At 41.1% G+C, this 72,089-nt stretch overlaps 1 protein-coding gene across 1 annotated transcript; it reads right to left on the bottom strand.

Annotated features, from left to right (window-relative positions):
• Positions 1-13,603: 13,603 nt before the first annotated feature.
• Positions 13,604-58,183, bottom strand: LOC124712200 (odorant receptor 43a-like). The gene is made up of 5 exons (XM_047242497.1): positions 57,393-58,183; positions 39,753-39,852; positions 25,005-25,106; positions 14,651-14,806; positions 13,604-13,725 (listed from the first exon to the last, which is right to left on the bottom strand). Exons 1-5 carry the CDS (start codon positions 58,181-58,183, stop codon positions 13,660-13,662), a joined length of 1,215 nt encoding a protein of 404 aa, XP_047098453.1. The 3' UTR covers positions 13,604-13,659.
• Positions 58,184-72,089: the final 13,906 nt, after the last annotated feature.

Here is a 72,089-nt window from a genome sequence, read left to right as displayed (position 1 = left end):
AACTCTTCTGAATCTGATAATCGTAACTGATTGTTAGACAGTATTGTTTATCCGGAAAGTTGTGCTTCTGTAAGCTACAGTTTTGTATGCTTCAACCATTGATATTACAACAGATATATGACGTAGACAGATAGAAGGACACTTATTCCTCTGTACCTTAAAATACTATTTAGATATTTGATCTATGTGCTTTCCTAGTAAGTAAAAAAAGGGACAGGATGGTAGGAAAGGTATTAAGATATCACAAAATAATTTTCCATACTGTTAGAGGAAGCAGTAGAAAGTAAAAGTTGTAGATGAGAACAGAGCTTGGAACATACAAACAAATAATGGTTTGCATATCCCAGCAGTTTCAGTAAAATTTCAGAATAACAGGATGATCATTTTTGACTGAATTTCCTACAACTTCTCTTTAAAATTTATCATAGTGGAGAAACTTTATCCACACTTATAACAGTGTATTGTATTTCTACATAAAACGTTACCTTCAGGTAAATGTATTTAGCTGAGATGGATTTTGGAGAAACGGCGAACAGAGTGCGAAAATAAAGGGTTGGCACACTTATTAACTACACAACTGAAATTTTTCATCATGTTCGTTAACTATGTGACTATTTCGATTACTGATTCCTTTTGCCATCCATATTCTTCTCCTCCTTTCGTTTCACGCAATTATGGGGTACCTTAGGTGAGCCACTCTTTGGTACTCTGTGTCTTCCCTTTGCGCCAGTATTGTTTCTTTCTTTGTAATCCTTCTTTCCTTCTGTCTTCAAGGATTTGCATCGTCTGTGTGGTTTTGATTTTGACTTTCAACTTCTTTCTTATCTTTGGTTATTTTAAAACATTTTCTGCTGTGAGCGTAATTTCTATGATATTGATTCACCCCTTAAGACATTCTAGGTTTACTTAAACTATTTTGTTGTGAAAGTGGTCAAAATTTTTTTTGGTTAGCCTATTTGGGCTCATTCGGAAGATGTGCTTAAACAAATCAATTCTTTTTCTCATCATTCTGTCTCGGAGATTTTCGGTTATTTGTTAAAAGGTTTCATTTGTCATGTGAATCACTTTGTTGTTATGGAATTTGGGGCAGAGATCTTTTCTTTATATCTTCCAGTTTTGATAGCCAGACTCTTAACTGAGCCATGAATGATGACAGTCAGTGATTTGGCCATGTGCAATGCTTCTTGTTTGAGTACCATGTTACAGTGTCTTATGTTTGCGATCTGTGTAAGGGAATTTTTGTTACTTGTGTTTTTCGTGAGCTGATCGACCAGTTCACTGTTACTTACTCTAGATTGCAGCTGACTCATTCTCCAAGATATCTATAACATTTGACGATTTACATAATTGTTCACCCAATTTAAAATGTTTCAGTAGATCTTTTATGTGTGTCATTATTTTGATTTCATCTAAGAAGATTTTTAGACCTACAAATGCAATTATTTTTGTAGTTCTAAGGCCTTTTCTTGGGCTTATTTCCAGATCTTTGTTCAAAGGGTCATATCATCTTCCAAAGCTACACTACTGACGTTTATAGCTCTCTAACTGTCTATGTAGTGCACAGTTCAATTGCAGTTGGATGAGTCTCCTGGCCATACACTGGGTTTTATGTGACAATTGTTTGAAATTTCTTCAGTCAGTCTAGCTTTGGAGTGTATGTAGAGAACGTTTAATCTGATTAGTTATTTTGTTTTGTTCCCAATGTTTAACTGTTTCAATAAATGAGGGATCTCCAGCCTACTGAATCATATGTGCTTTGGAAGTAAGTGAAAATGACAATATACAATGTTGTTCTTGATTTTTGGTATGCTGTGTGGTTCTGAGGTGTAGGATTTATTCTGTGTAGTACGTTACATTCCTGAAACCGTCTGGCATTCTACAAGTTGATTGTCTAGTTGGTATCTGCTCCATTTAGCAGGAATTTAGAAAATGTCTTGTTCGGTACACCTAACATCCTGTTGCAGTTTTGATGGTCTGTTTCGAACCCCTTCTTAAGTAATGGACAGAAGAGCGCTGTCTCTTCTTCATCTGTGAGCTATTCACTTATTCAGATTTCTCTGTGGTTTGTTTTGGCATTTTTGTTGACATTTCTCGAGGGTTCACCTGCGGTTTGGTTTTCTTATGAGCGCTTTTAGTTATTGAGATATCATTATTGTAGTACTTGATTATGAGTGATTCCGTTTTAGGGTTCGTTGTCGTTAAAGTACAAAAGTCAATTTTTCCTATGGATTCTGTACTGAAATATGCTGGTGTTATTTACAGTTCCTCCTGTTGTGGACACTATTTTCTTTTTGTCTAAGAGTTGAAGATTCGGTTGACTGTATTTTGCTATTTTTTGTTTAAGAATATTAAAAAAGTTTCTTTTGTTGTTCTTGATGAGGTGTTCATTGATCCAGAAGAGGAGTTGGTCTTCTTGAGTTTTTGGATTATTTTGAGACCTCTAAATTTTTTTTAACTTAAGATATTTTTCTGTTATGTCTGTTTTTCTATCATTGTCACTGTTTTCTTCTTTCTTCGAGAAGTCTGAGACATCCGTATGTCAATCAGGCTCTTTTTTGGCTTTGATTATGGAACATAGTGGCTCTACTTTAGCTATTCAACTTTCCAATATTTGATCTCAGTTCTGAATTTACACGTTTTCTGTTGCGAAGGGAAATCCTTTTGAGCGTAGAAGCTTTCCTGCATCATATTTTATGCTTTTGGGTTTGAGTATAGCTTTTCTTTTTAGAAATGATTTTGAATTGAAATTCAGTTACGTAGGGATTGATGAGACCCATGTTTTCTGATTTTTGATCCACTGGATTATGGTGATACTGTGAGACGCAGGTTTCATTTGAAAGTTACCATGACAGGAATTACTCTGCGAAATCTCACACAGCTACTGCTGTACTGCCAGACGAACTTTTAGAGATGTTATCCGAACAGAACCTTACCTTCCTTAACAACACCTGGGAACCTTGCCAGGAGCATTCACAAACCCAAATGATAGCAGCCAATGAGTGACAGATCGCTGCAGAGCAACAACTGTGGCGTCTGGTGTAGAACTGAGGTGGTAAATGTCAAGAAACCATGACACTGAGTGCCTCACCTCTTAGCGCCATGGTAGCTCTGATTTTACTTTGCTTAGTTCTCACGTATTTTGAGTGATGAACCATGCAGAAGGCTGATCTAAGTGTAATTCCAGTTCCTGTTGACCAGGTTCCCAGAGACCGAGATGAAAGGTAGATTTATGGAGTCAGGGTTTAATACAGTGATTTAGAGGAGGCAAATTAGTATTATGAATTTTTTTGCAGATTAAGGGTAGAAGTAATTACAATGCAGTTCTGGGACAGGATAAAACCAGAGAGACTGGGTCTTCTTGGTAGGGGAGGGCAGTGTACCGTCGTGATCCAGTCTGTGGTCAAGAAATTATTATTCTTTAAAAAGGTAAGAGTAAGTTACATAGAAGTGCGAAAGAGCGTTACTTTAGCAATCGCTGGTCAATAGCCGCCAGTGTGGCTACATGTGAATCACAATAACAGACACCCATTGTTCTACAGGGATAGCCAAACCCAGTGGTAAGCAGCGCCACACAGCAGTAACCATGTAGCAAATGGGGAGGTGTCACCACTCCAGGACGAGTCTCCTCTTAAGGCAACATGATTGTGTGTTGTGTTATAGTGAAACAATTGGACACTGGAGGTATATAAACACATCTTGATTTTAAGGCAGGGAGCACCTGTCATTACCAGAAGACAGCAGTACCACCATGACACCAGGGCCATGCCAGACAGTGAGACAACTAGGCTCGGCCATAGGTTGGAGATCAGGCGGTGCCTGCTGTCTGCAGTAACTCATGAGAGCTGGTGTCACTAGTCTGCCAGCTTGCCGCCCATGCCTGCCACCAATGATGCTGCTTGCCAACTTCTGTTCAAGAGTAGCGGACTGTACCTCACACACAGCAAACTTCACAGGCTGCCAATGTGTCCGCATCAATGCCCATGGCCTACAAAGGCTACAGGTCTCAGCAGTATGAGGCACTCAGCAGAACCACACAGATGTTGCTACCAGGTCATCAGCCCGAGCCTGAGTCATTGTTCAGAGGTGTGCCTCACCCACTACAGTATGTATCGATGCCAGTAAAACTTAAGGTAACTGTTAACAGTATGTTCCCTGGGACCCACGGCCTGTCACCACCACTCGCCACCCAACTGCTTTAGTGTGCATAAGTGGGTGCAACATCATATAGGCATGTACTGCCAAGTTACTTGCAAAACTGGCTAGATTTTGTAATCACTGAAATGGCCGGTCGGTACCATTGGGCTTTCAAAGGCGTGTTCTGACTAGTTTAATACACACAAACACACCTACACACACACACACACACACACACACACACACACACATATATATATATATATATATATATATATATATATATATATATGTATATATATATATATTCTCAACCCACGAAATTTCATTTGATTTCCTCGTCCCACCCCTTCAGGTGGTATATATATATATATATATATATATATATATATATATATATATATATATATATATATATATATACCTGAAGGGGTGGGAGGAGGAAATCGAATGAAATTTCGTGGGTTGAGAATGTGTGTGTGTGTATATATATATATATATATATATATATATATATATATATATATATGTGTGTGTGTGTGTGTGTGTGTGTGTGTGTGTGTGTGTGTGTGTGTATGTGTGTGTGTAGGTGTGTTTGTGTGTATTAAACTAGTCAGAACACGCCTTTGAAAGCCCAATGGTACCGACCGGCCACTGTTTCATCCTCAATCCGCAGGCATCACTGGATGCGGATATGGACAGGCATGTGGTCAGTGCACTCCTCTCCCAGCAGTATATTAGTTTACAGGACCAGAGCTGCTACTTCTCAGTCAAGTAGCTGCTCAGTTTGCCTCACAAGGGTTGAGTGGAACCTGCTTGCCAATAGCGCTCGGCAGATCTGATGATCACCCATCCAAGTGGTAGCCCAGCCCGACAGAGCCTAACTTCGGTGATACGACGGGAACTGGTGTTACCACTGTGGCAAGGCTGTTGGCTATATATGTAGTAGGTCGATAATACCCAGGACATGGGCACTGGAACAGAATTTCTTATTAAACTGGTCCAACATAAATTCTATTGGGGAACAGATCTGAGGAATTTGCTGGCCATGGAATTATATCAGAATTATGCTGACAGTTGACTGAATCATATGCCATGTGTGGACAGGCATTGTTCTATTGAAAAATGACACCATGATACTAAATTAGAGAAAACACTTGTGGCCATAGGATGTCCGTGACCTACCGTTGTGCTTTCAGAGTTCCCTCAGTCACTACCAACCCTGACCTGAAGTCTTACCCGACGGTTTCCGGCACCATTACATCAGGAGAACGTTGCTGTGCCTCTCCCAAAACACTGGGAGAATGGATTGTCTCTCACGGATGGTTGTATCAGAGCAATTCGCTGCTGGAAATAATATGACACCATTCTTCAGCACTCAATGCTTCCTGGTCACAGCATCACTCCTAACAAAGCAGTTTTTGTTGTGGTGTTAGTGACAGCCGATTTATGGTGAAGTAATTTCCTATCCTGGCTGCTAATCTCTAACCAATAGCGCAGGACTACACAGAATGTTGAAGGGAGTCCAGTATTTGTTATTACATGACAAATGCATATGTGAAAGGGTTACAATGTGTTTTGTGCACAATAAGTTGATCCTTCCCTGTGGTGCTCACACAACATCGACCAGAACCTAGAAGACAGTACTGCCCACACACTCCATTGCAGTCCTACTGTAGTGCGCTGTCACATCCAAATGCACCATAAATCAGGATTTCGCTTAATTCGAACAACTGGCCAACCTGAGGCCTTCAGAGAGGCCCATGTCAAATACTGGCAGCTGCTGATAATGCTCAAAAGTGTATGTGACATCTCCATGTTCATTGCAGCGGTCTCTCAACACCTGACGCTGTTCATACCCTGGCTGGCCCGATAACAACAGTAAACGTGTACAACACTACTGCAGTCTGGTTGCTGCTCTGTCAGCTAACTCTAGTGATTCACATACCTGTCGATACTGCATATATGTAGAACGCTACATTGAATTCTGAGGTGCTTCACTTTCTGTCATCAGACCGAATAGTAAATACACTAATACTTTCTATTTTTATAATGTGTGGGATGTGGAGTCACACCCTTACTTACCTGTGAGACTGTTTCTTTTTGTAGTGTGTGTGTGTGTGTGTGTGTGTGTGTGTGTGTGTGTGTGTGTGTGTGTGTTCGCGTGTGTTTGCGTGTGTGTTTGTAAATGTTTCTATTCCGTGATTAACTTTTGAATTTGAAAGTAGTGTTTGATGTACATTATCAATGAATTTTACCATTTTCGTGCCTGTTTTGTAGTGTTGGCCTAGCGGTTTTCTTGACACTTGTGTTTTGAGGACATTCAATTGCTAGTGCTGTATTTCCATGTTCTTTTACTCTTTTTACAGCTTTTTTCAAAAGTCCTTCTGGTCTGTCCCATCTGTACAGTATGATGGTCAGTACATCAGTCACTATGCTGAAGTTGGTGAACGCCATATCTAATTCCACATGTGAATATGTGCCACCCACCATTTGACCTTCAGGGCTGTGCCTTTCTTTTGTGGTTTTGGTGTCATGAATTATGGTTAATTTTGAGGGGCAATGGATTTGTGTTGTAATTCCCTTTGCTTCTTTCTTATTTTATATCTATGTCTTTTTCGATTTTACTATCAGTTTTTATACCGAAAGGTCCTTGGTATCACCTTTTCTTGCTATTTGAGTCATTATGTCTAATTCTTTAACGTAGTTCTGTTTTTGTAGTTTTACAGTATTAAATCTGTGGAGCATGAAGCTGAGAGATGGTGTATTTAAGTGTGTGGGTGATCATTGGTATTGTGTTATCTCTTTGTATTAGTTTACCTAGAAATAACAAGACGAATGTGGTCTTCCTTTTTCTTCACGTTAGATGCAGCTAGGTAGTCTTTATTTCAAGTTAGCTTCTTGTTTTGTAGTGTTTGTGTGTCTCTGTGTCATATTCTTCCTTCGTTTCTGGTTCATCCACCAAGCAGAAGATGTCATTCGTGTACCTACATCAGTACATTTGATTGTATTTTCCTGGTACTGTTCTCCGAAGTATTCTTTCTCCTAAATTGTTCATGAAGATATTTGCAAACATCCTTTACATGGGAGATCTCATTGACAATGTTTCATTTTGTTTGTAAAACTATATATTAAATTCAAGCTAATTTTGGTTTTAATAAGGTCTAGAGGTAGTGTCTTTTATTAGTAATAAAAAGCGTCCTCGGTCCTTGTTCGAAACCCAACACTGCATAAACTTTTATTAATATTAAGCATTGGCGGCAGAAAACTTCCGGCATAAGAAGTCATCCTCATCCTGGCAACGGCCTTCTCAAAAAGGGCGGAGGACCGGACAGAGGTTCAGGGCTCTCTCTTGTCCTTGTGGTGGGAACTTGCCCATAATGGTGCAATAATCAGCAATGATCAACGGCTTGAGGATGCAGAAGACAATGGAAAACACTCCATTAAAGACACATATCGTGTATCTACGGGACAAATGGCCTGTAATTGAAAAAGTATCATCATGATCTCTCCATTGGCAAAAGATTCCGGAACAGTCCACCATTCGGATCTCTGGCAAAGGAGTGCAATTAGGGAGGTGATTATCTGGAAAAGCATGAATAATCAACGAAAGGATAACGTTCTGCGATTCGGGACGTGGAATATCGAAAGCTTGAACATGGTAGGGAAGCTAGAAAATATGAAATGGGAAATGAAAAGGCTCAATCTGGATGTAGTAGGGGTCAGTGAAGTGAAATAAAAAAAGACAAGGATTTCTGATCAGATGAGTATAGGGTAACATCAACAGCAGCAGAAAATGGTATAACGGTAGTAAGTTTCGTTCAGATAGGAAGATAGGGCAGAGAGTGTGGTACTGTGAACAGTTCAGTGATAGAAATGTTTTTATCAGAATCAATAGCAAACCAACACCGTAATCTGAAATGGAAAGACAGAGAAAATACGAGTATATGAGGATACTGTAAGGGTAATACAGTACGTAAATGGAGATGAAAATCTAATAGTGATGGGGGACTCGAATGCAGCTGTAGGGGAAGGAGTAGAAGAAAAGGTTAGAGGGGAAAATGGGAGCGGAAAAAAAATGAGAGAGGAGGAAGACTTATTGAGTTCTGTAATATATTTCAGCTAGTAATAGCGTGATTTCAGTTACACTGCATCACGGTTAGACAGAGAATCTGAAATCAGATACTGGATTGTAAGGCATAAGCAGGAGCAGATATATTCAGATCACAATGTATCAGTGATGAAGAGTAGGCTGGGGTCCCAGGTATCAGACAGGAAGGATCAATGTGCAAAAAAATGGATACCGAAGTACTAATGAATGATGAGATACGCTTGAAGTTCCCTAAGGTAGCAGATACAGCAACAAAAAATAGCCCAGTGGGCAGTACAGTTGAAGAGGAGTCAACACCTCTAAGCAAGGCAGTCACAGAAGTTGGGAAGAAAAGATAGGTCCAAAGAAGGAAAATATGAAAATCCATGGGTAACGGGAGAAATACTTCAGTTGATCGACGAAAGAAGAACGTACAAAAATGTTCAGGGAATTCGGGAATAAAGAAATACCAGTCACTGAAGAATGAAATGAATAGAAAGCGCTGTGAAGGTAAGATGAATTTTCTGCATAAAAAGTGTGAAGAAATCGGAAAACAAATGACTGTCGGAAGCACTCAGCGTATAGGAAAGTCAAAAGAACCTTCGGAGAAATTAAAACCAAGGGTGGTCATATTAAGAGATCAACGGGAATTCCACTGTTAAATGCAGAGCGGATATGCTAAAGAGAACATGGAAGACCTCTGTGACAGGAAAGGTTTGTCTGTTGTGACAGAAGAAGAAATAGGAGTCGGTATAGGAGGTACAGGGGATCCAGTATTAGAATCAGAAATTAAGAGAGCTTTGGTGGACTTAATATCAAATAAGGCGGAAGCAAGATAACATTCCATCAGAATTTCCTAAATCATTAGGCGTACGTTCCTACGAAATCAAACTGCGGAGGTCATCGATACCTAGGCTTATAAACAAGGTAATGTAACTTAAACTAACTTACGCTAAAGACAACACACACACCCATGACCGAGGTAGGACTGGAAAATCCGAAGGGTGCCTAGACCGCGCGGCTACCACGCGCAGCCTTCATGGTGATGAGTACAATGTATGAGTCTGGTGACATACCTTTGACTTTCAGAAAAATATCATCCACACAATTCCAAGGACTACAGGACCTCACAAGTTTCAGAATTATTGCAAAATCAACTTAACAGCTCATGACCCAAAGTTGCTTACAAGAAGAATACACAGAAGAATGGAAAAGAAAATTGAGAATGTGTTAGAGACGATCAGTATGTTTTTAGGAAAGGTAAAGGCACAAGAGAGTAAAGCGAGACTGATTGTCACGAAGTAGATGCCGTCAAGTAATTCTTCTACCTTGGCAGCAAAATAACCAGTGGCGGACAGAGCAAGAACGGCCTTAAAAGCAGAGAATAATTGGTGAAAATGGCTTTCCTGGTCAAGAGAAGTCTACTAGTACCACACATAGGCCTTTATGTGAGGAAGAAATTTCTGAAAATGTGCATTTTGAGCATAGCATTTATTGGAGGTGGAACGTGGTGTGTGGATCGAAGCATTTGCGATCTGTTGCTGCAGACCAATGTTGACAATAATTGGACTTATAAGGTGAGGAATCAGGAGGTTCTGCGCACAGTCGGAGAGCTAAGGATTGTATGGAAACACTGACAAGGTGAAGGGACAGGATGATAGGACATCTGGTAAGACATCAGGGAATGACTTCCATGGTACTAGAGGGAGCTGTGTAGGGCAAAAACTATAGAGGATGACAGCGACTGTAATACATCCAGCAAATAACTAAGGACGTAGGTTGCAAGTGCCGGGATGAAGAGGTTGGCATATGAGAGGAATTTGTTGCGGGTTGTATCATACCAGTCAGATGATAGATGACTCAAAAAAAAAAATTAGAAATCGAAGTTTTTTACTATTTAGGCCGTTTCTTCGACTGGAATTGTGAAATACATGTTCTCAACATCAAATGAAATTGACGTAGGTGTTTGTGAAATACATGTGTCCTGTATCTAATTTTTTTGGTTCGTCTGTGACTTTCACTGTTCAGTTTTTCTTTGTTTTGTACTGTAATGTGAGTGTGTTTTATGACTGTTCTCATGGGTATGTTTAATTTATGAATTTGTTTTTGGATACAGAGTTTTAGAGAATTTGGTTTCATACGTACAATCTGAGCTTTTCGTTTGTCTTGAATATGTGTTCAAAATGTTTTAGTACTGTTTCATTTCTGAATGGAACCTACTGGTTGGCTCCAACTTTATTTTTGTGATTTTTTTCTGTATAGTATGTTCTTGCCTTTTCTCATGTACTGCTTTTATCTATGAGAACCATTGTATTCCCCTTGTCTGCCTTGGTTATTAATTTTTCTCTGTCTACATTTTTCTCTGAGTATTTCCAGAGTTCTACATTCAGTGATTATGTCTATTGTTTTATTGTGTTCATATTTTGTATCTTTGACCGTCTTAGTTTCTTTGCTAACTCCTTCATGTTAGTCGCCTTTCTCTGTTATTGAGACATTATGTATTCATATCTTATGATAAAATGTTTCATGCAACGTTCATTACCCTGGGAGCTCTAAACCTCTCTGTGGCAGCTACGGTTCTTCATCAGTAAATTTGCTGTCGGTGAGATTTATGAGGTGTTAGTAGAACTGAATGGGACATTTCTGCTTGTTTCAATTTTTTGAGTGCATTTGTTGCTCTTTAGTGTTTTTTGCTTTATTTTGCTGTCTTTTTTAACTCTTATTTCATATCTTATTCATCTTTGTCTAGTATATGAGACAAAGACGCCGTTTTCTATGGTGTAACCTAATCTCAAGTTTTTGTCATACGAATAACGTTCCAGTTCGTATTTTTGGAGTGAAATATTATATGTGCAGTTGGAGGTCAGCTTCTTGAACTATTGACTTTACTTTTTGTGCAGCATGGGTGATAACATTGCTGCTTCAGGTGAAGATCTTCAGGAGATGCTTGGCTGAGCTCTATCTACAAATTGTATTTTAGCTGTTAGCTGTCTATTTAAGTGTTACGCTTTTAGAAGCAATATAGGACATTTTCTAATTTTACAGAGGAATACCAGACGGTGTTAAAGCCACAAAAGCAAAAGACAATTCCGTTTGCAGCATCAAATCAAAGTACAGTATACATAAACGAATCTATACAAGACGAAAACATAAACGTGTCAATTAAAGGAAAGATATGTGGTTTGCTACTTGAACGATTATTTCAGAATTTATTCGTATTGTACTTTGATATTTTGAACTACTTACGTCTTGTTGGGTCATCTGAAGATGTTTTTCAGAAGTCTGAAACGATCACATCAGTGTGTACGTAGCATTACTGTGATGCTGTAACACACCCACAACTTTCGAGTTGTAGAACAGCCCACTCCTTATCCATTTAGTATCGCAATGAAATGAAATGAAATGATAGTGTAGCGTTGAGGGCTGGAAGGCTTCAACCTTGGAAGTCCGGCAGGCGAGTTGCAAGACTTATATAAGTTGAAGCCACATTAAGCGACTTGTGTGTCGGTGATGATGAGACCATGATGAGAACAACACCCAATCCACGAGCGGAGAAAGCCTCCAACATGGGAGGGAATCGATCCCAGGCCCACTGCATGGTAGAAAACGACGCTACCACTCAGCTAAGCAGGCGGACATTATTGCAATGTTGCGGAAACACGCCTATGTCATCGACCAAACGTTTGTAGTTTTTGCAACACACACTGTTTTTGTCTTTTAGCGAAGGAAACCTAAATTAAAGGATCAGGATCAACCTCTAGAACGGGTAGTTTATTGAAATCTTCACAATAGCCCTTGGACACTAGATTAAAAAGACATATTGCGGCTGCGCCGGTTTTTTGCGTGTTTCCCGTGTGCTGGCTGCAAATTAGATATTCACCAACCTCAGAACGGCCTCTGGTCGATGTCCCTACACTCGGCAATGTAGATACTTACAAGATGATGTAAAAGCAGCGTTGATAAGAAACGCCATCTAATATCTACAATTACTGAGGCCGGAAACTCTAGTAATGAAATAAAGTTCTGAAGAAAAAGGGTCATTGAAATATTTATCGGGCCGTAAGATAACGGACTGGCTTTTTGGAATATAACGTCCAAAATTTCCACACAAAAATGTTTATTTGTTCTTATAGCCAAAGAAACGGTACTATTCAGTCCACATTTAAACTATTGGTCATTTTCGTCAAGTTCACAATTAATACACTCACTTCGCACTCAAAGCAGCCAGAAACCTGTCCAAATCCGATCCGAATTAAACAACGTTTTCACAGTCATCAATTTCACCTCTAATTTGAGTTAATACATTGGGTAATTCTTATGGATTCCTGAAAAAAGAACACTGCTCGCCATAAATGCTCAGTGGTTGAATGCTGAAATATGCCACGTTGATAGTATGAAGGTCAAATTTTCACACGCGAATATCTGTCCAACAGAACAATTATAGAACTTCCAAACGTCACAAAACTGTCTGTAACTACATCAGCGTCAGTCAGTTTTCTATCTTTTAATACTAAAGACTGCGCGATTTACCATTATGTTATTCCAATAGTCCTATATTTGCAACATCTTAGTGTAGAAAGCTTCACCTTGCTGTTGATACCTATTTTCAGATGTCACGAAACAAAACGTCTTTATACGTTGTTAGCTAAACTTTTTAATTCGCTGATAAATTATCTGCACTTATTAAGAAACCAATCTGTCTCATGAACAAATCTCTTATTCTCATTTAGCAACAACAGTGTGCAAAATAATATCCACACTCTACTACAAAACCACCTTATTTGAGGACTTCATGAGTACACATTTCAGCACTCAATTTCTTGTTATTTAAGACTACAGCTTCTGTTTACCTTAACAAACATTATCACTGCACATGGGAAAGAAATAATCTTACTTAATTTATAGTATGGATTTTCAGTGACACTTCTAAAATAACTACGTTTTGTATTCTATTTCACTTTTTGTGTTATTTCAGAAAGTGCACTGTGGAGCACTAAGTTACTACATTAAAGAAATACCGAGAATTATGAATAAAATGAATTTTTGGTTGAAACGTTTTAGATATTTTTGACCTGCCATACCTTGCACTTTCGTTTGTCTGTGACAGCTGCAGAGCATGTAGAGTTATTTTTAATTCATTAGGCACATAGAGCTGCATTTCAGATTTAGTCAGATGTAGTAAAGGTCACCAGTAATTTAATTTCGAACAACATAACTGATGATTTGGCATTTCAAGCAGGATTTACTGTTTACTAATATGATTACAAAATCATGTAAAATTTTTGAATATAATGCCACAGAAATTAATTTAAATAAGCTAGTGTCGGCTGTGAATCAGTGAATGAAGTTGATGAAGAAAAAATTAGAAGATTTTAAGGTATGGTTTACACCAAATCACTCTTCTTCCATTACATCACAGGCGCTGGCTGTTGTGCTTAGTAGCTGTAGCGGCTGTTCATTTGACTCAGCAGTGCATAGTATGAGTAAGAAGCGTTTACCAACTGAAACAGAGTGTTCGACATTGTTATTATTCATAAACAATAGGACAAATAAACGATTTATGTTATCTAATCTTAATCTGATACATACTAGCTTGAAATTTAATATACACAATTATTTGAAATGCTCAATGAATTTCAGTTATACATAAATGACTTGTCTAAGTTAACCGTTATTTAATGATTTCAGTGGTTCGGCTATCGCAATTCTGATTGATACCCGTAATTTTCAGTGTATGCCAAAGATAACATTCCAGATGTGAAAAGTAAGCATAAAGAAATAATTTTCGATGGACCACCGACATTTCCAATGAATTAGGAAACACTTTCACTCAGATTCACAACTATTAATGAATGAACGTTTACGTGTTGTTGAAACACAGGATAAATCGATGTTACCAGCAGTAATTGCCATATTACGCCATAACAGTCTTCTCACTTGTATTCATCGTTCCTAGAAAGACAGAATATGTAAAATGTGGTCAAGTAACAGTCTACTGTTCCGGAAGTCTGCGGTTCGATCTCCAGCTACCTCTACTACTTTATCTACCATTTATTACTTCTTTCACCTCTGACAATGTTACCTACCGTGCAGACTGAAGAACTCTACCGTTCGAAAAGTCCACGTTGAACTACATCCCTCTATAAGTGAGTGGATAATTCAATTCCATCGTTGGATGAAGCCAGTGGCACACTACGTCAGATAAGACTGTGCCTAGTAAAGCAATGCACTGTTAAGACGAGCTTCCTGGTTGACAACTGCTTACTCTTTAGTTCGACGATTCAAATAAACACGTTGGTCGTTTACAAAGATGAATTTGGTGCTTACAGCACTCACGATGTTTACACAGTAAATTTTCGCCTGACAACTTCGACTGTGTTCAGTGTTTCATTTTTATTGACTCAGGGAACATATATGTAGACTAACCGTGAGGAATGCTTCCCTGTTGATAGGGTAGAGGTGTCCAGCTGTGAGAACTAACGGCTTCTGGGAACGGCTGACGATGATCCTCAGAGCACGCTTGAAGCGCTCACTCGCGTCCACCCAAGAGCTGTTGTATGCTGCCACCGAGACTGCCTCTGCCTGTAGTAAACAAGACACCCTCCTGTGTGCATGTTATAAGATTTTTATTTTATTTTATGCACATCTTGACAAAGAAGTGAAGTACCCAGGAGACATGGTCGGATGTCAATTGAACTTTTACAGACGTACATGCCGTCGGTGGTTAAGTTAATGATTACAGTACCAGTGTCTGTAACAGGTAGAATGGCCACCAGGGTCCACTAGTGTCGCTCAAGTTCAGTGTTGATACCAGGCCTGGTAGGGTGTATGTGGGGGTCTGAACACTGACAGATGTTGGATGATTATGCTGATGGAAGCGGTGATGCTGTGGACTTGTGTGAGACAGTGTTACCTGCACCTCACAGACATTGAAATAGGCCTTGTTGTGGATCTGCGCCGGCCGCTGTGACAGAGCGGTTCTAGGCGCTTCAGTCCGGAACCGCACGAGTGCTACGGTCGCAGGTTCGAATCCTGCCTCGGGCATGGATGTTTGTGATGTCCATACGTTAGGTAGGTTTAAGTAGTTCTAACTTCTAGGGGACTGATGACCTCAGATGTTAAATCCCATAGTGCTGAGATCCATTTCAATCATTTTGTGGATCTGCATTTGGCTCCACATCTCAGATGTTACCGTTCTCTTCTATTCCGGTTTTCTCACAGTCCGTGTTTCACTGCAATACAATTCCGCACTGCAAACATACATTCGCCGAAATTTCTTCCTCAAATTAAGGTCTATATTTGATGCTGGTAGACTTCTCCTGGCCAGGAATGCCCGTTTCGACAGTGAGAGTCTGCTTTTGATGTCCTCCTAGCTCCATCCGCCATTGGTTATTTTGCTGCCTAGGTAGTAGAATTCTTCATTTGCTTCGTGATCACCAATCGCAATGGTAAGTTAAAAAAAATGGTTCAAATGGCTCTGAGCACTATGCGACTTATCTTCAGAGGTCATCAGTCCCCTAGAACTTTGAACTAATTAAACCTAACTAACCTAAGGACATCACACACATCCATGCCCGAGGCAGGATTCGAACCTGCAACCGTAGCGGTCAAGCGGTTCCAGACTGTAGCGCCTAGAACCGTACGACCACTCCGTCCGGCAATATTAAATTCCCTCTGTTCTCATTTCTGCTCCTCCACATTACTTAAGTCTTTCTTCGATTTACTCTCAATGCATATACGGTCGGCCGGTGTGACCGAGCGGTTCCAGGCGCACAAGAGATCTTTCACGCGTGTAGCAGTATGGGATGGAGCGCCATCCTGCATAAACATCGTACGTTCCAGCAGGTGTTTATCAGCCAGGCTGGGGATTATGCGATTCTGTAACATATCGGCGTACCTCTCACCCGTCACGGCAGCAGCTGCAAAACCAGAATCACGCATTTCCTAGAAGAAAAAAAGGTCCGATAACCTTAGATGTGACTTTCTCGTCATGCAATGGTTATGCTCATGAGAGTATTTGTACTGAGAGCTCAAATTACTTTTCACTTGATTGCTATGCATGTTGGGAACTGTATGTGGTCTTGCTTTTAGTTTTCTCTGTTACTTCCCTGGGTGAATTGTTGCGAGGCGAGCACTGGAGAACACTACACACTGAGCCGGCCAGTGTGGCCGAGCGGTTCTAGGCGCCTGGAACCGTGCGACCGCTACGGGCGCAGGTTCGAATCCTGCCTCTGGCACGGATGTGTGTGATGTCCTTAGGTTAGTTAGGTTTAATTAGTTCTAAGTTCTAGGGGACTGATGACCTCAGAAGTTAAGTCCCATAGTTTTCAGAGCCATTTGAACCATTTTTGGCTCTCTGATGGACTCATGCCATATCGAAATTTGTACGTTTTGGTATGCGACAGTAGGTTGAACTGTCTGGTAACATGAGGGCAGGGTACTTGTATTGGTCGACCACATCTCACAACCATGGGAGCATCGCAGTATTGCGCACCAAGATCACTGAAACACTCTCACATCTGCATCTCCCATCCGACAAGAAGTAATGGATTCCTAGAAAATTTCTGTGCAATGACACACTAGTATTCAGAGACTACCAGCAGTCGGACTGGGGCATTACAATCCCATGTGTACGCTTCCACTAACGCCACAACAGATGCTGTTGTTTTTCAAGTGGTGCTATGAGCACGAATCGTGGACTGGGGATGAAAGGCGTCATATTGTTCTCAGTGATGAAGTACCTCCGATGGCCACTGTCAGCAAGTATGCCATCGATGTGGAGAGAGATCCCATTTTTCCAGTGTTTCGGAGAGGAACAGCGGTGTTATTCGTGGTGTCATGGTGTGGGCAGATATTATGTATAGCTCAGATGAAGACTGGTAACAAACGAGGAAACTCTAACGGCGCAGCTGTACTTGACAGACATTGGCGTCCTCCTGTGTCACCTCTCATATGAGAGTGTTGTGGTGCCATTTTTGAACAGGACAATGCCCGTCAACCTGAACTGTCTACGTGATGTTGAGGTACTCTCGTGCGCACCAAGATGTCCAGATCTCTTCCCAATAAAAATTTTGTGGGGCCAGTTAGGACGTTGACTCTGTACCAGTGACTATATCCAGGATTTCATGGGCCAGTTACAACAATTGTAAACCAACTTGGCTCAGAAGAGATGCGGGTCCAGGGCAGAAAGTGTGGAAGCGGGCTTACATCGCCTAGTTCTTTGTAACTTTGAATTTGTTTCGTAATCTCTACAATAACGTCAGATACCCCCTCAAGACATGAAATTTCATTTTGTTTCATGATCCCCTTCTGGTTGCATAATGTTTTGACTGTATTTATTGGAAAAACGCTAAGAAAATGGAAGTAGCCGGTTTTTGTACGTAAGTTTCCCTCTTCACAGCTTGGGTGACATAATAGGAATCAAACCTAAGAAAATAATCAACGCATGGCCGAATTTCCACACATCACCTACTCCTAGTGGTAACCATGTAAACATGTTGTATCAGTGATCCATTGTCATCCAGACTGTCAAGAAGAAAAATAAGCACGAAAACGGACTAATCAATACGTAAAAATGAGATGTAAAAGTACATTTACAACGAATGTCCAAGTAACATTTTTAGGAATTGCAACAAAAATAGTATATGGCAAAATCAATATTATACTTGAGGTAATAACGCCAATCGAATGTAATGACAGTCTTCAATAAGAAGACAATCTCTTATTAATGTATTTACAGAACATCAGATGGTGGAAGTTTGTCGCATTCAATTCGAACACTTCGCATGATATCCTCGACGCCATGAATAGAGGAAACTAGGCTTCGTCAATGTTTCTGGGTTTTCGGGAGGTTTCTCCTTAAGTACTACATCTACGCTTTACAAATAAAATACTATCCTATGGGATGCCTAGGGAGGTTTACGGTAGTTCAAGGTATCCCGACAGGCCCTATACAGGACTCAGTTCTGGATGGAGAGTCATCTAGAGGCACTGGTGTGCCCCAGGGGAGTGTAACAGGACAGCTGCCATTCATGTTCCACATTAATGACTTGGTGTTTATAGCTCCACTTCCTCAGTTTTGTTGCAAGCTCACTGAAAGTGAATCCTACTGATTATTGCACATCTTTCTATACAGCGATTAAGGAAGCGTTATCTAGTACGTGCAGATTCGTCCAGTTTTCACTGAGTGAATGCGACAGTTTCTTCTGAATAAGTCAATAATGTCAAAAACAAATCCCAAGTTTGAAAAAAATATGCACAGAGACGGCTGAGTTAGGATGTTGAAATACCACACCAACGATCTACAAGAAGTTGGTGAACCAGATCAGTCTGACTCCCTCTTCTGGGCTAAGGATATTCTCGGTGCGGCCTCAAAATATTAAACCATATGGGGTAACAGAGTGAAAGTAAGCAATGTAAATCAATTTTAGGGTTTGAATATCAAACACACCGCCGGCCGGTGTGGCCAAGCGGTTCTAGGCGCTTCAGTCTGGAACCGAGCGACCGCCACAGTCACAGGTTCGAATCCTGCCTAGGGCATGGATGTGTGTGATGTGCTTAGGTTAGTTAGGTTTATGTAGTTCTAAGTTCTAGGGGACTGGTGACATCAGATGTTAAGTCCCTTAGTACTCAGAGCAATTTGAACCCTCAAACACACCGGACATTCAGCGGCTCGTCGACTTGTCTGAGATCGTGGTAGATTACATCGAAACTAAAGCTGAAGTCTTAAATTACGCATTTAAGAAATTATTCATGCAGGACGACCGTACAGACACACTTCCGTTTGACCGTCGCACAGATTCCCGTATGGAGGACATCGACATTCCCGGCGTTGAGAAGCAACTTCAAGAGTTGAAAATAAATAAGTCGCAAAGTCTGGACGGAATCCCAGTTTGATTAAGAGAGTACTCCATGGCCCTGGTCCCTTATTTACTTTCTCGTCTAGTGCCAAGTCCCAAGCAACGGTTAAAAACACTGGTGAAGCCTGTACATAAGAACGGTAAATGAATGGACCCCCAAAACTACAGACCAATATCCTTCACATCATTATGCTGCAGAATTATTGAAAGTATTCTCATTTCGATCGTAATAAATATCTTTTAGATCGAAAACCTTTTGTCCACAAATGAGCACCGATTAACTAAGCATCGCTCGTGCGAAACTCATCTTGACCTTTTCTCACACGACATCCTGTGAACTATGGATAAAGGTGACAGGCAGATTCCATATTCCTAGATTTCCGTAATCAATTCAAATGGTACCTCACTGCAGTCTATTAACGAACGTCCGAACATACGGAAGAGCTTTCCTAATACGTGTGCGAGTTGCTCGATGATTACAGAAGTAAATAGCAACCTCTACGTTGTCCTCGTCGGTGAGTGTTCATCAGAGACAATGTTATCGTCATGAGCACCGCGGGGATGCGTTATAGGATCGGTCTGGCTTTCTGTATACTTTAATGACCTGGCGGACCGGATGGCTGATCCTTTTCTGATGGCGGTACAGTATATGAGACGGTATTGCCGTTCAGAACCATCATCAGTTATTTTGCTCCACAAATAGCAAAACTCATCTACTACTTAGAGCGTCTAATTTCCAAATCTAATGCCCTCAGCATCACCTGGTTTAATTCGACCACACTCCATTCTCCTCGTTTTGCTTTTGTTGACGTCCATCTTATATCCTCCTTTGAAGACACTATCCATTCCGTTCAACTGTTCTCCCAGGTCCTTTGCTGTCTCTGACAGGACTACAATCTCATCGGCAAACCTCAAAATTTTTATTTCTTCTCCACAGATTTTAGTTCCTACTTCCAGTTTTTCCTTTGTTTCCTTTACTGCTAGCTCAGTATACAGTTTGAATAAGATCGAGTATAGTCTACACCACTCTCTCACTCACTTCTCATCTAGTGCTTCCCTTTCATTCCCCTCGACTCTTATTACTGCCATGTGGTTTCTGTAAAAATGTATATAGCCTTTCGCTCCCTGTATTTTACACCTGTCACCTTCAGAATCTGAAAGAAAGTATCCAGTCAACATTGTCCAAAGCTTTCTCTAAGTCTACAAATGCTTGAAACGTAGGTGTGCCTCCCCTTAACTTGTCTTGTAAGATAAGTCGTAGATTCAGTATTGCCTTGCGTGTTCTGACATTTCTTTGGAATCCAAACTGATCTTCCCCGAAGTCAGCTTCTACCAGTTTTTCCATTCTTCTGTAAGGAATTGGTATTAGTATTTTGCAGCCGTGACTTTTAAACTGATAGTTCCGTAATTTTTCACACCTGTCAACAAATGCTTTCCTTAGGATGGGAATTATTATATTCTTCTTGAAGTCTTAGGATATTTTGCCTGGTTCATACATCTTTCTCACCCGACGGAAGAGTTTTGTCATGGTTGGCTCTCGCAAGGCTATCAGTAGTTCCAACGGAATGTTGTCTACTACTGGGGTCTTGTTTCGATTTAACTCTTTAACTGTTTTGTCAAGTTCATTACGCAGTATCATATCTCTCTTCTCATTTTCATCTACGTCCTTTTCCATTTCTATAATGTTGCCCACAAGTACATCTCCCTTGTATAGACCCTCTATATAATCCTTTTACCTTTCTGCTTTCCCTTCTTTGCTTAGGACTGGTTTTCCATCTGAGTTCTTGATATTCAAACAGGTAATTCTCTTTAATTTTCCTGTAGGCAGCATCTATCTTACCCCTAGTGGTATATGCTGTTATATTCTTAAATTTGCCCTCTAGCCCTCGCTGCTTAGCCACTCTGCACTTCCTGTCAATCCAGTTTTTGAGACTTTTTTACTCCTTTTCTCCTGCTTTATTTACTGTATTTTTATATTTTCTCCTTTCATCAATTAAATTCAACATTTCTTCTATTACTGAAGTATTTCTACTGGCCGTTGTCTATTTGTCTACTTCATTCTTTGTTGCCTTCACTATTTCATATCTCAAAGCTACCCATTCCTCTACTATTATATTTCTTTCCCCTGTTCTTGTCAATCGTTTTCTAATGATCATTGTGAAACTCTCTACAACCTCTGGTTCTCTCAGTTTATCCATGTCCCATCTCCTTAAATTCCCATTATTTTGCAGTTTCTTCAGTTTAAATCTACAGTTCATAACCAATAAATTTAGGTCAGAGTCCACATCTGCCCCTCGAAACGTCCTACAATTTAAAACTTGCTTTCTAGATCTCATATCCGCAACTTGCTATAAACGTATAAAAGTGAAAGTTAATTCAGATAAGTATGGACCTAGTTTTCGAATACAGCATTAGTGATGGTCTGCTTGACAAAATTGCGTCGATTAAGTCTCTCAGGCGTAATGTTACAAAATGATATGAAATTGAATGAGGACGCAAAGACAGGTATGAAGGAAGGCAACTGGTCGACTTCGGCTTACTGGGAGAGTTTAAGGAAAGTGTAGCTGGTCTATAAAGGAGACTACGAATGGAACTCTTGTTCTTGACTACCGTTCGAGTGTTTGGAATCACATCCACATGGGATTAAAGGGAAGCGATTAAAACGTGTGCTGCTAGATTTCTTATCGGCAGATAGCGTGCAACTTTCCGTGCTCCCTGCTCTCAGAGCGCTGCCCACAGAGGCTCATTGTGAAGGTGTTACGGGTAACCCGTGGACAGCGCGGCAAGCCGAATCCCTGTCGCGAGCTACGCTGGACACACTAACAAGACGTAGGGGGGCGCTCTCGCTGTTCTGCATTTCGAGGATATGATGATGTTTGATTTGTGGGGCGCTCAACTTCGCGGTTGTCAGCGCCCGTACAAATTCCTAATCTTTGCACAGTCCAATCTCGCCACTTCCACGAACGACGATGAAATGAAGAGGACTACACAAACACCCAGACCCCGGGCGGAGAAAATCACTAAACCGGCCGGGATTCGAACCCGGGACCCCGTGATCCAGAGAGCTACTGACATTTCAAGGAGATGTGCAGCGGTCCGAAGGCTTGGAAACTGTGGAGACAACTGTTTGGAACAAAATCTCTTCAGGGTTGGCACAGATTCTCTGTTATCAAACAGGGTTAAAGTGGTGTCTTGTGACATTGTTTTGGAAACTTCACCAAGATACAGCACCCTGCTCGCAACGAATGTAGAAATTCTGTGAGGCTAGTGCACTCCTTTCTATTATCTTTCGGTTATACAGAGTGGTCCATCGGTCGTAACTGCGAAATAACCGAAATAACCGTCAAACGAAAAAACTACAAAGAACGAAACTTGTCTAGCTTGAGAGGGGAAACCAGATGGCGCTATGGCTGACCCGCTAGAAGGCGCTGCCATGGGTCAAACGGATATCAACTGCGTTTTTTTAAATAGGAAACCCTTTTTTTATTGCAGATTCGTGTAGTACGTAAAGAAATAAGATTGTTTTAGTTGGACCACTTTTTTCACTTTGTGATAGATGGCGCTGTAATAGTCACAAACGTATAAGTACGTAGTATCACGTAACATTCCGCCAGTGCGGACGGTATTTGCTTCGTTACACATTAGCCGTGTTAAAATGGACCGTTTACCAATTGTGGAAAAGGTCAATATCGTGTTGATGTATGGATATTGTAATGAAAATAATGCCCAATGGTCGTGTGCTATGTGTGCTGCCTGGTATCCTGGACGACATCGTCGAAGTGTCCGGACCGTTCGCCGGATAGTTACGTTATTTAAGGAAACAGAAAGTGTTCGGCCACATGTGAAACGTTAACCACGACCAGTAACAAATGACGATGCCCAAGTAGGTGCTTTAGCTGCTGTCGCGGCTAATCCTCACATCAGTAGCAGACATTCTGCTCGAGAATCGGGAATCTCAAAACCCTCGGTGTTAAGAATGCTACATCAACATCGATTGCACCCGTACCATATTTCTATGCACCAGGAATTGCATGGCGACGACTCTTAACGTCGTGTACAGTTCTGCCACTGGGCACAAGAGAAATTACGGGACGATGACAGATTTTTTACAAGCATTCTGTTTAGCGACGAAGCGTCATTCACCAACAGCGGTAACGTAAACCAGCACAATATGCACTATTGGGCAACGGAAAATCCACGATGGCTGCGACAAGTGGAACATCAGCGGCCTTTGACGGGCTAATGTATGGTGCGACATTATGGGAGGAAGGATAACTGGCCTCCTTTTTATCGATGGCAATCTAAATGGTGCAATGTATACTGTTTTCCTACGTAATGTTCTACCGATGTTACTACAAGATGTTTCACTGCATGACAGATTGGTGATGTACTTCCAACGCGGATGGATGTCCGACACATAGCTCGCGTGCGGTTGAAGCCATATTGAATAGCATATTTCATGACAGGTGGATTGGTCGTCGAAGCACCATACCATGGCCGGCAGGTTCACCGGATCTGACGTCTCCGGATTCCTTTCTGTGGGGAAAGAAGAAGGATATTTGCTATCGTGATCCACCGACAGCGCTTGACAACATGCATGAGCGCATTATCAATGCATGTACGAATGTTACAGAAGGCGAACTACTCGCTGTTGAGAGGAATTCGTTACACGTACTGGCAAATGCATTTTGGTTAACGGACATCATTTTGAGCATTTATTGCATTAATGTGGTATTTACAGGTAATCACGCTGTAACAGCATGCCTTTTCAGAAATGATAAGTTCACAAAGGTACATGTATCACATTGGAACAACCGAAGTGAAATGTTCAAACGTACCTACGTTCTGTATTTTAATTTAAAAAACCTACCTGTTACCAACTCTTCGACTAAAATTGTGAGTCATATGTTAGTGACTATTACAGCGCCATCTACAATAAAGCGAAGAAAGTGGTCCAATTAAAACATTCTTATTTCTTTACGTACTACACGAATATGTAATGAAAAATGGGGGTTCCTATTTTAAAAAAAGTAGTTGATATCCGTTTGACCTATGGCAGCGCCATCTAGCAGGCCAGCCATAGCGCTATCTGGTTTCCCCCTACAAGCTAGGCAAGTTTCGTGCTTTGTAGTTTTTTTTGGTTTGACGGTTATTTCGTGAGATATTCGGCCCGGTCACGATCAATGGACCACCCTGCATACCCATTTGCAGTGGGCTCAGTTCCTTTGATGAAAATACAGGAACCATTTAAGGCTATGATTTTCTTTCCATCTTCCTTCTTATACTTATCTCTGGACTAAAGTTCCTAATATCAATGTTTCACAAACCGTAAGAGTCTATTGCATTTCGTGAAACGTCTATATTCCATTCCAGAATGGGAGGTTTCGATTTAAACGAGGTCTGCACGAAAAAAAATTCTGTGTTGGGTACCAAGAGGTAAAAAGAGAGCGACATGATGACCTAATGGAAGATGGATCACTTATATTAGAGAACATGCAGCAGTGACGTGGATATATGGAAGAAACTGGAGCAGGCCTTTATCAGCAGTGGATGCCTAAAGGCTAATGACGACGACGACGATGATGATGACGTACTTCAACAATACATAGATCGAATATGTGTCTCTTAAGTTCAATACCGTGTAATTTTGTCATAGATCCATTAGTTGCTTTTTCTAGTAGAGAGACAGTACGTAAAAAATTCATTAACGTTGTAAAAAACAAAGACGATACGATATTTCCTTTGCTTGTAGTGGTACATTCTAAGTTCATAATAATAATAATAATAATAACAATAACACCTTGGCTTGAGTGCCTTATAGGTTGGAATCTCAAATCAGCTTAATAACTGTGGTAGAGTTGCCCGGCAAAAGCCTGGAAACAAGTACGAGTAATTCTGAGCAGGAAGTCCATCTCGCTCACCTGCGCTGTCACGTTATTTGCTGCCCAACAATAAAGGTAGACTTGGCCTCCCGGAATTGGAAGAAATGACGCGCATTTCAATACTGAACTGAATTCTTCACTCTGCGAAAAAAAAAAAAAAAACAAATATATAAATACCTGAAAAGATGTGTGGCCTGGATTATATTAACACAAAGATAGCAACAGATTAAACAAAACTACATGTACCTTACAGTTGCGAGTACCACGCATTCGTTATAATATATAGTCCGTTTTTGTGTTCTTCCGATTCCCTTTTACGTACACGGATGTGTACGCGGCTCCAATAAATCGCTGTGTTCTTCGCAGGAGGCGGGAGCACTGCATGCTAAACAGTAATACACCTGCTTTTATGCAGCATTCGGCACGTTTCCTAACGAATATTGTCTTCTGTAGCTCTCATACATTAATATGTCACTCACTGTTTCCAGAGTATACTCAGACGTAGAATAATTCTGTGCATATATCCAGTCTCAAGAACATTTTACAGCAGTTGCATCTTATTTAATATTTTGGGAGTTTCAGGGTGTGTGCTCACCATTCCTGAAGGCTAAAATGACAACTTTGACGACATTCCGAAGGAGAACTCTAAGTCTGCTTCCACGCCTTCCACCAGACAAGATGCCACTTCCCACCGAAAACAATGTGTTTCACTGAAGATTCCACAGGGTGAAGTGTGCAGGTGAAGCACTATAGGATATTTTGCGCTTACTGTTGGACATGTAAAGAAAGTAGTAAGCAGGGCGTATACAAAATGGTTTTGTCCGGAACTCTGCAGACAGGATGATAGGAGAGGCAAATTAGAAGAAAACATTCGTATAGTCTCAAAGTTTTGTGCAACGCCAGGAAGGAGTGCAATTAAAATAATATTAAAATTCCTGACCGATAGGGTGTGAGCCTAGCAGAGGGGAGTCAGTTACTTGTGTTTTTCTGAAACGCTGTGGTTTCTGGTGAAAATGTTTCTCTGTGCAACCCGCTACATTAAATTATCTGCAAGAAAAGGTTTTGTTCATTTTTTCTCTACAAGCACTCGATTGCACATTGCGGGGATAGGAAAATCACATATTTTTAAAAATAGTGTTTTTAGTATGAAATTATTGTTTATTATTAAATAAAGTGGATTAAGAACTAATTTTAAAAATGTACAACACACGTAAGTGTAGTAGAGCAGTTTCAAGAGATAAATTGGGATGGATGGCATATACGTGAGCGAAGGTAGGTCGCCGGATTGTGGTCATGCGCTTACTTCCTTCATAGGTCTGCTAAATGAACAGTAATCGAGCGATCCCCACTTCTGTATACCTCACTACGTCAGAAGAAGCGACTGCATGATGTTTCACGAAGACATCTGACCCTACTGCAGCGCACTTATGAACGACTGGCGACCCATCTTTACGTCCGAGGGGGAGTTTATTTTCCACTGAGTGCATAAACACTACAGGGAATACAGATATCAGTTATCAATAGTACTAAAGCAACAAATTTATGTGGACAGAATGTACGTAAATCTTTCCACACTGCTCTATACCGCTAGAGGCGAAGTTGATTCCTGGTTATGCCATACGGCAGCTGAAGTGTTCTTCAAGCAATGGAAACCCCCTCCACCACGACTCCAGCTGGCTATTCCGTTTGCAGACAGACTACACATTCCCAGCATTTGTTGTCCAGTTCTCTAATGTGAGTAGACAACTTCACTGGGCTCCTGTTTTATAATTCCATTTCTTTTGGTTTATTAAATGAATACTTATTTTTAGCTCTTAAGTGAGCTTTTACGGATCAAAGCTGGAGCTGTAAAGTTTCTGCCGCACTACAGAGCCTGCCGCGTGTATAACATGCTGTCAATATGTACGCGGACATCTTGAAAAGAAATGCCACCAAACGTTTTATTTGAATATTCTTAGAGATTTTTAAAGAATGTCTTCAGAGACCTGCCAGTGAACAAAAAACGGTGAATCGTTAGGTGCTAAGGCTGTGGTCATCTGAGCAAGGTCGCACAACCCTGTGCAATCTCCCGCATACGGCTGTGACTCATGCAGTGTTGAAACGTGTGGAACTCTCTTTCGGGGTAATCGGCGGACCATCTGTGCGGAAATGGTTGCTCGTTAGGAGGCTGATCGTGACAATTGTTTGTCAAACATCGTCATAGGTTATGAAACAAGGGCCACCTTTCCAAACGGAAACAAAATGGCAATGTACGGAGTGGTGCCACACTACCTCTTTCGTTATTAAAAAAAAAAAAAAAAATGTTCGAAGCAGCACCCTCAGCCGGTAAAATCATGGCGACCAGCATCTGGGACATTGAAGGGGTTATTCTGTTTGATGTCATCCCTCATGGTGCAACCATCAACTCTCAAGTGTATCGTGCTAACCTCAAGAATCTGAAGAATGGACGTCAGCGTTTTCGTCGTCACAAAAATGCAAACGGACTATTCCTACTCCACTTCAACGCAAGGGCTCCCGCATGTCTGCACACCTCAGAGGAGCTCACAAAACTTCACTCATCCTCTTCCACCCTACAGCCCAGGTCTCGCACATTCCGACTTCCATCTTTTTGATCCAGTGAAGGATGTACTCCGCGGGAAGCAGCAGGAGGATGATGGGGTGGTTATTGAGGCAGCAAGACGTTGGTTCCGACGTCGACCAGTAGTGTGGTACCTTTCGCCAATACAGGTCCTCCCAGTATGACGGCGTAAGGCTGTCGAATCGAACGGAGATTATGTTGAAAAATAGGTCTTTGTAACCAAAAGATTAGGGAGCAATATGGCGCATTGGAGTCCTGAATAAAACCAACCATACTTACTGAACGCACACCCAGAATATAGTTAGTGTCTTAACACTGTTCTATGGTGCTTAGATATGGTGCACCCTTTCAAAATTGTTCTCAACCTATTTCATCTAACAATAAAAATAATTGGATGGTATTTGTGGTGTGCATACTGTAAGACCTTCAGTACACACACCATCAGATTAATTGACTTGTCGCTCTAACGAAGTAGGTGAGTGTCAGCAATATGTCTCATGGTCTTATCACGGCGTGTTTATCTTCTGCCTTTAGGTCAGACGATAGAAATGCCACTTGCACGCTTAGAGTAGCAGATTGACGGTGACCAACTTTAAACAGAACACACACATTTATTAAAATAATAACAAGAATAAAAATTACTTAACTTGGTTCTGGATGCTATTTACAATTGACAGTCTGAAGTTCCTTTGGTATTGGTACATTACTCTTAATGCCACATATATCTCTGGTACTTGACAAAAGTGTCTATACATTTATCTTCATGGCTATGTACAGGAATATGGTAATCTTATTAGGCACAGACTGAAACTTGACTATAGACTGGTACAGACAAATGTAGAACTCGTACAGACTGGTAGAGACTAATTCAGGCTGGTACAGACTGGTGCAGACAAACGCAGAGTAATCGGAGGTCTGTACACTCGTTATAATACCTTGCACATTCATGTATCACTGCGCGAGTGTGATCCATGAGGATAAAAGGTTCTACATTAGCAGCAGTCTCATTGGCTGCGTTACATATTAATACGCGGATTGGCGGAAGCAGAATTTGGTCTGTCTCTATGGCAGCGCCATCTCGTAGTGCGGAGACGGACGAGCGCTGCGCCAGCACTGTTCTGCTTAGCGGGCGCGTTCTAGCGGGCAAGTTGTGTAAGCGCTGACTACGTGGAACTATGTACACAACAGTATTAAAACTCTGTTTTTGAAAATACGCGAATCTTCCATCTCCTGTGATGTGAAAACTGTACGTCCTAGAATATCTAATGCACTTTGATTTTGTACTTGGAAAAATTTTGACTAGAAGTCGCTGTTTTCGAATTATTCAAGTAAAATATGAAAAATTACATTTAATTGCCCCTCTCCTAACCACCACCACTATGCTCACACCCCACTGGTCAGGAGTTTTAGTATATTTTTTTTCATGACGCTCCATCTTAGCACTGTAAAAAAAAAAACCGCGTGCGACTTCATGAGTACATTCACCCACTGAGACCCTTTACCGTTTTCGGCGACTGGGCTAAGATTACAACGATAATGATGGTGGCTCCGATGTGAACGACAGTCAAGAGGTATGTGAGGGGTGGTACGACAGCTGAAACCAGGAATCTCTCATAGACTGCAGGCTACAGCTGGCATATTAACAGGGTTTTTCAGTACGACGAAATAGATTGAGAAAATAGACGTTGAAAGTCAATAGTTTCTCACTAGAGTACGAAAAAGAAATGGTTGCATAACTGCCTGTAACAACGATGTTGTATCTCAAACCACCAGCATCGTTGTTGCAGGTAGTCTGCAAAAATCAGTTCATGGGTGTTGACCACTAATGTAATCGTGTTACAGTTTGCGTCAACTCTCTCAAAGTCAGTTAAGGCCTGAAGATGGTGTACTGAATCACCATAACTGGTAGCCATATAATAAATAACATCGAAAGGAAGGTAGTAGGTGTTCCGTTTTACTACATAGTGATTAAAATATCCTTTATTTTTTATAAAATTGGAGAAATTCGTCTTTACTAATATTGTCATTGAATTTTCAAATGATTTTTTCAACTTTAACGTTTAGTTACTTTTCTTTTTCAATTTTAAAATTTGTAGATGCGTAACATAATTTTCCGTGAGACATGTACTCAGAAGTCTAACTGAATCGAAATAAAGTGAATATAAATGAATAAATAATAAAGTCATTTCACGATAGCACCTATATTAGCCATTTGTCTCCACACTAGAATCCAAACATAAAGTAGAAATATATAATAATTACACTGATGTCCTTATTGATCGATATACATTGTTTGACAAGAAAAGTGAAGCACCCAGACGTAGAGGAGTAAATGAGACGAATTTTATAAGTTGAGAGGGTATGTGATTACAAACCAGAGTGAAATTAACAAAGACCTTGGCAGTATGACTCCACTTAACAGTATGGCGTTGTACCGCCTGTTCCCTGGACGCATACAGTTATTCAGTTGACGAGAGTGTCATAAAGCAGTCGTTTCCTTTTCTAAGGTAAGCTGGCCGACAACTGTTGTATCTGGACTTTGATATTCCGGACACAAGCACTGGACGCTGTTGAAGTCCGAGCTGGTCCCACACATGATCTATCCCGGGTGTTTCTAGAGATCTTTCTGGCCGCGATATTGCCTCGGCTTCACATACACGGTCCATCTATGAGGGTACGAGCATTGTACCATTCAAAAAATGATACCACGAAAACTGCCAGTAACACACGAGGAATAAGCGTGTCCGTGATATACAGTCTGCCATCAGGGTTCCATAGTCACTACCATCTGGGAACTGAAGTCATACCCTATGAATCTTCACGCCACAGCATGACGCGTAACACCGCTTTACCTCTCCAAAACGCTGGAAGACTGGGGCGAGTTCTCAGGTAGCCGCCATACTTGCTGACGGGAAACAAACCGACGTCATTCGTCAACAGTCCATGCTTTCTCAACACCGCACCACTCGAGACGTAGTCATTATTGTTGTTGCGGCAGTGGTAGCCCACGCATAGGACGGTAATTGACTAGTCCTGTTACTGCTGGATTCCGAGAGATGGTGCGGCTGAGCCGTGGCGAGCTGGCGCCATTGTTATTTTGTCCATGTATCGTTGAGAGCGATTGTGGTTGAGCTAAGCTATCTTTGATTTTCGGGGGTCTTATCTTCCGGGTTGGCGGGCGAAGCGAGTTGGTTGGTAGCCTACGACGGGTAACCCTTAAGATCTCGTGACATTCGCTGGGAGACGAGTGTCAACGGCTGCCGAACGAGCGTGATGACCGTTACATGTTGTGGTGTGAAATTGGTTGGGCGTTTTGGCGACATGGGCAGCTTGGAGATACGAGTTCTGTGACTTCGCTGAGAACAAAATCTGAAGTGAAGCGGTGAAGCTGTGGCACCCGCTTCCTCGTATTGTGTACGTGATATGAAGTAAGTGGTCGTAATTGTGTTTTGTTGACCGACGCACTCAAAGCCATTTAAACTTTGTTATTCTGGGGAGACTTTCATAGTCGACCTTTAAGATGGTGTGAAAGAGTTCAGTTGGCCTAGTTAAATGGTGGCAGTTATTTGAAAGTTTTCGCAGAAATTTTATTAGTGCCTTGTGTCTCTTGTAATCAAATGATTTTATGTTGGTGCTTTCAAAGCCTGCACTCTATTAATACAGTTGCCCATCAGTGATATTGGAAAGTCTTTGTGATTCGGGCAGAAACTTTTGACTGTGCCAGAACCTTGGCGGGGAGTGAAATGTCGGCCGAGGTCTAGGCCTGGCAGTACTTAAGAACCTGGCCACTATAGGAAGTTGTTCACATATCGCCTTCGAGAGTTTAGTATTTATGTTCCTTCCGCCAAGGCAGGTTAAGCTGGTAGGTACATAAATATATGAAACCTGTTAGTATATGAACTTGTTTCCTTAAATATTACTGATCGGCAACTGGCTAAACCGTAAGTTGCATAGCATCCGCTGAGTTCCTTGTGCAGTTATTTCTAGTAACTTTTGTATTAACACGTTTGAGCATGTGAACAATTACTTTTAAAGATCAGTGTTTCTGCTGTAGTTTTTTTATTTAAGTGGTTTTATCACATTATGTAATTGGATCTTAGCTTGACACTAGTGCTCCAGTGTCATTGTCATCCTTTACTAGTAATTCCTTTTATTATATTTATTTTGAGGGAAATCCTATATGGCACTTTGAAATTCTAAAGTTTGTCAGTAATTCTCTTTTCTTAATAAGGGACTGTTTATTTGAGTACTGAGTATGTTGGGTTTGTAACTGTATTTGAAAAGCTTTATGTAGTGGCTCGTCCATAATTTGTAATCGTCAAATTACTTAAAGGCCGTAATGTCAAAAAATTGTCTTAATTATGAACTGTGACTATCAACCATGATTCCATCCCGCTTCCTCTTTTATGGTATTTTAGATATGGTGTTTAAGTGTGGTAGATTAAGGAATTCACGTACCAGTGGGATGACAAAAAACGCTGCAGGGAGTCCAAGAGTTGTTCTTTAATAGCAGGGGCAGACGTGGAGGGATTGCGATGTGCCTGGTGCCCTGCTGAGCGATACGTCCTTGTGATCATCAGATATGGTCGACCGGAACTTTGATGACAAGTACTCACGCCCTCATAGTTCCCTGTAGTCGCACACTGGGCCCTTGTCACTTCTGAATGCCCGCAAATTGGAATACTGCAAGATTCGACCAGCTAGCGAAACTGATGCCAGAATGAGGTCCCTTTGTCACGATAGAAGATGCTGCTAGTGCTGCCTCACGTGAGTACGTTGCATTTCTACCTCCTCACGATCTAGTAATATCTGGTAATATTCACACCAGTTATACAGCCTACCAGTCCGGGTAACAACACTAAACACGAAAGACAATAATGCACTCAGGTGGCTGTTATACTTGTCACAGAGAATTGAACCTGTAATTGCTTACATAACCAGCAATGGTATGAACAGTTACGAAGTTACAGTGACATCAGATAATATAATAGATTTATTGGTACAAATTATATGATTTATTGTAATATGTATTAATAAAAAATTAACTTTATATTAAGTTAACTTAAATACCTAAAACTTAAATAATCTATATTGAACAAATATTAAATTATAATACTATAATTAAAATCTACTATACACCAATAAACGGTGCTAACCTCCTCAACATGCAGACTGTTGCAAGATAGTGGTTGCTTCACTCTATTTTCAGCCACTGTATATGAAGCTCTTGTTAAGTCCTAAAGAACGGCAACAAATGGATATCTATGTGAAAAAACTGCTTGCCAACAAGACGATGGTCAGATTTCATACGTGATAGAACTGAACAAAGAAATATAAGTAAGAAGCAGGGATAATGATATGTACCGATATTGACTAGTTTCGTAAGACTCGAAAGACCCTGAGAGAGTATCTGCTAATTGTGTAATCGAGTGAATCAGAAACTGAACTTTCTTTGAGGATTATCATTTTAGAAAGAAATGGTTCAAATGGCTCTGAGCACTATGGGACTTAACATCTGTGGTCATCAGTCCCCTAGAACTTAGAACTACTTAAACCCAACTAACGTAAGGACATCACACACATCCATGCCCGAGGCAGGATTCGAACCTGCGACCGTAGCAGTCGCGCGGTTCCGGACTGAGCGCCTAGAACCGCGAGACCACCGCGGCCGGCATTATTTTAGATACCTTCTGTTCGAGTAACTCAATTCAACCGTAATGCACACCAAAAAAATAATTCAATATCCCACGAAATCCCGGATGTCTTCAACGAGCCGCAGGTGACTGGTCATATCGGAAAAATTTTTAGTACCGAGCGAGACAAGAAAAAAGTGATAAAATTGTATACTTCTCTGGGTTACAACTTGCATCACATTCAGAATTGGAGACTCAAATGATTAGAGCAAGTGATATGGGCAGGACTCATCTGATATTGTTCTAAATAGCTTAGCAGGAAACTACACTAAGTCATTATTCAGGGAGCCGACTAGAGGGGATAAAATCTTAGATATCCTGGTTACAAAAGATCGAACGTTTTGCCTTTGTCAGCGTGGACAGGGAATCTGTAATGTACACAATTTCTCTTACTGTGGATGCGAATATGAATGTATAGAAAAGTGAGAAGGAATTTGTATTTAGTTAGTGTGATAAGAAATAAGTGTCTAATTACCTGAGAAGTCAATATCAAACATTCATCTCTGATCATAACAGCTTTGAGTATAAAAGGACGAACAATTTACAGAGTTATGTGTCTAGAAAGGTTGTGAAGACTGGGAAAAACCCGCAGTGGTTCAACAGCCGGCTTAGAGAGCTATTCCGAAAGCAAGGAGTGCTTCACCGCACATTTAAACGTCGCCAATACCTTGTACGTAAGCGAAATGTGAACTAGATCAGGATGCGCACATGGAAAACCTACATAAGTTCGTCGAAGTGTAAGGTAAAACACTGTGTAATGATCTAACACAATATCCGAAGGATTTTAATCCTTACATTACATCAATAAAGAGAAATATCTGTCCACTCACACAGTGGTCTTATTGGCACCGAAATGGAGAATGACATAAAGAAATTAGGGATACTACGTTCCTTTTTCTGAAACTGTTTCACTGGTCGAGATCGTACTCCTGTTTCTCCTTTCGAAAATCAGAATGACAGGTGTTGAAATAAATGTGTAAGGTGGCAATATTCTACAACCATGCATTACTCTGTAAATTATTTTCCATTTGAATTTGTATTAGCTCACTATGTACGGTCCACAATAAGATTATTAATCACTTCTTTGGCCGTTTCTGGTCATATCTGCGGATGTAAGACTTTTTTATTACTAGAGCAGCGCAACAGGATAGTGCAGCTAGTTTAATTTCTGTAGTACGGCATGTCTGGGATTTCATTAAAGTTGATCACTGACAGAATAAGCGACATTGGTTACCCACTCCTTAGAAACCGGTATCGGCTGAAGAGGGGCTGTGAAGAGAGTTGTCGTGTTCTACAGGAGGGGACATTTACTACCCTGAGAGAGAGCAGGCTGAGGAAACGGCGTTTTACAACGCTGGGGGCCACAGAACCCCCCAAGCACGGACAGTGCGGGCAGGAGGTTGCACTTTGGTGGGACGAAAAAGAAATCAGAATTACATATCTGGTGAAAGAGCTTAAGTGGTGGAATAAGGATAAAAGACATCATTTTAGTATGAAGGAATGTGTGGGGTCACAAACGAAGGTCGCGACGTGGCCTCCAATGAATGTTGTCACGGGAAGTGCCATGGCATTTTCCCACTGTATAGCAGAGAGGCATATTTGATTGACAGATTGCTAAGGGCGTTGAAGGAAAAATTGAATTTTCCAGGGAATCTTGTGAATAGAGTATAAGCGTCAAGAGACTGGCTGGAAGATGGCATGACCCATTTAGTAGGAGATAATGTTTTCGTAACAGCCGCTGGTATTCGTATCCTGAGGGAAAACGTAGGCTCAGAGGGTGTACGGCATAGAGAGGCACTTGCCTGTTGGGATAGATTGAAAGCACTTGCCTATGTGGATCGATCTAAAGACTCCGTTGGGGAGAGCCACAGCTGTGAATCTGGCTGTTAGATTTTGAGAAGTGTTGCTTGCGACACAACGGGGACGGGGGCGTGAAGTCGTTTCTCTGTGAACAGAATTGTTATTCTGCTGATTTTAAATGACGGTTCATTACCTCTCTGCGGAGCCTGAATCACATTGAAGTGCTTCTTTATGGTAGAATATCTGAACCGAGTTTCTGTTCCTGACTCGTGAGCAAACAGACTTTTTTTTTTGTCTCTTATTGAGGCACATTCAGTCCTACAGGTTTGTGGGCGGCATACTGCTTCATCTGTGTGGGAGAGAGTTACGCGTTCCCCACGTACATCATCTGCACAGCGGCCAACAGCCGAACCGGCAGATCATCGCTACAGTACAACTGCTGTCCGTACTTCAATAGGTGGTATGCACATCCCGGTTCGGCTGGTAGGGAAACACAGATAGTGAGTGTATTGAATTGCATTTCATACCGTCTGAGCTTTTTCTGAGAGCGTGTAGGCTATTCAGTATCAGCCAACTTTTTTTCATTCCAATAAAGAGGGTAAAGTGAAACAAATGTTCTGCAAGTCTCGGAATTACATTTAGAGTAGTATCCGACATTGCGTACTTCATATTTATACAATTTTTCTGCACTCTTCGTGTTCTTTGCGAATAAATCATTTACGGTATCCAAGTTGTAATCCTGTCTATTAGAATTCTGATAGGAAAGACTGGTTTGATATGCTAATGGCACGATACTTCGTTTTATGAAAACCCCTTGATGTAGGTTGTCAATGATAGGGTCGCTTTAATCGTTTGTAGGCACTCGAATTCCATTGCAGAGACAACATTAGACAACTACAGATACACAAACTACATGTTACAAGCACCACTGAGGTTTAGAAATGACCACAAGATAGAAAATTATTGGCGATTGGAACAGCAAATGAAGGAAATGACAGAGGCATAGCAAATACCCTCAGCCATACACTACACGGCGTTTTCAGAGTGTAAACGTAGATGGGGATTGTGTCTATCTTCCACCTGTTACGTTTCATTATAACTGCACTATACGTACTAATTCATTAATTCAGTGTTTGCTAGGATAGAGGAATATATTTCCATTCTGGTAATTAGAAATATACTTTCGCGTTTCATTTCGACTAGAGCACTTCACACTCATCACATTTTTCCAGTCTGTTAGCGACGTGTCATCATGGTCTATTCATTTAAGCCAAGTGAAGTGAGAGTGTTACAGGATGAGCAGTGGATGATCGCTTGTGCGGCACCCCATCAGCAAAATCTCAAAGACACTGACACATGCATCCAGGGTGAGGAGCAAGATTACCACCACCGTCGCTCCTACATTTCACGTGCAACGCGTATATTCGGAATACCCATCTGCCTAGCCGCAGATCCACTTCACTATCCCGCTGAATTCAGTTAATTGTGTTTATTGTGCTCTTTTACTTTATCCCGACTTACCGACAATGCATGCTCATCTTAAACTGGTACGCTGCCCGAAGCTATGAAGCTCTCTTTCAACAATCCAGTTGCAATAGTTAAGTACCCAGCGTTCTCGATCTCAGTTCACTGTCTATTATGCGTTCTCATCACAGCAGTTTGAATGTTTCGTCCCACACCGAGCAGATGTTTTAACAACACTTTTTGGAGTGTACTTATTAAGAATTTCCCGTAAGGCAAGTAGCCGAGAGCCTCTTGCATGTTAAGCTAAAAGATCCAAAATTTCTCTTACTAACACTTCTTAGAGGCTGTGAAGGAGAGTTACTAGATAAAAGTTTACATAACAACTGGTGGCTGTAAGTAGCTAGTTAACACATTACAAAACCATACCAGATATTTCTTTTTCGCTTTAAGAAGGATGAATTTTCACGCAGTTAACTGCAGTAAGATGCGATATCACGACCGCTATTTTACGCAATGGCTTTTTCCTACTGTACAAGGACATTGTAACATAGAATTGTCATGTAAAACTGCAAGAACAAGTCTAACGGAGTTAAGTTTCTGAGCTATGCACGTCGGCCGCTTCGACCTATCCACTTGTCTCCGAATACTGCATCGAGATGGCAGCGACCAGTTAACTGCAAATTCTGATTAGGTGACAAGAGATCATACCAGGTGACTGAATAATGTATGCACTCAATTCTAGTAACCTACCTACTTACAGTAAAGAAGAAGTACGTGAGGAACAGTAATATTTGTGTGACAGAATTTATTTCCTTGTAAGTAAAAATCCCGAAACATACTTTCAAGTAGCAAAAACTGCATCTACAAATTGTATTTACGTAGTTAATGACAGTCAAATTCTTGAGACAAACTGGAGGTACACGGCTAGTTCCGACTCGTTGGGATAAATACATTTGCTGCACGATTAATCATCTATCGCTGACCCATAAGCCATATAACAAAGTCTGTAATCCGATCTCGTAAACAAGAGTAACTGCGAAAGTGTGGTTACAGGTCTTCTATTTAGTATAAATGTTTTTGGAAAGTAATATTTTCAGTTAAATACCCACGTAACTGGGTTCAAATTACACCACTGAGATTGTGTTAAACGATGGTGACGGATGTGACGTAACAAGGGAGAAAATAAACGATTATGTCTTGATCTTACTTTCATGCTGGAAGATCTCCACAATGCTCATTGTCTAGTTTTAAAATAAAAAAGGAACAGTTTTACCGAAATTTTCCCCAAAACTCTTGTAAGCTTACAAATAGCCCTGGTTTTGTCAGTATTTGTGGCAAGTAGTGCAAGGAGCTTTCCAAAATTCAAGTTGAGATAGCTATTCTGAGGTCAATACTTTCCCAAGAAGGACTGGGTGCACTTTTGACTAACCACTGAAAGGGATACCTTGAAATGAACAGATCCTGACTCTGTTCTGAAAAGTACTGCTAAACGATTATTCGGGGGAAAATTAACGGTACATAACCTGAACAACTGTAGGAATCATATTTAACTTTATTAAGAGAATATTTCTCTATAGTATTACACACATCTTGTATTTTCCCTTACAGTTGCATACATAAAATCTTTGCAAATTTTTATCGGTTATCAGGATCTTTCATGATAAATTTGTTAATATGTAACTATTTACTCATGAGTTTCCTTCAGATCTACAATTTACGCATTGTAACGGTGTCTAATGTGTAGCACTCAATTATGAAATTGGATGTTGTTTTTTGTATTTATGTCGCACATTTTCCTTTGAGAAGTGAAATAATTTGTAAATTAGGAAATTAAAATCCTCCATTAGAAATCTAGAGAAAGAAAAGGAAATTTGTATTTTCATCTTTCCATTTAGTTTAATAGACCGGAAATTTTTATTGATGCTAGAAGAATGCACTAGTTCAAGTTCTATTTGCTTTCACTACAAGCTTTTAAGGATCTCACGAATTACGCTGAACAGATTGATTTGATTGCTCTTTTAATATTTCGCACTGGAGTAAGATTTCGATATTTATTTCTGTTACAGAAGACTATGTATGTGATACATATTTTAAGAGATGAAACAACCCTCATCCACATTGTTCCGTGGTATGACTTTTTTCTTACCAGAAGTGCGTAATAACAAACTGCATCTAGCTGCATCTGGCAGCCTGCTTGAATTTGCGCGCGCGGCGACCTGAAGGGATGACTTCACTGTTACTTAAATAGGAAAGGGTGCAGCATATCAAATTTTTTCTTAACTATTATTTCTCTGCACACCCTACCTTGCAATATCCTTGTAAGATTTCACACCATTTCTGGTTCCTCACTAGTGGACTGGCTAATGGCTGAGACTTAATCTAAGCTCAGCATCATTCGAACCTAGAGTACGGATCACTGCGTGTGTGTGTGTATATATTTAGTCTACGGGGACATCTAGATACAAGAGGATATTACTTTTGTTATATTAATGTGTTCTCGTTCTATTTTAGCAACATTATGATGGTGAGATGAAATACTATTTATCGCAAACAGTCGAGATAGTTTCTATCCGTTTTCTGTGTCGTCCTTTGATTTTTCTTTGGAATGAAGTTCGAGAGAATGTCTATTACCTCTGCACTCATGCTTGTCTCTTATGATAGTGGTTTTTCTCAACTGAAAACTACGGTCACTCTAGAATGAGATTTTCACTCTGCAGCGGAGTGTGCGCTGATGTGAAACTTCCTGGCAGATTAAAACTGTGTGGCCGACCGAGACTCGAACTCGGGACCTTTGCCTTTCGCGGGCAAGTGCTCTACCATCTGAGCTACCGAAGCACGACTCACGCCCGGTACTCACAGCTTTACTTCTGCCAGTACCTCGTCTCCTACCTTCCAAACTTTACAGAAAGGCAAAGGTCCCGAGTTCGAGTCTCGGTCGGCCACACAGTTTTAATCTGCCAGGAAGTTTCATATCAGCGCACACTCCGCTGCAGAGTGAAAATCTCATTTTGGAAACATCCCCCAGGCTGTGGCTAAGCCATGTCTCCGCAATATCCTTTCTTTCTGGAGTGCTAGTTCTGCAAGGTTCGCAGGAGAGCTTCTGTAAAGTTTGGAAGGTAGGAGACGAGGTACTGGCAGAAGTAAAGCTGTGAGTACCGGGCGTGAGTCGTGCTTCGGTAGCTCAGCTGGTAGAGCACTTACGGTCACTCTTATTACACGAATGGGACATAGTGAAGAAGAAGTCTTACTTACAAAAGTGGCTTGAAATAACGCCATACAAGCGATGACAACGCTGAGGGCGAACTGCGTCATTGCGATGGGGCTCATGGTGTCCTGGAGGTACGCTACGAACCTGGAAGAGGAAAACGTTTTAAATAACACCATCAAATGAAATGTACTTTAGCAAGTTTGATGTACTCGGTATATATGCACGCGAAAATACATTAATAGTATGAGAAACTGGCTTGGCAATTCCATTTTCTGAGATTATGCAGTGCTGAATGTATGAAAAAGAGCTAACCGTATTTCAACCTTGTGAGTTATATTTCTGTGAGAAATTTTTTTTTATAATTGTTTAATTTGATTATTTTAAGGTTAAGATTAACTCTGAACAACATAATGGTCAATGTATTTATATTCAGGATAACCGAGTGTACAGTTCTTAATCTTGGAAAAATACCATTTTTCATGTGCTGCTATATTATAATTTTGTCTCGTGTTTCTGAAGTCAACTGTCTCAAAACAATTAAAATTTAATCATCATTTATGTTAAAGGTGGGCCGGCCAGTGTGGCTGAGCAGTTCTAGGCGCTTCAGTCTGGAAGCGCGCGACCACTACGGTCGCAGGTTCGAATCCTGCCTCGGGCTTCGATGTGTGTGATGTCCTTAGGTTAGTTAGGTTTAAGTAGTTCTTTGTTCTAGGGGACTGATGACCTCAGATGTTAAGTCCCATAGTGCTCAGAGCCATTTGAAACAATTGTTAAAGGTGGACGTAAGTAACTGTATATATATATATATATATATATATATATATATATATATATATATATATATATATGTTCCACACCCCCTGCTAAACCACCAAATCGTTTTCAACCAAATTTGGTGCACGTATCACTATCACTTACTGCCTGGAAAGAACCACTCTTCCAGTAAAAGCCATTACCTCTCCAAGGGGTGATGATAGTACTGAAAGAGCAGCGTAGCTCACCATACTCAAGTAGTGAGACTACACTCATCAGCTATTTGAGAATGAGAGCAGTTAGTGACTTGGATCCAACTTAACGTGATTTCAAACCTTTACATTTTCTCGCTATAACTGCCAACAAACCAAGGAAAGGTAAGAAATTTATCACTTACTACAATTTCGCTTTTAATACAGTAAAACAGCCACATCAGATACGATCTCTTAATTTGTTACCTCTTTACTACCACGTCTTTGCAGCCTGAATTGCATACATTATTTACATGTATTTCTCGAGATATGGCATCATAAACACCGATATCCATTTTCGCTGTTCATACGGTAAAACTGCCGAATCATGCATAGAAGTTAATTACTTCTTTACTACTTGCTCCATTCGCAATGCACTCCACAGACATTATCCATATATATAACTAGATGTACCTCAAAATGTATGTCATTGCATGACATATCTTTCAGGAGATATGACGCCATAAACATTAAGCTGCGTGAAAATGAAACTGCATGACGAACGTCACTGAAGGTACCGGTGGAATATACAAACAAATATGTGCCAGATAAGTTACATGCATATCAAATATATATTACACGTGCGTGACATGGTGTCAAAAAATAACACACCTTACACTGAATTCCTGAAACAATTGTGGTTAACTCTTTAAGTCACAGGACATAGTTACACGAAAATGGACAACTTTTATTGATAGGCAAACCGAAGCGAATAAACAAACCAACATATCATGAATATACACCATGACACACACACTAGTAACTGAACGCAAGTAATTTCTCTAACTGGAGCTACGAGTTGCAGTTCTGAGAGAAAACAGAATTTTACGGCAGAACGCCGTCCTGCTAAGCTGAAACCCTCACCACAGGATACTTAGTGTACACAATGAGACACCGCACTCAGTGTGTAGGCTGCTGTGAAAAGCAGCCCTTCTCCCTGCTTTTAACGACGACCTTAGTAAAGCCTTTCTACAGGAACACGGCCGGAGATCGCAGATAAACATCTGGAGAAACTCAAATCAGAATACTCGTAACTCACTATACCCACTTGTGTTAAACCTGACATGAACGAAAAAGCTGTTTATCTCAGTATTACATAGCATAAGTTAAACTCTGCCCTACGAAAGAAACGACAGCTGTGAAAGGCTACAAAAACTCTAGTAGGTGGAGTTATAACAAGTACAAACGCCATGATTGGCCAGAAAGAAAATACGTGGCCACGAGCTGTGATATATGTAAAATGCAGACAGAGTAATTGGCTCCTTGTCTTGCAGAAAATCGTCAAGATTTTGAGCAAGGTGACTCGCGCAGCGCTGAGACGATTGCGAGAGTCATTGTGAGAACACTTGTTCACAGATTCGTCTAAATTCGTAAGGAGTTAAGTTGAAAAATCTTGTAGTTCAGAGAATCGCACCAAGCACTAACAGTTAATGCTTGTGAGCGATTTGAGGGCAACGACGTACTCGCTCTTCCTGCCAAATAGCGTGTACCATGCCAATTAACTTAGTTAGGGAAAGTAAGAGTCTCGGCTTCAATAAAGACGTAGTAAATGTATCAGACTGGTGTTCAACAGTCGAGAGAGATTTAGAATATTCTTGAGAGTCTCTTCGGGTTTGATGCCGGATCCTAAAATCAACATGACTCGATATTTCGGCGATCCAACTGGTCGCCATCTTCAGGAAAATGCTGCTTCTGCTGATGAGTCCCGCTGAGAACTGACGCCAGGTTGCAGATCAACGTCCTATACAGGCCACCGTTCAGTACAGTTGATTTTAGGATCCGGCAGAAAAACCGAAGAGACTTTCAAGGCTTATTACGCCGGGAAAGCCTACGTAATGAGATTTAGAATAGGTTCTCAGATTCATAGCTCGCACCGACAGCCACCACTGCTGCCGCCAATGCAAGGTAATCACACGCGCTCGCGCCACACCAGCAAGAAATATTCAGTTGACACTAAGAACTGCCGTCGTCTCCTAATTTTCGTGCATTGAACCGGGAACTGCAGTTAAACATATTCACAACTGTCTTGTTTAATTAAAGCAAAAACGCGAGATGTCCCATCTAACGGAAAGGACTGATCAGCCACTGTAGATTTATGAATTCTTTTCATTGTTTACTTCTTTTTTGTTGCTCTTATCGACCCCATTCAATTTGGGTATTTTCATTGTGCATCTTAGCGTAATAGATATCTCTTGCCCGAGTTGTATTTAATTTGTTTGAATTTTTATCGACCCCAGACATGGTCATCAGCCATCATACCACTACAGAACCTAATTACAGTTAGGAATTTCGTTTCATAGTTTTGAACGCCCAACATCAATATTTTGGCATCCTGTGCATAATTTTTCTAATATTCCTATGTCATGAATTCGTACTTAGAATACAAATATACCTCAATAACGGAAATCTAAGACTTTCACTTCTGATAACATATAGATACGTGCGAACCCGTACATTAATTTCTGTTAGCGATAACGTTTCCTTTGCAAGGAGTGTAGTGGAGCGACATTCAGATAATTGTCTGACTGCATCACTGCCATACTCTGCACTCTTCTGGACTCTGCGTGCGTGAGATGGTATCGTCCCACCTTGCAGGCCGTAGGTTGAACACCAAATTCTTAAAATACTCACGGGGCGTCCTTGGACAACTGTGGTAGGAAGACACATCAGAACCAATCTCGCAGACGTGTTAGATAATGGGGACCCTGCCAGTATGGAAAATAACATGCTAAGGTGGTCAAAAATATGTATTTGCTAAGACAGAGAAAAACATACTCGTAAAAACATTGTATTAAATTTTTGCGTCGTATCAACCAATGGTAAATATTAGTGACTATTGACTAGTCAATGGGGAGACGGAGACGTGCAATGCACTGAGAGGCGTACGCAGTATCCCCATAGTACATTTGTAATGGATTTGTTAACTCTAAGTTTTTCTTGAAAATGTACACATGGCTGACACAGCGTTCATAAATTGGTTCTGTCCCAACTAGTAAATCACGGTCGCACAGTCTTGTTATTGTGTCAAGGGAATTAGGAACACTAGATGAAGGGCGACGGTAGTAAGTTTAAGAAGCCAGTATGGTTGTACGATCGCAAGCTTGAGCGAAGTATGACGCGTCAGTTAAAATTGTAAAGACGGAATCAGAGAGATTAGCAGTGGCAGATCGAGACCTTGACTAAATTGAGACTGACACCCAGCAAGATGTGCAGGAATCTCAGGACAGAGTAACAGACCACACAATACCGCGAGAAATAGATCAGGGTGTGCAACAGGACGTAAATAAAGAACAACGAGGCACCTAACGCAGAGGTTCAGCAAGATGGGGAACGTCTCGATATGTAGGTCCCGTACTATATATAATAAGACCTCCCTCACAACCAAGTACAGGCAATACAAGTCGATATGTGTGATCACACAGTTCACTGCAGTTAGTTTCGGACGGACACGAGAATGTAATGGTTCAAATGGCTCTGAGTAATATGGGACTCAACATCTTAGGTCATAAGTCCCCTAGAACTTAGAACTACTTAAACCTAACTAACCTAAGGACATCACACACACCCATGCCCGAGGCAGGATTCGAACCTGCGACCGTAGCAACCCCGCGGTTCCGGACTGCAGCGCCAGAACCGCTAGACCACCGCGGCCGGCCACGAGAATGTAAACGTAAAGCGAAGAGTGTTGCAAGAAGAGGTAGTAGGACCCGTTAATCTGTCGGGAATTCTTTAGCAATTAACGTGCACCATAAAGATACAAAACAGAGAGATGAAACAACAGACGAAACAACTGCAACAACACATACGTGAGCAGCAACCAGAAACAACGAAACAACTGTGTGAGGTCAGACAACAGTTATGTCACATAGAGGAACAGGCTAAAGAATCCAGAAATGTGATCGAAACTTCAATAATATTTCACACACAATTAAGAACATACATTTACAAGGTCCAAGTGGGCGTGAAAGCATTGCGTGACAACACACAGACTGGAATCCAAACATTGCGTGGTGATAACAAAATATTACGTGATAACACTCATGGTGAAATTACGAAGATAACCGAAAAGGTTAAACAATTTAGACGCCAAACAACAGGTACAGCGCGACAAACATTTGAAGATACTGTGTTGCAAAAACACATCACGAAAGCGGTTCTCAAGAGGTACTATACTCGCATCGTGAGAATAGAAGCGAAAACGAAGAGTCTGTTCGAAAAACTCAGAGAAGAGCTGTTGCAAACTATACAAGAGTTAAGTGATCAAGATCTTGCAAGGTCTGAATCCGTAACAACTTCCGAGTCAATAACACCACCAGGAAGGCAAGAAGTTTCACAAGAAACAAAAAAAAGATTTCACCTAAAAACAACTCAGATCACAGATGAAAAAGAAATTACGCGATATCCGACCACCTACGATACCACAGGCACGTTTCGAAACTAACGAAGAGCAGACGTACCACAAAGACATTGGGTACCGCATGCATACTTCTCGGAACAATGAGGACCACATGATGAAGCGGCAGGAAGTGCAAGGGAGCGAAGGTTATAGCGCAAAGCATACCGACACTCGCGGAGAGCCGATGAAAGAAAGTCATTGCGTTCCATTACAACGACTTCATACATTACTAGACAAATGTTACGGTGGACGATATGCAATGGATTTACCACAACGTGAAACACTAACACGTGAAATGATCTGGAACAGAAGTGGCGAGGACTCTCGACTTTCGTACGGTACCATGACGAGGTACGATAATGGTCAGTTCCTCACCGTAAGGAAGTTTCAGCATTTTCGTGAAGGAAACTCACTGCATCCACGAACATTCATTGATCAATCCAGAGTTACTCTATCGGAACATTCGACATTAGCACAAAAACTAGACTTCATATGTGCCCATTTGTCTCGAACAGTACCAGAAACGGTGCAAAATGTAGCATCTATATGTCGATCATACGAATATTTCAGAGATTACTTTCTCTCACACTACGGTGAAGTATGAACTACTTCAAAATCTATACTTCGAGAATTCCGGAGAGAAGACCCGTGTAAATTTTTTCGAAGCAGTCAGAAAGAAAAATCAATGTTTGGGTGAGCCATACAGTGAGGGAGAATTGATTAAATTGTGCACCATGAAGGTACCACTAAAATAAAAAATATTCAGGTGTGTGTGAATTCCTAAGGGACAAACTGACGAGGTCTTTTTTTGTGGTTTTTGGCGCACAAGTACAATGGTCATTAGCTCCCAGACTAAGTTAGGAATGCACTGCGAGGCACAAGGTTAAAACAGCAACTAAAAGTGACAACACTATAAAAGACATATTAATAGGCATAGGATTAAAAAAAACCAGCCTAATCAAATGTCCTGGGACAGGTTCGTCAAGTGGATAAAACGAAGAACGCGAGCAGCTTCTCCTGGGTCATCCGCTAAAATGGTATCCAGAGTACATGGCAGGCCAACACCAACGCGCAGTGTATTAAAATTCGGACAGGACGTTAAAATGTGGCGTATCGTCAGCAATTGCCCACATGGGCAGAACGGCGCCGGCGCAGCCGTCAGCAGATGGCGATGGCTGAACCGGCAGTCTCCAATTCGTAACCGGGCCATCGGTCCCTAGACCTACACTCCATTTAAAGTAGCTTAATCTGACTTATGCTACGAACAACACACATACCCATGCCCGAGGGAGAACTTGAACCTCCGGCGGGAGGGGCCACGCTAAAGCAACAACAGTCATTAGCAGGACGTGGAGGCAATGACATGGAAGCCTTCAAAGGAATTTTAAGAGAAGTAGAATTCATATTCTCGGAAGATGAGGCAAGAAAAAAGCGAAACCCGGATGAAAACGTGAATGAAAGACAGCGAAATGCGCCAAAGACCGCGCGAGGGAATGTCAGGTATTACAAAACCGCATGATAACTTGGCGCAGAGAAGTGGCAATAAATTCCAACAGAGAAACGGGTATGCTACGGAACAAGAAGGGGCAACGGTTGTTCACACAGGAATGGCTATAACTATTATACGGGGAATAACGATAATCGCAATGGGTATTGGAGGACAAACCGGCTAACAAATTACCAGCAAAGAAACCAGTGTCACCAGGTCGAACACAGACAAGAAGGACCGAAAGAAGAAGTGGAGATAAGGCCACCAAACCCCAATAAACCTTCGAATTGAAGAGAGAGCGGCAAAGACAAGGAGTACAGCGCACCTACTCCTGCAAGCAGCAGCAACGTAATAAGACAAATATGCACCTAATCACGGGAGGTGAACAGAACCGCAGGCACCAAAAGAAGTTGGGATACCGCAAACAACAGGTTGTACACGAAGTAGTTGGGAGGATTTGGCAAAAATGGGACTACCAGAGCAAAATGAAGCAAGCATAACGGAAGTCGAGATAACAGGTAAAGTAATTAGCATCGCAGAGTAATTTAATACTGAAACTAGGGAGAGCCGATTCCAAGAGGACAACGTACCATCGACAGAAATAAACATTTAGTAACGACAGGTAGTAAATGAGGAAATAGGATGGCAAGGATCAAACAAAGGCAGGATAACAATAACATCATGCTGGGGAGATATTAATTGGGTGGTTACTGGCAGAGTTATTTGAGGCTGAGACCAAGGAAAACGAACTCAAGGACTGTAATCCGCAGTCGACGGAAGCTGAAAATAAATAACTATTGAGCATAGGTTCCAATGTGTACAATGAATGAAAGTTACAGAGATACGTCAAGGGCACTTAGATGCGACTATTTGGGATTACACAAAGAAAGAAAAGGCAAATATAGTTGAATTGAGGTAAGACTACGTTAAATGTGAAGAAGAACTGGTAGAAGAGAGAGAGATAGTGGTCGAGGCATACCTGACAGGAAGTTCGATTTCACAGGTAAAAATCCTAAAACGACTCATATATGATTCATAGAGGGTGCATTACTGCAGGGAGATGAGGAAGAAAAGTGAAAACCGGTCGAGTTTCAACCAATTGTGAAGGTCCTGGTAGCAAAAATCCAAATTAAGGTAGTCAACAGGCAGCAGAAGCGAGCTAACCGCGATTTCGGAAAACTTATTAAACCAATGCAATGCTAACGAAGAAATACCGATCTTGAAAACAAAGGAGATTAAAGTGAAGGGACTCAACAAAAATCATGCTGCGGGTGTCGATAAACAAACAAGGTAATGCTTTTCAGCCAAGGTCAAAAGATCGAAGCCAATTTCTTTATCATACCGAAATTAACGGTGGACATGATGGTAGGTGCGGATTTTCGAATGAAAGACGAGCTGTGTTAGACATGGGAAAGGATAGCGCGACATTTGAGAGGATTACACTTCTCTTTGAGCCAGGGCTGAACACTGTCAAACGTAGGTGGAAGAGCAAGAGCTTCCAGACCTAAGGAACGATCTTCCACCACTCAAACAAAGTGGTGCAGACAGAACGAACGAAGCATAGAATGAGATGGGTTAAGTTCTAGGACTTCATCATGTAAACCATATTAAAAGGTGTGATAAATAATCACTTATAAGCATCAGTAAATAATATCAAAGAAGCCGTCAAGTACGTCCAGACAGGACGTGACCAGGAGTATGGGCGAAAGAAGAAACAGAGAACTGAGAAGTACCTTAAATTTTCATATGTAGCAACTAACATAATATATAGAGTTTGCAAAGGTGGTGATCTAATAGCATGACATGCCACACCACGACACCACACATATCGACCATAGGGAGTGTCATTAGCTTAAGATATCAGGAACAAACTGGAATCAGACAGAGAAACGAGAATTGTAACACAGAGATAGGACGACGGACCATGTAAAGAATTTCTTAAGCGCGTAAATTAGGCATTAGGCATAAGGTAGATTATAAGAAAATATTCTTGTACTCGACCTCTGCAAGAAACAACCGTCAACTGCCAATGACGATGCGGCAGACGAGAACTGAAAATGTATATCGAACGTGATTGGAAGAGATAAACTATTTTCTACAATGCAGAGGTGCTGGCAAGGACACGAGAAGGATGGCAATTTGTAATCTAGGCACCCTTGTACCTAACTGCGCTAGCAATCTTGCCGTAATAAAAAAGTACAAGGAGGATAGATGAGCACCAAAGATCGAATTTGGGTCCAGGCCTTGCGAAAATTCCCTTTCGATCGACACTCGATTTTGGAGAACTGCAGGGAATGACGGGCTGAGGCACAATTGGGAAAAATCATATTACGTGTAGAATGGCACTGTTGCCATCAGACTGCGATGTTATTTTGAACTACAGAGCTGAAGGAAAATCAATAAAACAATTGTGAACTACACATCCTAATCAATGACTGAAACACTACCGAACATAAAATTTCAAAGCAACTAGTGGTCAATAATTTCGAATATGCTACCCAGAGAAGAGACAAGGTTCAAGTCTGGAGAAAGGAAGATACTTCAGAGGATGAAGAGTCCCAAGACTGATGTTGAAGAGAGAGGATGGGCGGAAATATTTCAAGATACTCTTTTTCCAAACACCCATCTTACTGTAAACTAGTAGTCTACGACGTGTTACAAAAACAAATTATCTTCAGCAATGTCTTGAGATGAAAAAATCATGTCTTTAAAGCCAATACTCCATGAGTCGCAGCACTAAAAGGTCCACATTATTATGAGGGTCACACCAAACTATGGCAACAACCTGTTGCAAAATTCGATGAAGAATGTCGCTGCTCTCTCAAAGGTTTGCTGACAAACATCTGGTATAAGTTCTTCAGCTTCGTGCAAAGACAATTGTTGCCAAACTCACGCAAGAACATTCGTAGACATCATATGAAAATAGTATCGAACTTAGGTAAAGATCAGTGTCAGACAAAGAAAAACCTGCAAAGAGCACAGCAATTAACATAGGACTTCGGCGTCTTCATATCGATTCCATACAATTTGCAACTATCTGTACAAAATGTGAAAATGTCTGAATGAGAACTGTATCAAAGTCTTTTCATAACCTCTGTTTCATGAGCAATCCGGGAGAAGTATTTTTGTAAAGAAATGTTTTATTAACTTACAATGTTCATTAGAATAATATGTTAAAAAGAAAACCTTTTCATCCATATTGTGTCCTGAAGATAACATTTTTGTGAAGTTCGTTTACTGTCTATGAGTGTAATATTTTCAAATTTTATTCATGCATAATTATCAATACAACACTTCTTAAAAACCTTGTTGTCTCTTAGACTAATATTTTTTATAATAATATGTGTGTATGAGCATTGTTTGTGGCTACAATATTTTTGAATTTGCATAAATCAGGAACAGAAACTTTTAAAATTTTGACATGATTAGGATTTGCCAAAGAATTATTTTGATGCTTACATTAGTTGTTAGAATCATAATTTTTGTAAAAGAAACAGCAAAATGTAAACACTGCATTTTTGGATTATGTATAAAGTATTCAATATTTTAAGCTGATTTAAATAGTAAGTGGTTGACAAAAAAAGTATTAAAAGATCGATGTGAGAGGCTCCTTGTCTTCAATATAAAATCTAAAATACGCACAACACATTTAAATAAAAAAGAAAAAGAAATTGACGTCAGTAAAAAAAATTATAGTCTTCACTTAAGAGGGACAAATGAATAACAAAGTTAACCATATAACAAAGTATACAAACCAACAGAATTAAATAGAATAAGGACTAAACCAAGTGGTTGAACAATATTCAATGCTTGAGAAAAAGTATAATATTCGACTGACTTAGACAATGCCGCAACCATTGTCTAACTTCGGTAAAAAAGGGTGGTGATATGTAAGGTGTCAAACATATAACGCACCTTAAATTGAATTCCTGGAACAATTGCAGTTAACTCAGTACGTCACCCAACATAGTCATGTAAAAATACATGATTTATATTGATAGACAAAATGAAGCGAATAAAGAAACCGACATTTCGTGAATATAAACCACTGACACTCACCCTAGTAACTAAACGCAAATAATATCTCTGACCTGAGCTACGAGACGCAGTTCTGAGAGAAAGGAGAATTTTACGACAGCACGCCTTCTTGTGCAGCTGAAACCCTCACCACGGGATACATAGTGGACACAATGAGACGCTGCACCCACTGTGTAGGCTGCTGGGAAAAGCAGCCCTACTCCCTGCTTTTAACGAGGACCTTCAGAAACCCTTTCTACAGGATCACGGCCGGAAATCGCAGATAAACGTCCGGGCAATCCAACTCAAAACATTGGTGACTCACTGTAGCCACCTGCTTTAAAACTCGCATGAAAGAAAAAGCTGTTTATCTTAGTATTAAGCAGTAGAAGTTAAACTCTGCCCTGCGAAAGAAACAAGTACATATGCCCTCATTGGCCAGAAAGAAAACATGTGGCCACCAGCTCTGATATAGGCAAACTTCAGACAGAGTAATTGGCTTCTTCTCTTGCAGAAAAACGTCAAGGTTTTGAGCAAGGTCACTCGCGCCTTGCTAGGACAATTGCGACAGTCATTATGAGAACACTTGTTCACAGACTCCTCTTCAGTCGTAAGGAGTTAAACTGCAAAGTCTCCAAGCACAGAGAACCGCACCTAACAATTAATGCTTGTGAGCGATTTTAGGGCAACAACATACTCGCTGTTCCCGCCAAATAGCGTGTTCCATACCAGTTAGCTTAGCTAGGGGAAAATAGGAGTCTCAGCTTCACCAAAGACGTAGGAAATGTTTCAGACTGGTGTTTAATAATCGAGAGAGGTTTAGAGTAGGTTCTCAGATTCATAGCTCGCACGAACAGTTGCCACTGCCTCAGCCAATGCAAGGTAATCACAAGTGCTTGTCCCACGCTAGCATGCGATATTCGATGGACACTCGGAACTGCCGTAGTCTCCATCTATCCTAATTTTCGTACATTTATCCATGACCAGTAGTTAAACATACTCACAATTGTCGGGTTTAATTAAAGTTGAAACGTGAGATGTCCCATCTAACGAAAGGGATTGATCAGTCACTGTAGAGTTATGAATTCTTTTAACTGTGTACTTCTTTTTGATTGCTCTTTACTGATCCCATTTAATTTTGGTTATTTTCACTGTGTATTTTAGTGCAATTGATATCTCTTGCCCGAATTGTATTTAATTTGTTTGTATATTTATCAACTCCCCGACATGATCATCACCATCTTACCACTAAAGAACCTTATAAAATTTAGGAATTTACTATCGCAGTTGTGAAGACCCAGTAATGATATTTTTCCACCCTGTACATAAATTTTCTAATATTTCTATGTCATGGAGTCATACTTAAAGTTAAAATAAACCTTAAATACGAAAATCAAAGGTTTCACTTTTGCTAATATATAGTTACATCTCAGCCTGTACACTAATTTCTTTTAGCGATAATATTTCCTTTGCAGGGAGTGTAGTCGAACCGACATCTAAATAATTGTCTGATTACATCACTGTCGTTACTGCTGCTCTTCTGAACTCTGCATGTGTGAGAGGGCATCGTCCTACCTTACAGGCCATAGGTTCAACACCAAATTTCTAAAACACCCACACAGCATCCTTGGGCAAGTATGGTAGGAATATAGATCAGAACCAGTCTCAAATATATTCGAGTTTATGCAGGCAAAGTCACAGGTGAAAAGCTTCAGCTTAGCCACTGCTTCGATTTGGCCCATATTTGGTAAACATTATTTTCTTCTGCAATGAAATATTGTGGTGGTTAAGGATCTGCAACATGCAATAGGGTTGATAGCAATAATGTAGAGACATAAGGGAGGAGGAGGACAAGGACATACACTGAGGGGAAAGGAGGAGAGAGACACACATAAGGGAGAGGAGCAGATGGACAGAGAGAGAGAGAGAGAGAGAGAGAGAGAGAGAGGGAGGGGTGGGGGTAAATAGAATAAAGGGAAGAGAAGTAGAATGAGACACATAGACGAGAGCAGGAGGTGGACATCAAAAGGAAAGGGGAGGAGATGGATAGAGAATGGAGGTAGTAGGAGGTGGACAGAGAGAAGTGACAAGAGGAGATGGGATGGACAGAGAAAGAAATATTGGAGGAGCAGATGAAGAGAGGGGGCAGGAAGTGATGTAGAGGGATAGGGAAGATGAAGAGATGAACAGAGTTATGGGAGGGGGGGGGGGGGAGTAAAGAGATTAATAGAATATTCAAATAAACATAGCAGTGAATGCCAAGTACACAGCCACTAAATAAATAACTACAGTATTTCCTCTAAGAGAGAGTTCTTTGTTTACAACAGATTAAAGTGAGGAGCAAGAAGTGAAATGAATCTGTGACCTCACATTCTCCTCTAATCCACACTCCATCACACTGCTACACAGCTATGTCCACTCATCACGGTTTCCCCCTCCCCTACACTCACAAAAGATCCCTCCATCGATATTCCATATCTACTCTTACACAATACATAAATACACAGAAAGATAATTAAATAGAATTACCCACATACAATAATCCATCGGGAAAAAAAAAGTTGTAGGTCAAAGACAAAGTAGTGGAAAGGTTATGTTGGCAACACTAAAAACACAAACCACAAAACATACTTGAAGTACAAAAACGAGAGTGGTGTGCTTAAAAGTGTGTTGTGAGAAACATAGTGCTGTAGAACACATACAAATTACACCAAAACTATCAGTCTCTAACGCAGAAAAACAATCATGTGCTTGCAGAAGAAATCAACCGAAAAACACCGTGAGTACAAATCAATTTATTCTTAACGAAGCGTTTATCGATATAAATGCAAACCAAAATGTGAATAACCTAATTACAGACCACTGTTTATGCTTTACCTCAATAAGGCGAAACGCGTATGGTTAAAAAATGACGCATTTTTGTAGTTGTTGCGTGCAGTGACCGCGTGGTTTGAGGCGCCAAGTCATGGATTGCGCGGCCCCTCCCACTGGAGGTTCGTGTCCTCCATCGGGCTTGGGTGTGTGTCTTGTTCTTAGCATAAGTTAGTATAAGTTAGTAGTTTAAGTAGTGTGTTAGTCTAGGGACCAATGCCTTCCGCAGATTGGTCCCTTAGGAATTCACACACATTTGAACATTTTTGTAGTTGCAACGGCACAACAAAAATACCCTCAAGAATGCTTAAACTTTGCCTATAATTCCTCTAAATCCTTCTTACTGATGGTAAGTGATGCCAATTCACCCTATAAATAAGACGTTAATAAGTGCTTATCTGCTCCATCTAGTAGAAACTCTCTCCTAGCCTTCTTGACTGTTTTATTAACTCTGGGAATGCTGGTGAAAGTGGAAAACGCTTTGCGCAAATGGTTGGGAACCTTCCTTAAATAGTAAAACTATCCATAGTGGACTTGAAACCTTCTTCATTCCAACAGTTGCCTCTACGTTTAGTGTATGTTGGGAGGTGGTAACGTACAAATCACTCCTAGAGGCGGGCATAGTGAAGAGAAGGCGTCACATAAAAGAGTAATCGAAACGACAGTTCTTGGCTTTGACGCCATATGTACCAGTGTCACTTATAATGGTCCGAATGACATTTAGACCCAGGTATAGTAGAGATACCGAATGTTTTGAAAACGTTTAGAACAATAAGGCATGGTCTATCGGAGATTAAAGTTACAAGAAAACATTTTTCAAGACCTTGTTTTTTTGGAGAATTCGAGGTAATTGGGCAACGTCGGTTAATCATCTAATACCTGCAAATAGTGGAGGACGTACACTTGGATTGCATACTGAGCCCTGAAAGAAATTTCATTAGTCTTAGCTTATTCAGTATTTCTACATTTTATACCAAATGGTAATATGCTAATGCATATAAGCGAGAGACATGGTTTGACTACATCCGATTTACACCTAAGTGGTAGACATCTGAAGTTGTCGCATGGTTTAAATACTTAGGGCTAATGCTATGAAGTAGTTCGAACACGTAGACTTAGTAGCAAGGAAAGTCAATGGAAATCTTATTCGGCCTTACTTGGTGCCCTATCCAGCTGAAGGCACTCATAGAAGATTAGATACTGTAGAGCAACAAAAGTGTGGGTATTTTGATCACTGTATTTCACATGCTGATCCAAACAGCCCCAGACATCTTCTATGAGATTAAGAACGCTTGATTCAGCTAGCCAGCCTAAGTGCAATAGGGTGCCTCAGCAGCTATGTAAACACTGCTACTGCAATCTTGAAAGACAGGAGTGTCAAAAGCAGATTTCTCCTGAAGTTTCAAGTAGCAAGTAGACAGAGAGAGTGCGTCGGCTGCAGCGAGAGAGAGAGAGAGTGTGTTGACTCGTCGGTGAGTGAGTAGCTTTGACGGCAGACGTGCTGGATAAGGAATGAATCTGATCTGGATACTCACTGGAGTAGACAATAATTCTGAGATTCTTTCATAGAGAGGCGACACATTTGGAAAAACATGAATATACTTCTTCTCTGCTGCAAGCACAAGCCGAGTAATTATTGCAGTGTAAAGATTACGCTTTGTTCGACAAAATCTACGTTTTTGAAACCAGGGCAAATTATTGGTCATGTGTTCAGAATCTTAATGACTATTAGCCATCCATCACTTTTAGTTATAAATGTTTTGTAGAGAGAATAAAGAGTTAATTTGGAACTTAAATAATGTTTATTCGTATCAGTTTACATTGTGTATTACAATGCAAAAGGACGATTATAGTTTCGTGTTAGTGCAACCTCTGGTGGCAAATCGTAATATTTCTACACGCTCACCCCTTACACAATTGCGTAAACAGTTAGTTGCATTTTTCAAAGTAGCCTAAAGTGAATGATAAGGTAGTTAGCTGCTCAATTATTTATTCCATTTCTGCATTCCGTATTGTTACAGCGGAACAAGACAAGGCAGAGCTGAATGGTCCGTTGCAGGTAGAAACAACTGGAGGGTTTAAACGAACTTTATGAGTTGGAATTAGGAACTGTATTCACTTGTAACATTCTCACATGATTCAGTTGGTGCATGGTTTTCAGTATGGGACTATTAGCCAGGGTGTTGTGACTGAATGATGACGAAGCCATTCCGTGTACTATTGGCAGCCATTCCTTATATTCAGTTACAGTTACAGACAGATTCAGTTTAGAGTCATTGGTGCTGTATGCACTGAAAGTAATTTGCATAGCCAATCTTCGTGTTCAGAAGAAGGATAGTAAATTCTATTCTAGATCAGAATACGTGGGTGACAATACATTCTAAACAAGGAACAAGTGCATTCACTTTGTTAGTAGTACTTTGAGACACTGAATTCTTGTAGAAACAGTAAAAATAAATATGTATGCTACTGTTAAACTGCAGAAGCTATAGAGTAATGGTACTAAGGAATATTCCTGAGTAACAAACTTTGTCGAGCGTAGTTATCAAGTTTCAGCACATAATTTTCAAAGCGAAGAGTAAAGAGCAGCACTTGACACAACAATGAAAACATACACGTTTTAAGCCTACAAATAAATTGGTAAAACGATGTTCTGTTGCTAGTTAATATATTTGTGTAAACGTACATAAATTAGCCAGATCATGTACCATGAAACTAAGAAACGTTTCTCGGCAAATAACGGCCGTGGTGGCCGAGCGGTTCTAGGCGCTTCAGTCTGGAACCGCGCGACCGCTACGGTCGCAGGTTCGAATCCTGCCTCGGGCATGGCTGTGTGTGATGTCCTTAGGGTGGTTAGGTTTAAGTAGTTCTAAGTTCTAGGGGACTGATGACCTCAGATGTTAAGACCCATAGTGCTCAGAGCCATTTGAACCATTTTCGGCAAATAAATGTTCTACATGCAAATATAAACTACCTCGTAAATGGGCCAGAAAACGATAGATATGTGAACAATTTAAACATGAAGCTATGATGTCTTATAACATACTGCACAAAAGTTAAAATAAGTGTAATCCAAATCCCCAACATACCATGGTAAGGGATCTTTCGATTCACTTGATCACGAACGTTAATGGTATAGCAAAAACTTAAATATTTTCGCTTAGCAATTTTTCTTCTGAACCACGATGAAGATTTTACGACGTCTACATTACAGTGAAGGGTACTTGGGCAAAACATACAGTATCGAACCTTTCTAGAATCGCAAATGAAAATATACGAGTATTACAGCTTATGTGAAAGTTGCTGGAATACATCACATCTGCAACTTAGTGAAATTTCGATATGAAATAGTATCTGTCAAGATTTAAGGCTTTTGAACGTCAGATATGTTGTTATGGGAGTATATTTTGATATAAGCTTTACAACTGAACATCTGGTATGTACCACAACTGGTCATTAGCCAGTTTCAGTCCGTTTGTTGTAGAAATCATAAAACAAACGAATGCTTTCCTAGCATAATCTCTTAGATTTGTTAGAGGAAAAGCTGTTTGATCGAAGCGTAACGCATATAGTGTAGAGATCAACAGGTTTTTGCTTAGTTCCGCAGATGGACGACATATCCAAGAGGAAAACAATCGTAATGATAAGAACAGTAACAAAGTAATTAAGGAACTACTGAAAACATGAAAATGACGATAAATCAAAATATTGCTATCAAAGTGCGAAAATTATAACACTGGTGATGAAAGCGCTACATGACATGGAAATCTGCCAAATTATTGCTATACCATTTATTCTTCAAAATAAATAGCGGTTACAGAAATATTTAGGAAATTGTTTTGCAGGGAACAAAGACTGTAATGTATCGAAATGTATTTGCAATCAGATATCGCGCCAAGTAACCTACCTGAGGATTTCTTGGTGAGTTTCAATACAAAGACACAAATCGTCGTACATGGTTTCACCAGTTTCGCCGTCAAGTTCCTTCTTCTCGGAAACGGCTTTCTCCTCGCCGACGATGTCCACGTCGTTTCTCAGCTTCACAAGACGCTGTCCGAGGATCTCCAGCTGGGCCGCGACCAGAATCATGACGACCGCGAACAGGCAGTCCACACCGAAGCTTATCTGGCTCACCCAAATAGCCGACAGGCCCTGCACGGTGTAGGAGAACTCGTACAGGCTGTTGTTGTTCCATTGGTGTTGAACATAGGGCAGACGCCGCTCCTCTGGGTAGACTAAGAGGGGCACAAAGTTCCACAAGAAGCTCTGCGACAGCATGAAGAGCAGCAGACCCAGCGTGAGGCGGGCAGCTTTCCGGCGGGACCATTCAGAAATGGCTGCCAGGTTAGGGTCCTCTGAGCAGGACTCGCTTTGGAGCGACAGCAGCTTGTCGAGCTGATGAGCCAGGGAGTTGTACTGCCGTCTGTCGTACAGAAAGACAGCCATCTTAGCGACGCCGCTGCCGCAGGTGAAGGTGATCAGGAGAACAAGGGTGGTTTGCTCCAGATCTCCCCAGATGAAGTAAACAGCTAGGGCACACTCTACGGTGCTCCATAAGCTTAATCCGAATGCGATAGTAGATTGGAATTTGAACAGGCGGGATTCACCCAGTTCCCAAACTCCCAACAGCCACAGGTGACGGATGTTAAGCTTGAGAACGGAGTTGCCACTGGCTGCCCAGGACAAATTATCCTTCATTTTAAGGCCCTTTGTGTCTCTTATCCGGCCCTTCTTACAGCGAGTACTTAAGATCTTTTTGACGTTACTACAGTTCCAGTCGGGAAACCGTGTGCTAACAACTTTCTGCCCCTGCCAGATGTGGATCGTGAGATACGGAGACGAAGAAAGTCGACTGAACGCTTCTGCATTCCTCTAATTCTCTTCTGTCACTGAGGGCGAGGCTGTCTTTTATATATGAATACATCTATATGGCTGCAACTATTACAAATTGCAGTGGCGGAAGTAAGTTGTGAATTATCAAGGCAGACTGCAGCATTTTGTGGATGAGTTATTTAGATTCGTTTGCAGACAGTGTCGACTGAGTTATATAATAGGAAAAAAACGTAATTCGTCGATGGACGTAAATTATGAAAACTTATCATTCTTCTAAACTCTCAAACAGTTCGATGGCAGCTTTTAATTTCAAAATTTAGGTTTCACTTTTAAAACATTTATATGAAGGTGTGACAACGCAAGACCATTATTAAGCTGAATAAAATACTGACAGCTATATGAAATTTAACACCGTGTGTGAATTATTGAAGTATTTACGTCACAGTGCCCGCCGTCAAACTACAGGATATTTACCTCATACAGAAGTGTGATTATACAGGAAAAAGAGTGGGGAATATTTTTGTTTTAAAACTGTGCATGGTAATGACTGTACCGTATCTAATGTAACATGAAACGTTGTTCAAACTAAACAAATTAGTGATATAGTTTGTGATTCCTTTTCGTAAAGGCTGTGTGCAGTACAGGGAAATGGTTTCGCTTCGCCGTATGTGTAGCATCAACTGTGCACATGGCCCCTATGTCTGTTGCTTGGCAACGAAATGTGCACCCTTGTGCAGGCCAGGTCGACAGATTGTGCATATTACCCTGGGCCCGTTTAAAGCATGAAGCGATACACTCGATCACTGGGGAAGGGAGAGGGAGGGGGGGAAGGAAAGGAGGGGCAAGTTCAGAGTAGCGCCAGGATCACCCATTGTGCGATATTTTCACAAAGGCCGCATCATAAATAATGGCAAAATGAACCCATTTGCACGCTCAACAGATGTAAGTTTATCTGTAAAGATCTTACAAAGAACCCAAATAACGGCAAAAACTGTATGTGAGAGGGAAGTAAAGGGATAAAGGTGCTAAATCTGATGTTGTATAGAAAACAGGGAGGTAATCATATATCGCTTTTGTGGATTAACACCTTCTAGAACCGGCCCTGATATTAACATACACGGGAATCAAATATTCGGCATTTCGCATTAGCGGTATGGTATTGCAGCTCCAGTAAACCAGATACGAATGTTAGTTAATCCAGTAGTCAAATGAAACAACTCTTGTACCACTTCGTAAAGAGCACAACTACACTTTTCTCTACAGCAGTCCGATAATTCTTCGAGATATAATTGCACATTATTGTCATTTTTACCGTACAGAATTTCCTCAGTGACAACTGCATCATTTTCGAAGAGCCTTAGATTTGTAATTAGCTTCGGCCGCAAAGTCATTGACATGTATCTTGAAAACCAAAGACCCTACTACACTGTCTGGGGCTCACGAGATGCAGTTTCGGTATCTGCATCCTGTCTGTCAGACAGTTTTCGACCTCTTTTAAACCGGGTTTTATATATCCCAGGAGGACCCATTCAGAATGCCCCGAAATAGTACGGAATAAAAAGTTATCCTGTATCAAAATGTTATCTCTAGCACTGGGGATATCAAGTGTTAAAAGCACGACTTGAGTCTCTTGCGATTAACGTTTTTGTAATGGAAAAGATTATTTTGTTCAGGAAGGAGGCAGAGATTAAAAATGTTGGATGATACCGAACTGAAGGATTAATGAACGAAGCATGGATAACACGAAATATGAACTCCTTCGGTGTATGTAACATTAAGTTCATTAAGTCTGACTTACTTAATCTGAAGTAAATGTGAACGTAGTACGTTCACATTGTTTGCTTTCGGACAGAGTGAGGCAAAAATTTTAAAGCGGATACAGAACCCGCCACCAAACAGTACTGAGCGATGTACGTATGTTGATCTAGAGTTTAATCCCTCCATTAGCCACCGCGCGTCAGCGTAGAAAGAATGGTCAATTGAACAATGATAATGGAGCCGGAGGTAGCTCGGTATTGGCCGAGAATGTGTAATACGTCAGCGGAAGTGGAACTGCTTTGAACACCACGAAAGTTCCTCAAGTTTTTTTTGACGTTATATCGATGACATAGTCATCGGAGAACTAATGGCATCTCTGATCATTCAGAAAACTTCCCAGAATCGGCCTTAATTTTAGAAAACACAAAATCTGGATCAACTGTAGCAATGAATTATTAATCTGCACCTCGCAAGAACAGTTTGACAATTTTTCTAATATAGGTCGGCAGCCATAATTGACAGTAGCGAAGAAAATCAGGAAAAAGTTGATTACTGATTGTATAAGCCCTACATAAAAGAGAAACCTCGAAGAAGTTAGCAGGCTGTGCCTCATTAAGCGCTGCAGAATCAGAATGCAGAAAATTATTGTCGGTTACAAGTGTGCTAAACGGAACAAGTCGTAGGTCTGAAAGAGACAGATACCCTGAGTAGTGAGTATTAGGCGTAAAGGAGTGTAGACGGGCATTCATTGGACTGCACAACATTAGTAACTGAGAAGGATCGCAATAACAGTGATTTAGAGATTATACAGCGTTCAGGAAATGCTTTTGTGTTATAGAGACGTAAAAATACTGCAATGAATGGCTGGAAAACTGTATAATTATGTAAGATTGATATAAAAGGAGCTATAGGATAATCTACATCGTAATCGAGTAACACAGCTCAATAGGAATTGAAATAATTTCGAAAAGGAACAAAGTCTAAGCTTACTGTAACGAATCAATAACTTACACAATTATTATTTGAACGAAGTAAAGAGTCAACGCGACGTGCGTGAAGTAAAATGATGTGGAGATGGAGTACCAAAAATTGCTCTGTAAACTGATAGATTTTCACACGTACACTGAGGTCACAAAAATCACGGTATAATACCTAACATCGTGTCGCACCCCCTTTTGCCCGCCATAGTGCCGTAAATCGACGTGGCATAGACTCCAAAAGTTGTTGGAAAGCCCCTGCAGAAATATTGAGCCATTTTGCTTCTGTAGCCGTCCACAAATGGGAAAGTGTTGAGAGTGCAGGATTTGTACACGAACTGACCTCTCGATTATGTTTGATAAACGTTCGATGGGACTGATTGCGGGTGACCTGAGTGACCAAATCATTCGGGAGAATTGTCCAGAATGTTCTTCAAACCAGTCGCGAACAGTTGTGGCCCGGTGATACGGCGTATTGTCATTCATAAAAACTCTATCATTGCTTGGTCTCCATGAAACCGAACATAACCATTTCCAGTCAATGACAGTTTCAGATGAACCAAACGACCCAATCTGTTCCATGTACAAACAGCACAAACCCTTATGAAGCCACCACCAGCTCGCACAGTGCCTTTTTGATATTTTGGCTCCATAGTTTCTTGGTGTCTGCGCCACACTCGAACTCTACCATCAGCTCTTAGCAATTATGACTAGTCTGACTTGATCATAGATTTCCATTTGTTTAAGGTCGAACCGATATGGTCACGAGCCCGGGAGAGGAGCTGCAGGCACTCCCGTCAATCGGCTGCTGTCATAGTCTATTAACCCCAGATTTCACTGCTGTGTCCTAAGGGATACGTCCATCGTACAGCCCACATTGATTTATTCACGATTTATTTCACGCTGTGTGGCTCGCTTCTTAACATTGACAACTCTACACAAACGCCGCTGCTCTCGATCGTTAAGTGAAGGTCATCAGCCAATCCGTTGTCCGTGTTGAGAAGTAATGCCGGAAATCTGGAATTCTCAGAGCACTCTTCACACTGTAGATCTCGAAGAACTGAATTCCCCAACGATGGACTGACCCATGCGACTACCTGTACCTACCATTCCGCGTTCAGAGTACCGCAAGGAAGCGTGATAGGACCTTTATTGTTTACAATATACATAAATGACTTAGTTGACAACATCGGTAGCTCCGTGAGGCTATTTGCAGATGACACGGTTGTCTACAAGAAAGTAGCAACATCAGAAGACTCGTACGTACTCCAGGAAGACCTGCAGAGGATTAATGCATGGTGCGACAGCTGGCAGCTTTCCCTAAAAGTAGATAAATGTAATATAATGCGCATACATAGGGGCAGAAATCCATTCCAGTACGATTATGCCATAGGTGGTAAATCATTGGAAGCGGTAACGACCGTAAAATACTTAGGAGTTACTATCCGGAGCGATCTGAAGTGGAATGATCACATAAAACAAATAGTGGGAAAAGCAGGCGCCAGGTTGAGATTCATAGGAAGAATTCTAAGAAAATGTGACTCATCGACGAAAGAAGTAGCTTACAAAACGCTTGTTCGTCCGATTCTTGAGTATTGCTCATCAGTATGGGACCCTTACCAGGTTGGATTAATAGAAGAGATAGACATGATCCAGCGAAAAGCAGCGCGATTCGTCATGGGGACATTTAGTCAGCGCGAGAGCGTTACGGAGATGCTGAACAAGCTCCAGTGGCGGACACTTCAAGAAAGGCGTTACGCAATACGGAGAGGTTTATTATCGAAATTACGAGAGAGCACATTCCGGGAAGAGATGGGCAACATATTACTACCGCCCACATATATCTCGCGTAATGATCACAACGAAAAGATCCGAGAAATTAGAGCAAATACGGAGACTTACAAGCAGTCGTTCTTCCCACGCACAATTCGTGAATGGAACAGGGAAGGGGGGATCAGATAGTGGTACAATAAGTACCCTCCGCCACACACCGTAAGGTGGCTCGCGGAGTATAGATGTAGATGTAGATGTATTAATTCACATTGGAAACCGTTTCACACGAATTGCTCTTTTATAGCTTGTGTACGCGATACTACCGCCAACTTATATGTGCATATTGCTACTCCATGACATTCGTTTCGTCACCACAAAGTGAGTAACGAAAAGATTTTGAGGAACATTAAAGTGAACTACCGCTATTCACATCTCATACTGATCTTTGTTACTATAAATTATTCACTGTCTGATACAGTTGTAATCAGGTTACCAACGTATTTGAAACACCTTGAAGAAGGAATACAAGAAGCATCAAATGGGCGGAAAGTGTAGCACATGCTTCGAAACGCGAAAAATTGGCATTTCAGTTCAACCTTACGAAGCAGCTGGGAGTGAATCCATCTACATCCCGTGTGTATGGAAAGATCGCAGAGTGCGTTACTTATTCATACACCTGCCATCATTGAAATTACTTAACCCGGCGTAAGACTTAGAAGAAACGGGACGTTCGGGTCAAGGTGATTTATTTTTCCGGACACGTAGATCTAGTACATCTACATCATACTCCACAAGCAACATAATGGTGTGTGACGGAAGGTACGTTCGGTATCACTATCTCATACCTCCAACCCTGTTCCACTCGCGAATAATGTGTGGGAAGAATGACAGACAGTAAGCCTTTGTATTGGCACTAATCTCTCGAATTTTCTCCTCGTGGTCATATGCGAGATGTATATGTGGTAGGGGGGGGGGGGGGGGAGGATGTAATATGTTGTCTGACTCCAGAAAAGTGCTGTCCCGAAATTTCAACAGTAAATCTCTCCGTGATGCACAACGCTTCTCTTGTAACGTCTGCCAGTGTAGTTTGTTGAGCATCTCCGTAACGCCCTCTCGCCTGCTAAACGATCCCGCGACGAAACGCGCCCTTCTTCGTTAGATCTTCTCTATCTCCTCTATCAGTCCTACCTGATAGGGATCTCATATAGTTGAAATTTACTCAAGAATCGGCCGAAAAAGCGTCTTATAAGCCACTTCTTTCGTGGATGAGTTACATTTCCTTAGGATGAATCTGAGTCAGGCGTCTGCTTTTCACACTATCTGTTTTATATGACCATTCCATTTAAGGTCTCTCTGGATAGTTACGCCAAAACATTTTATGGCAGACGCTGTCTCCAGATGTACACTCCTGGAAATGGAAAAAAGAACACATTGACACCGGTGTGTCAGACCCACCATACTTGCTCCGGACACTGCGAGAGGGCTGTACAAGCAATGATCACACGCACGGCACAGCGGACACACCAGGAACCGCGGTGTTGGCCGTCGAATGGCGCTAGCTGCGCAGCATTTGTGCACCGCCGCCATCAGTGTCAGCCAGTTTGCCGTGGCATACGGAGCTCCATCGCAGTCTTTAACACTGGTAGCATGCCACGACAGCGTGGACGTGAACCGTATGTGCAGTTGACGGACTTTGAGCGAGGGCGTGTAGTGGGTATGCGGGAGGCCGGGTGGACGTACCGCCGAATTGCTGAACACGTGGGGCGTGAGGTCTCCACAGTACATCGATGTTGTCGCCAGTGGTCGGCGGAAGGTGCACGTGCCCGTCGACCTGGGACCGGACCGCAGCGACGCACGGATGCACGCCAAGACCGTAGGATCCTACGCAGTGCCGTAGGGGACCGCACCGCCACTTCCCAGCAAATTAGGGACACTGTTGCTCCTGGGGTATCGGCGAGGACCATTCGCAACCGTCTGGGCTACGGTCCCGCACACCGTTAGGCCGTCTTCCGCTCACGCCCCAACATCGTGGAGCCCGCCTCCAGTGGTGTCGCGACAGGCGTGAATGGAGGGACGAATGGAGACGTGTCGTCATCAGCGATGAGAGTCGCTTCTGCCTTGGTGCCAATGATGGTCGTATGCGTGTTTGGCGCCGTGCAGGTGAGCGCCACAATCAGGACTGCATACGACCGAGGCACACAGGGCCAACACCCGGCATCATGGTGTGGGGAGCGATCTCCTACACTGGCCGTACAGCACTGGTGATCGTCGAGGGGACACTGAATAGTGCACGGTACATCTAAACCGTCATCGAACCCATCGTTCTACCATTCCTAGACCGGCAAGGGAACTTGCTGTTCCAACAGGACAATGCACGTCCGCATGTATCCCGTGCCACCCAACGTGCTCTAGAAGGTGTAAGTCAACTACCCTGGCCAGCAAGATCTCCGGATCTGTCCCCCATTGAGCATGTTTGGGACTGGATGAAGCGTCGTCTCACGCGGTCTGCACGTCCAGCACGAACGCTGGTCCAACTGAGGCGCCAGGTGGAAATGGCATGGCAATCCGTTCCACAGGACTACATCCAGCATCTCTACGATCGTCTCCATGGGAGAATAGCAGCCTGCATTGCTGCGAAAGGTGGATATACACTGTACTAGTGCCGACATTGTGCATGCTCTGTTGCCTGTGTCTGTGTGCCTGTGGTTCTGTCAGTGTGATCATGTGATGTATCTGACCCCAGGAATGTGTCAATAAAGTTTCCCCTTCCTGGGACAATGAATTCACGGTGTTCTTATTTCAATTTCCAGGAGTGTATTTCATCAATAGCGTAGCTATCGGCGGAATTTCCCAGCGGATAGTGGGGACATGATTGTATCCTCGTTTATATTTCAGTGCTGACAACGCCTGAGTACGCATGCAGTGTACCGATCAGCAACTTTCATACAAATAACATCATGGCGTTAGATGATCTTAACACTTGCAATATCAACGCTTATTCCATGATGTTTAATATGGAGGTGGGGGTAGTTTATGGTGTCTACAAAAAAAATTAAGAAACAATGTCGTTACGTGATGGCACCTTTTGTTAACAACGTCGTTTTTAAGTAGATGCTGATGTATAAGTAGGGTCCAGAGCCATGAAATATCGTTTAATGCGATCTTAGCAATACCAACGATTTTTCCGTAATGTGTGCACTTATTCGAGGGTTACCTTATGACCAGCGAAAACAATTAAATGAAAATACAAATTTTGTTAATTGTCGTTGCTTTATTCACTTTTTAAAGATTACAGATGTGTAATAAGTGCCCTGAACATGAAAATATGAATACGAAATCTATTGGGGAAAGTCGGATTCACTATCTCTCTATATCCGAATAATGCCCCAGCTACTGCCGGGTCTGGGTGCTGATGAGTCCTCCTTATTTGGCTCGGTCCTCCCACCACTTTTCTTCCTCCACTTACTGCCAGATCACACCTCTCCTTTCAACAGACATTCTCACTCCCATTTTCCACCGTGTTCTTGGGCGCCCTCTAGGTCTTTTCCCATCCATCTTTAGTTCTTCCATAATTTTGGGGAGTCTCTGCCCATGCATCCTCTTAACATGCCCATACCATCTTAATCTCTTTCTTTCAATTTCTTCTCTCATACTTTTTTGTTTGATGCCCTTTCTAATCTCTACATTCCTTACTCTGTCCGTTCTTGTTTTTCCCTTAACTGCTCTGAGAAATTTCATTTCCCCTGCTTGCAGTCTGCTCCAGTCCCTTTCTGTCATTGTCCATGTTTCTCCACCATAGGTGACAATAGGGATGTAATAATTCTTATACATAAGGAGTTTTGTTCTTTCTGAAACTTCATTATTCCAAATCAGATGTTTTATTGTTTGGTAGAAATTGCCTCCCTTCTGTAATCTCCTATTAATTTCTTTAGTTATTCTTCCATCCCTAGATACTTCACTCCCTAAATAAGTGAAAATTTCTACCACTTTGAGGGGTTCTCCATTCAAGGTAATATTTCCGTTGATTCCTTTCTCCCTTCCAAATACCATTATTTCACTCTTATCTTTATTTATTTTTAATCCATACCTTGTCATTAATTCCTTCCACGCATCAAGCTGTAACTGTACATCTACCTCTTTATCACCCTATATTACCATATCATCTGCAAAAATCTTTTTGTCTTTTTCTTTTACTATATCTTTAACTGCCCTATTCATTCCCTCCACCTTAATGGCAGCGACGGCGGAGAAGGAAGACTTCGGAACGGCGTAGCTGGCAGATGAGGCAACCCTCCTTTCTGGGGATTAAATGAGAAGGGAACCACTGCCTTGTGGTGGAGGAGAAACTCCAAAGGCTAAGGGAGACAACCCCAACAGAAAATCCTTCCTTGCGTTAGGCCTAGCAAGCCAGTAGGAAAGTCTTCATATATTGCTTTCAAAACACAGATATTGCTTTTGGATTCACTACTAGGACAAAAATAATGGGTTAGGTCTTATTAAAAAATTTAAAACAAGTACGGAATCCGGTAAAATAAATCGTGCTGTCCTGGTGGGTGGTGTGATTCCTGATACTATGATTCCATGCGTTTGTTTCACGTGAGTATGATGCCCAGTGACTGATTGGCCCAAGACCCACATATTTATGTTTTCGTAATTATATGGTTGCACCCGATGATGAAGCTTTAAGCTACGAAAACGGTCGCGAAATAACTTTAGAAAATTACTAGCAAACGATGTGGATTTTTTTTTTCTGTAACTCTGTAAATAAATAAAAATCATTAAGAACAATAAATATTGTTCCAAATTTTTAAAACATTGATTAAATGACTACAGTAGAATATTTCCGACAGGGAGGTATACAGTACCCTCCCTTCCCCCCCCCCCCCCTCTCTGGTATTACGAAGGTTAACGAATGTTAATGATACAAAGTTATATACGTCGCTGTGATGCAGTATAGAGTTATTGTGTTTGTGGCACAGACGTGTGGAGTGAACCGTACACTTATACATAGCACATGCAATGGGTAGTTGTGGGATGCATGAGATGGTCGACTGTTGGTGGCTTGTCATTGTTCTCACTTAAGAAATATGAAAACATGTTTGATTAGGAAAGCGTCTTTGAATGGTTCACGATGAACTTTTAAAACAAAACTGATGTAACTACCTACACGGCAGTTATCACTTAGTCCATTTTTACTGTTATTTATTGAAAGCTGTTACTTTCCAGTCCATTGAATTTCTCCAGAAACTGAAATCAGCCCGGATTTGCATTGGACATTGCACAATTTCTCCTCCCCGGGACTCTCCTGGCCACCGTCAAAAACAGGATAGAACTGGGAAACCCAGAAGTATGGCAGCCCTAAATCATTCAAGTTTTTCATTTTAAAGTCGTTTGTTTGTGAGAAGATCGCGTTATCCTTGCAGTAAGGCGATGAACGTTCTACCTGAAGATATCACAGTGCAGTCAGGGTCGTGATCTCGAGTTTGTCGGTCATTCTTCAGCGACATTGTTGCTCACTTTGGTCGGGACCTAACGACTGCTTTGCGAGTGGGGAATCGCTCAGCATTTTGCAGCGTAAGAACGGCCCCTGCACGGCTATTGCCCGAGAGAAATGGGTTTTTGTTCGCTTGGGAGTGCATGATCGTCTTGCCAAGTCACGTTCCCTGAGTCAGGAAAAAGGTTTCGTTGCAGCACGGCAAATATCCGCAATGTGAGTGGGCTGACGGATTGTCAGCGCAGTGTACATTGTTGCGGCTCCCTTTTGTACTGCAGCAGAGAGAGCCATGGCGACAATAGTGCGCCCGACAAAATCACTTGAGCGGTGCTGTCACCACGTAGTCTTTTCGTACGATGGACGTATGCTCCCAGGACGATTGTGTATTGCAGTAAATTCAATTTTTGTAACCTTTATGAGGGCTTAAGACATGGCGTCATTGCATGGTGCATAAATGGGTATTCGCTAAAACAAGTAAGATTTCTCATTTGCTGTTCTCTCTAGATCTTGCAATATTATTGAGCAGTGGTAAACCTGAGGTGCAGTAGTTCCTCAAAGTAACACAGCAGTCAACATACAACTAAAAATTAGTACAGAAACGTGTAAACTGTATTTACGAAAAGTAACGCAAAGATAATATGCACTTCATCTAAACTTAAATTTCATTACATGAAATTTCATGATCTTTCGAGGCGGATATGCTGGGCTGAATGTTTGTGGCATGTTACTAGTGAAAGTGTTAACTATTCAGTGCCTTACAACGTAACTGGCGGCTTGTAATACTGTAAGTATTTACTTTTTTTGTTTGAAATACAATTCGTACGGAGGCAACAGGTTGTTAATATTCAGTACTGCCCGAGTTTATAATGAAAATGGAGTGGGTACTTAATAGATGTCCGCTGTTCAATAAATCTTGTTACTAAAGTAATCTAAGGTGGCCAACTTTTTCAAGTCCCAACGCGGAACGTTTCGAGGATGTTGATGGAGACTATGAACACGTGATTCAGTGTTTCGGTTATTCTGAAACTAGGCGACAAAAGAACTCATTTACTTTTCTAATAATATATCTAGTATAAGTGACGTTCTATTTTGAATTTTAGATCTTTCTTTTAGTTTCATAAATATTTTCGCAAGCGCCTTGTAAGCCGACAACTGCCTAACGCAATAAAAGTAATACTGTAGAAGAAAAGCAATCTGGTGTTTTTCATTTATTAATTTTTGAATGGTTTTTGCTTAAGATGACCAAGCTCAATGTAGGACGTTTTGTAGCATGTGGATGGAAATTTACGGTAAGTTACCATGTATCCTGACGGTGCTAAAATTAGAAATGAAACATAATTTATTAATTTTTCACTTATTTCTAAAATCATATTTCTGAGATGAGTGACATTTTTTACTAAGTCTTTGTTTTGATTTCGAATTTCATAAAAAAATTTCACAAGTTCCCATATAGGAATTTACAATCAGCATTTCACGAAGTGTTTCAACTTTAAGTGAAGTTTTTCCGATGTCCACATGGTATTCATCAACGAAAATACTCGTCCTGAAGGTGACTTCGTCCCCGATAAGCCGATTACATATTGGACGATGGCCAGGCAGTTTGTATGTTGTATGTGGTGTTCATTAAGTTTATTGAACACCTCTAACCACCGTTCCTCCGTGCTGCTCTTCATATCTTCCCATTTGTTCAGAACATCGTGACTGACGTAATCTGAAATGTAGTTTACCCCGTCAAACAATCTATTTTCTGCTGTTGTTGTTGCCGTCATTGGCATTTGCACAACTAATTGTTGGTATGTATTTCAGACTAATATTTAACGCAATCTAGTCACATGCTTTGAATTCGTTGTACTGATGCATATACGTCTGTAGGTACTTGTTGCAGATATCATGGAAGTTATTGTGAAGGGAGACGAAAATTTAATAGTCATGGGTGACTGGAATTCGAGTGTAGGAAAAGGGAGAGAAGGAAACATAGTAGGTGAATATGGATTGGGGGACAGAAATGAAAGAGGAAGCCGCCTGGTAGAATTTTGCACAGAGCACAACATAATCATAACTAACACTTGGTTTAAGAATCATGAAAGAAGGTTGTATACATGGAAGAACCCTGGAGATACTAAAAGGTATCAGATAGATTATATAATGGTAAGACAGAGATTTAGGAACCAGGTTTTAAATTGTAAGACATTTCCAGGGGCAGATGTGGACTCTGACCACAATCTATTGGTTATGACCTGTAGATTAAAACTGAAGAAACTGCAAAAAGGTGGGAATTTAAGGAGATGGGACCTGGATAAACTAAAAGAACCAGAGGTTGTACAGAGATTCAGGGAGAGCATAAGGGAGCAATTGACAGGAATGGGGGAAATAAATACAGTAGAAGAAGAATGGGTAGCTTTGAGGGATGAAGTAGTGAAGGCAGCAGAGGATCAAGTAGGTAAAAAGACGAGGGCTAGTAGAAATCCTTGGGTAACAGAAGAAATATTGAATTTAATTGATGAAAGGAGAAAATATAAAAATGCAGTAAGTGAAACAGGCAAAAAGGAATACAAACGTCTCAAAAATGATATCGACAGGAAGTGCAAAATGGCTAAGCAGGGATGGCTAGAGGACAAATGTAAGGATGTAGAGGCTTATCTCACTAGGGGTAAGATAGATACCGCCTACAGGAAAATTAAAGAGACCTTTGGAGATAAGAGAACGACTTGTATGAATATCAAGAGCTCAGATGGAAACCCAGTTCTAAGCAAAGAAGGGAAAGCAGAAAGGTGGAAGGAGTATGTAGAGGGTCTATACAAGGGCGATGTACTTGAGGACAATATTATGGAAATGGAAGAGGATGTAGATGAAGATGAAATGGGAGATACGATACTGCGTGAAGAGTTTGACAGAGCACTGAAAGACCTGAGTCGAAACAAGGCCCCCGGAGTAGACAATGTTCCATTGGAACTACTGACGGCCGTGGGAGAGCCAGTCCTGACAAAACTCTACCATCTGGTGAGCAAGATGTATGAAACAGGCGAAATACCCTCAGACTTCAAGAAGAATATAATAATTCCAATCCCAAAGAAAGCAGGTGTTGACAGATGTGAAAATTACCGAACTATCAGCTTAAGAAGTCACAGCTGCAAAATACTAACACGAATTCTTTACAGACGAATGGAAAAACTAGTAGAAGCCAACCTCGGGGAAGATCAGTTTGGATTCCGTAGAAACACTGGAACACGTGAGGCAATACTGACCTTACGACTTATCTTAGAAGAAAGATTAAGGAAAGGCAAACCTACGTTTCTAGCATTTGTAGACTTAGAGAAAGCTTTTGACAATGTTGACTGGAATACTCTCTTTCAAATTCTAAAGGAGGCAGGGGTAAAATACAGGGAGCGAAAGGCTATTTCCAATTTGTACAGAAACCAGATGGCAGTTATAAGAGTCGAGGGACATGAAAGGGAAGCAGTGGTTGGGAAGGGAGTAAGACAGGGTTGTAGCCTGTCCCCGATGTTGTTCAGTCTGTATATTGAGCAAGCAGTAAAGGAAACAAAAGAAAAATTCGGAGTAGGTATTAAAATTCATGGAGAAGAAATAAAAACTTTGAGGTTCGCGGATGACATTGTAATTCTGTCAGAGACAGCAAAGGACTTGGAAGAGCAGTTGAATGGAATGGACAGTGTCTTGAAAGGAGGATATAAGATGAACATCAACAAAAGCAAAACAAGGATAATGGAATGTAGTCTAATTAAGTCGGGTGATGCTGAGGGAATTAGAT

This window comes from Schistocerca piceifrons, chromosome 8 (assembly GCF_021461385.2).
Source record: "Schistocerca piceifrons isolate TAMUIC-IGC-003096 chromosome 8, iqSchPice1.1, whole genome shotgun sequence".
NCBI classification, from domain to species: domain Eukaryota; kingdom Metazoa; phylum Arthropoda; class Insecta; order Orthoptera; family Acrididae; genus Schistocerca; species Schistocerca piceifrons.
The sequence above is the reverse complement of the archived record's forward strand: the minus strand, read 5'-3'. Positions and strand labels throughout refer to the sequence as shown.

Excerpts from the sequence above, each read along its gene's own strand:
- LOC124712200 (XM_047242497.1), bottom strand. The coding sequence starts at position 58,183 with ATGAAGGATAATTTGTCCTGGGCAGCCAGTGGCAACTCCGTTCTCAAG. Across the intron at positions 39,853-57,392 it reads ACTCACCAAGAAATCCTCAG|GTTCGTAGCGTACCTCCAGG; the intron begins GTAGGTTACTTG and ends TTCCTCTTCCAG. Across the intron at positions 14,807-25,004 it reads CAAATAACGTGACAGCGCAG|GCAGAGGCAGTCTCGGTGGC; the intron begins GTGAGCGAGATG and ends TGTTTACTACAG.